The following is a 72,089-nucleotide window of genomic DNA, read 5'->3' on the forward strand; positions in this document are numbered from 1 at the left end:
GCTGGAAGGTTCTCTCTGGAAGCACTGGCCAGGAAAGCACCCTGCCCCCTGTGCTGCACCCAGGGGAGGTGTGGCCTAACTCAACAATTTCCAGAATCTTCCACAAAGAGGGCACCAGTCTCCTCCATTGAGAACAGTGTCCACGAGCTTCAGCAAACTCGATGACGGCCTCAATGTGCCCTGTGCAGGGGCCGGGAGTGGGTTCTGCGGCCCCCAGGCAGGCCCTCATGGGAGCAGACTGCTTATCGTGCTGCTGCCGAGGCTGACAGCAACGGCCTGGCATGGCCAGGCTGCCTGGCCGAGCCGCTCCAGTCCTGCGGTGGACACCCTGTGGCCATGCCACCTATGGCTGCAGATGCTTTTCTGTTTGGTCTGTCATATTCGACAGCTAAGTATTGCTTTGGTAAAATGACTCCAACTGCATTTCCAGAAAAAGGGCCCTGCTGTTTATAACCTGCAAACTTCTCCATTTGGAATATTGGTTTTCTTCTGGTAGAACATTTTTAGAAGTTCATGCCAACAGGGAAAACGGGTTAGTTCTTTTAACTGTGATTCTCATCCTGCTATAGAGAAAAGCAAAGACCTTTGTCTCACCCTGAATGGGGCAGGTCTTGGGATTCGGAAGGGAGATCTGAGAGGGTTCCCATATTCCCAACTAAGCCAACACCCTCTTACCCATAATAGCCATTCCCAGTGGAGAGATGAATCACACCTAAAATGTAACTGTTTGCCTGCTTAGTACTGGGCTATATTTGGAAATATACCAAAGAAGGAATACATTTTGGGGGGATGTAAGTTGCTGTTTTACTGCACAAAATGGAGGTTTTGGTCATGGGGAAAGAGAACATAACCGGTGCGTGACCGTGTCTGTGCCAAAGGGGATCTGAACCCAATAACAGCGATGGCTTCCAAGCACAGGCTTCCCAAGGCCACGGAGCCAGGACTCTGGAGGGGGCAAGGACAATCTGTGTTTAATTTATCCAGGTTGCTGGCACCATGTTTCAACTTTCCATTCCAATCCAGCAATTGGTGTTCCTTCCCTTAGGCTGAAAAAGCCCAGCAGCGTGCCCCTCCCAGCTTGAATGCTTCAGGGACCTGTGGGCCCTTGGCCCCTCTCTGTGTGCCCCACCTCCCTGCTTATCTGAGTCAGGAGTGTCGCCCCCAGGGTGTCCTCAGCTTGGGCCCTTTCTCACACTCATTATCCCGAGGACCTTCCCTCTGTAGCACCGAAAAACCATGTGAATTTCGTAAAAGACCGACACAGTCACCTGCTGCCAAGTTTCTGTGATTTAGATTTCATCATGGGGGATTTGTAAAGGTCTCCTTTAAATTTTTTTTTTACCTCCAGTGATAAAAATAGAAATTGATACCAGTGCACAGATTTTAAAATCAGGATTTTTTGAAAGGCTTGAAAGCTGATATTTTGACAAATTTTGGAGATTCTCCGTATACTAAGGTTACAAGACCAAGGATTTAGTGAAATACTCTAAACTTCTACTCTGGAAAAAGAGAGAAAGTCATACAATTTGTTGATGCAGTGAAAGTAGACAATGCAATACAGCTGAAGGCCAGACCAGGCGTGGTGAGCCCTGATCCCAGCCCTGGCTGTGCTGGGACCTCGTGTTCAGCCTCTCGGAGCTTCAGTCTCTTCTCCTTTATGAACGATGAAAGTTGTTTCCTTATTTGGAACAACGAAACAGCATGGTAGAGGGGAGAAGGTGGGGTTGCTGAGCCAGAGCTCGGATCAGGGCTGCATCACTTGCCCATTGCCTGAGCCATTCCAGGACTTTCACTTGTAAAGGAGACAAACAAACCCTCCCTCTCACCTTCACTTAATCGGCATTTATTCAGACCTCCTGCGCCTGGCCACCTCTGAGCACTGGTGACCCAAGGCACACCAGACCCAGGCTACAACACCAAGGGGATGCATATTCTTGGCACTTAACTGAAGCTTGGATACTTTCAGTTTTTGTAAAAATTACTGCAATGGTGTCTATATGACTAGAATGCCTAGGGGATTAAATCTACCGTATTGGCTTTATCTAGGGGGCAGAAGGCCTCAGGGGCCATCTGGTTCAACTCCAGCACTTTACAGGGAGGGAAACTGAGGCCCAGAAGAGTGTAGACCATGGGAGCTTAGGCAACAATACAACCTGGCAAAAGTCTTAGAAATCGATTGATTTAATATTCCCATTTCACAGAGGGAAAAACTGAGATCCAAAGAAATCTGACTTATTCAAGATTAGTTAGTAGATAAATTGGAGTTAGATCTCGGATCTCTTAAGTTACTCAGGTACTATAAAAATTTTTAAATGTAGTGGTCTGTGCAAAGCAGTAGCTAAATACATTAGCATAATTACTTTGGGTACATAGACTGTCCAATAAGCACCCATTATTGTGCATACGAGTTTTCCCTTTTGTACATGAGATTCTCAGACCTTGAGTGGACATGGCTTTATCCAGTTGGTGAGGATTCAGAGACTGCCTAGTGTGGGGAACCTCTCACTTCCGCGAATTCCTTTCTGCTTGATAATGAAGTAACAAGGACCGTTTGCTGAGTGATGTGTGCTCCTGGGCACGTGCTCAACACGTCTCCACCTCCTCCCACCAAATCCTCCTGGTTAGTCTTCCCTGGGCTGTGGGTGGTGTAGGCTTCTGGGCTAATTGCAGGCAGGGAAGATGAGCTCAGCTACTGAATAACTTTCTCAAAAGTAATCCTTAATGGTTCTTAGAACATAAAAAGAGATTTATTTTCTAAGCCATTGGAAATATACCAGACTGCCAGAATCCCGAAAAATGCATAGTTTCATTTTTTTTGATTACTTGATAAATGGTCAGTCCAAGATTCCAAGGATGGAGCATTGGCCAGGGAAGGAAATGAGTCTCGATCTCACTTCAGGGTTTTGGGGACCAGCAGGAAGTTATTTTACCTCTTGGTCTCTCAATTCACCAACTTTGAAATAATGATGGTGATTTATGAACATCCTCTTACACACCCTCAAATCCATGTATTTCCTAGAGATAAAAAATGTCCCGACAATCATTTAATCAACATAAACCTTGGTGAAGACAAATTAGAAATATATACTCATTTCAGGTTCTCAGGAAGAAAGGTGTTGCATCAATTCTAGGTAATTCTAGTCCACATCTGAAGGTGGAAGCTTCATTATGCTCAGCCCTCCACCCCTTACTCTATCGCTGTAAGCGTTCAGAGTCTCTTGTTCAACAACTTCACCTTAGAGGCTCAGAGACGCAGAGAATGTTAGGGGTCTAACCATTTCACTCCAAATTTTGCACCTATGTCATACAAGAATCTGAATTTCTACAATGAATGCATGGGAAATAAAATTTAGATTTTATTTTTTTAGATTTGGATTTTGAAAGCCCTTCAAGAGCTTAAGTAGCATGGTTGTTTCAAGCTGCATTTCTTGAATTTTATTTCACATTATTGGGTCCTGGTATGTTTAGATTTTCAGACAAGGATTTATGTTTCCCTAGGAAAAGTAACTAAAGCAGAAGGAGACATTCACATTGTTAGCAAAGTACTGCCTGCTTCACTGAATTAAACAGCAAACCCATTAAAAAAAATCAGTTCTCCAGTCTTTTTTTTTTTCAGCTCTTCTTTCTCCTTTTTTTTTTATATGCTTTAAAATTCTTTGCCGTCTTCCTTCCTAACTGCACAATATCAAAAGCTCTCTGTTCTAATCCTCTCCCGGGCTGCCTCAATTAATCACTTCTTTATTACAGAACTTGGCTGCTCGCCCTCTCCCGCGCCGGCGAGCGCTCCCTGTCCTCGGCCTCCTCGGAGCCAGGGTTTCTCCTCTCCCTCGACATCTCCTCCTTCTTATCCTTGGGCCTTCTCATTTTCTTTCTCCACTTTTTTTTTTTTTTTCTGATTCTCCATTTCATTTTCATTTTCTTTCTCTCAACCTCCTAAAAATCAACTCATTCTTTCACTTACCCAGTAACTATTACTGCAGGCTGGCTCTGTCTTTTGGTGCCTTCCCCAAGGAGGAGCTCTTATTAGTAGGTAGGAAGAGCTTCTGTTTCTAGCATTTACTGGGTACTCACTGTGTGCCTGGTGCTGCCTTCGTCTCTGTGAACTTTCTCGTAGAAGCCTCCAGAACTCTATGAAGAAAGGTGGTTGCTCGCCGCATGTTATGTAGGAGGAAAAGCAACTTTGGCCGTGCTAGCAAACAACTGAGCTGGGATCAGAACCTGAGGTGGTCTGGCTCGTCTGGGACGTGGACAGCTCCACCTGCCACCTGGGATGGGCACGAGGGCTCTCTGGGCTGCAGGGGGAGGGAGTAATTGACACCCATAAAGGACTTGTGGAATGTGAGCTTTGGGTCATTATTGCTATGGCTCACATCATCCACAGAGCGACTATTTTGATACGTATCAGATTTATTCATCAGTAACAACCTGCATTTTCAGTGGAGCAGTTAATCGTTAAAATGCTCCATAAATGGATTTTAGATGTAAAGCAGCCTATTCTAACATGAAATAATTTATGTTTTATGATTTGTCTTTTTTCTAAAGCTCTATTTTAAAACTAACTTCCCACGTTATATAGCAAAGCAAGAGAATTTCTATTACCTATTTATTTAATTGCCCTAAAACACAGGCCTTGTCTAAGGTAATAGTTATCCGTTCAATTCAGTGCGTATGCACCAAACATCTGCAAGGGCCCACTCCTCTAGCGGGACTCTATCGTGAAATAAAACTGGGAAAAAGACTCTAAATATTGCAGACCGCAAGCTTCGAACACTCAAACATAAAGCTTTGCCCACTGGTGTGTTTAGAAAAGATGAAGTGAAGTAAGGAAAAGGCCCTTGCTTTGCTGAAGTGCTTGTGCCCAGCAGTGAGCTGAAACATGCACAGCTCACCCATCGGACTGTGTAATCTTACAGGCATTGTGCATTTGGCGTATAGAGACAAGATGCTGGAATAACTGAGGGGTTCCCCTCTGCCAGGAGGATGCTAGAAGACAAAGACTCTGTGTTTTAGGCCTCAAGCTCTCTCTCCTTTCCCTTGCATGTCCCTACCCTGCGGCTTCCTTTCCAGCTGATAACCAGGCCAGTGTAGGTGTGGCCTCGGAGCAGCCGGGCAGGGTGGGAGCTGGCAGCGACCCCGGGGCTCCTCTGAGTCAGGTGTGTGTAAGTACACGTTGGATCTTGAAGATTTATTATCAAAAAAGAATGTGACTTTAACAACCTTATTTTGTAAAGCAGTTTTAGGTTCTCAGCAAAAAGAAGCCACATTGGCTCATTTCTGCTCACCAGCATAATTTCTCCAACCCCGGCTCCGTGACAACCTGCAGCTCTCCAAAGATGTTTTACAAACAAAACAGAACGTTTGCACAGCCCCACATGTCTTGCCTGAGTCACTGTGGTCCTTAAGAGATAAATGACCCTATCCTGGTTTTTTCGTACACGTAGATAAAGTTTGACGGGGCTCGTGGTTATGCCTATGTTATCTATAACCAGATGTGCTCTTACACCCAAACCCAAATCCCTGCACGCACTGAACCCACCCCTGGGAGCAGCCTGGCAGGACCTCTAGGTCTACAGTCCTCAGTAAGGCTTCTGAATAAAACTAACTTTAATTCTTTAAAAGTTGATTCTTTTTCCTTAGTCAGCAATGTAGAGCTATCTCATATGCTCCTTCTCCACCCATACAGGTGCGTTCCCCACTATCCACATCCCCCCTGGGTGATGGTCTGTGGCTACAATGGTTAAACCGACGCTGGCACGTCATTGTCACTGAGTCCATGTCACATACAGTCATCCCTCGGTATCCACGGGGGATTGGCTCCAGGTCCCCCCTCAGATACCAAGATTGGCAGACACTCAAGTCCCTGATATAAAATGGCCTAGAATTCACATGAAACCTGTGCATGTTATCCCTTATACTTTAAATCATCTCTATGTCATTTATCATATCAACTACAAGATGAACGCTGTGTAAATAGTTTTTATACTGTATTTGTTTAGGGAATAATGACAAAGAAAAAGGTCTGTACATGTTTAGTACAGACAAAATTTCCTTTTTAAAGAATAATTTTGATCTGTGGTTGTTCAAATTCACAGAAGGGGAACCCACAGACGCAGGGGGCCGACTACAGTTGAAACCGTATAGCACGAAGCCTCTACAAACGGCTTCTTTCACTTAGTAACATACATTCACGCCGCCTCTGTATCTTCTCGTGGCTGGAGAGCTCATTTCTTTACAGTGCCGAACGGCTTCTGCTGCCCGGATGTAGCACAGTTTGTCTATCCAGTCATCTACCCGAGGACACCTTGGTTACTTCCAAGTTTGGGGAATTATGAATAAAGCTGTGTTAAACATTTTGTGCAGGTTTTTGTGTGGATATATGTTTTCAACTCATTTGGGCAATACCAAGGTACGTGATGGCTGGATTGAAAAGAATGCATTTTTTATACATTGCGGTAAACAAAATATATTATTAAAATCACTTTTACTTATTTCTTTTTACTTTTTAAAATGTGGCTACTAGAAAATTCAAACTCACATATGTGGCTCATATCATGTCTCTGCCTGATAGCTCTGGTCTGGCAGCCCCAGGTGGCCCCTGAGGAAGGTGCCTGGGACAGAGCCCCAGCTTCTCAACCAGGCAGACAGACTCACGGCCCCTGTCCCCAGCAACTCCTCCCACAAAAACAAAGGAAAACCTTATAAAACTGTACACGTTCTGGAACTTCCCAAGAAGACTCAGGCTCAAGTTTTCTTCAACTGGGAAACAAGGTTGGAGGCTTGAAATCAATGAGTTAGATAAAATACAATAAGGCCTTGATAAATCTTGCACATGCGAGCTTGCTGATGAAGGCTGCTTCTCTAACACATCCAGGCCTAGACACGTTAGGGTCAGATTTTTCCTTTCTCCCCTTCCTACTGCTGGTTTTCTGTGCTGTTCCTTCAGGGGGACATGTCTGTGGTGGCATGTGACTCAGGAACAGTTCCCACAACACATGAGCTCAGCGTGGTCAAGAACAGGGCTGTCCTCACCCACAGTCAGCAGAGCAGGCCACAGTCCCTGCTATTCTCTGGAGTGTTTCGTCATATCCGCAGACTCCCGGGGGCCTCTGCGGGAGCACGTGGGACAAAGACTCAGATCTCCAGAGCGCCGGCTGGCGACACTGCCGAGTGCCAAATTCTGCCCCTGATACAACTGCATTTCTGCCGCGCCATTTTCAGTGGACCAGAACCTCGTGGCTAATGTCCAGTCATTGTGAACAAGGCTCAGAAAGGAGACATACTGAAGCCGCCAAAGAAAACAGAATCCAGGCAGGTCCCGGATGGAAGGACTTGGTGGGTCTTCAGCCCGGCTGGCCCAGGGCATCACCAGCTTCCTATCGGGAACACATTGTGAATTGTGTGCATGTGTAGACGGTGGGTGCATCTGCGTGAGCCATTTAGGAAACACTGTGTTGGGTTAGACATTTACTGACATGGTCCCCAGGGTGGACTTAGGAGCCAGAGTCCTTCAGTTCAAACCTTCGCTCTGCTCCTTAACAGCTGTGTGACCCTGGCCAAGCCACTCAACATCTCTTGCCTCAGTTTCCTCCTCTGTACCAGGTGTGGTCACAGAGGTGAACCCTACTGTGCAGGGTGCTCCAGGGCACACGGAGCCAACCCATATAAAGACATGTAAAGACGTGAGGATGGTGCCGGCAAAGTGTTGGGGAAACTCTCCATTCCTGTTGTCTTCAGCAAGTCAGATGGACCAGGGCCCAGGGCCCACCACGGCTGGGACTCCCAGAGCCCACGTGGGCCGAGCTGGCGAGCAGCCTCTCCCAGCAGCCCCCGAAAAAGGCCATGCCCGTGTACATGGCCTGCCTGGCATGGTGCAATCTTTAGGGACATTTTTCTGTGACAGTTTTCTGTGAGTCTCCCATTTCCAATGGTTACCTGTGTTCCTAACAGAGTATGAAAGACATTTCTTTGAGCTCCCTTGCAGGAATCCGAATGATGTGTGCAAAACAACAGCAACAAAACACACCTCTTCGGTTGAAAGGCCTTGTTTGGCATCGTGTGCCCAAGCCTGTGAATATTAGCTGAAGTTTTTGCTTTTCAGGCAGATATTTAAGGCCATGAAGTCACAGCCAAAGTGACAAGGAGCTGAGAAGCTGTGATTTGCTCGGCTGGACGGAGCTGATGCAGGGCGGCTGTGGCGGGTGAGGGTTTAAATCATCGCCCACGTCCGGACTCAGGAGCCCGTGTCACATGTGGTTCCGCAGCTGTGACTTCCTGGCTTCTCTGTGCGCTTCTGTGGCTTCATGCTCAGGGGTACATTGAAAGCATAAAAACGATGTCTTTGGTGTAATTACCAGGAGTGGAGTGTGCAACTCACTGCCAGTGAAGACCCAGCCTGCAGAAAGGAAGATCTAGCTGTGGTGGCTGCTGTCTGGTTAGGCTCGGCAGGCAGGGGCTCCACACTCAGGCCTTTCCTACGACTCAGAAACACTTTCTGTGACCAGCAACAAGCCAACGTGATCCTGTCCTTGGCACGGCAATGCTGTGTCCTCACCTTGCTGCTGGACACCCCCAGGGGACAGTGGGGCCTGAGGTACCTTATGTTGCTATTGGCAGTGGCGTATACATATGCCTGATCTTTTTGTGCCTGTGGTTAGAGAGTGGGGTTAAAGAATTTAAAAAGCCACAGGAGAGAGAAATTATTTGGTAAAAGGTTGATTCAGGCAATTGCACTAACTGACCCGTGGTGCTTTCAAGTCAGTAAATGTGGATGTCTTGGTAGGAGATACAGATAACGAACAAAATCAAGAAGTATCCAGTCTAAGAATGTGCACCCAAGCTTAGCAGCATGTACAGGAGCTGCCTGGGGCCTTGCAAAGTGTGGGGGATCCTGGGCTCTATCCCGTGGGGATCCTGAGACAGCAGACCTGGGGTTGGTAGCCAGTGCGTGGTCACCGTCCCCAGTTGGTTGGATCCATGCGCAAACGCAGAAGCAGCCACCCACTGAGAAGGCAGTTGCTCACCCGTGTTTGTTGACATACAGCCACCATCGTAGGCGCAAGTGGGACATCAGGTGCTTCCCTTTGGTATGTTGCTTACTTGTCCAAATGACCCAGGGGGACATACCACGCCCACCAAACAGAGGCAGACGCAGAGGCTCATAGAGGCCATGCAACTTGCCAAGGTCACACAGTGCAGGCCGCAGGTGCTGAGAGTCCCATCCTAGCGCAGAGTGCCAAGACAGCCTCTGCCCATTATGTGGTCCTGCCCTTACAGGCTGCATGGCGTTCTTGGGGTGCGCTGGTCTCACATGGTTCCTACCCCCTGCAGGTTACCGGCATGACCTAGGAGAGCCCATGGCAGTGCCTGAGGCAGCTGGACCCCAGAAGCTCAGGCTCCAGTGCCAGCACCGACCCTCCACTGTGCCTGCTGCCAGGTGTGGACCCGCTAGAACCCCAGCCCAGTGCTGGTAGTGCTGAGGGCTGGTCGGACAGCACCGCCTTCTGTGAACAGCAACCAAAGAGCCAGACCAGAGGCTGCAGAGGGCGAGCCCTGGGCACACATGAGACCCCCAGAAATAACTGGGGATACTCGGGGAGGGCTGGAGGAGACCAAGGCAGTCGCAGCACATTGATACTAAAGTCAACAACACGTGCCCACAGTTGCTAATTGCACAGGCAGGTGGATCACTCAGCTTTGTCACACACACTATTTTGTCACAAAGACATATGTGCAAAGGAAATGTAGCATGGCTCTTCCAAGGGACTTGTCAAATTGGGAAGCCATGCGTTCCAGATAGGAGGCAGCAGCTGCCTCGGCCATGGCAGGAAGCGGCTCTGGACAACTTTGTGGAAGGACAGAATGTCCCAAAGGAGCCACTGCTGGGAGTAGAGCCTTGCACCTGAGGGGCAGGCACTGGGCAAGTGCACATGAGCACCCAGGGCAGGGAAGGGCAGGAGGTCAGAGGGCAGAAATCAGGGTTCTACACTGGGCAGAGATTCCTGCTCACAGGTTGGGATGCCCCAGAGAAACAGGGAATGGCTGGTCCATGGCGGGTTCTTGTGAGGAGCCCTTGGTGTAGGGACAGGAGCTGGCTTGGTGCTGCTTGGTGCACCTGGGGTGCACGAACAGGCTCCCTTCTGTGCTGTGCCAGGGCCAGCACCTGATTTCACCATGTGGACGTTACTTCCTTATTGCTTCCCTCACCAGAGGACTGAGGCAGCTTTAAATGACCCCAAATACAGGAAGATTAAACAGGGATTGAAGAGACAGGGTGAGGGGAAGTCGGGAGGCAGGGCAGGCTTGGCACATAGACATGCTCCCACCCAGCCTTGTGAAGCATGTCACAGGGGGCTGTCATTTGTTTAAAGACATAGAAACCCAGGATCCTTCTTTGTGCTAGCTCCATGTAAGGGAGATGGTAGTAATTATATCCCATAATATTTACGTGTAACCCTACCTCTAACCCTAACCTTCCATACCCAAGGAAGGGTAAGTAAATTTGAATCTAAATTTAGGTGTGCAGAGGATAATTTCTCAAAGTTCTGTCTGCAGTTCTCTGCCCTTTGGGGCTGAAGCACATTCAGCCGTGAGTGCTGGTGTTTTCTGGCTTGAGGGCGTGGACGTGTGGAAGCGTCTGTCCTGAGAGGCAGGGACAGTGCAGGCAATGGTGACTTCCATTTGGGGCATGAGGAAACTGAGGTGAAGGTGGGGTGCACGTGCAGTCATCGAGGTGGCTGGACAGTGGCTCCACTTTGCATTTCTCATGACAGCTCCATATGTTCTGTGTCTGGGGATTCCCAGCTCGGGAGGAAGATCAGGGCTGAGGGAGCGGCTTGGGGGTCACTGGCATAGTCCATGTAGGAGAAGGGCAGGCTTGGACACAGCACGACAAGCAGGGAGAGTGACAAGACAGCCAGAGACGAGGAGGAAAACCCAGTGTCTCAGAGAAACCCATGACTGGGGCATACGTAAGCACCAGGCGAGGACAGAGATGTGTCCATCAGGTTCATCAAAAATGAGGCAAGTGCATAAATCATATTACACGACAGGAAGCTCCTAGGGGGCCCATTTCTCCAAGTTTAGTCATTAAAAATATTCTTCTCATAAAGAAGAAAACAAACAGCCCATTATCATGTCAACCAGGCAATCCCAACTCTAAAAAAACAATTCACACTCATAGCAAGGAAATGCAAACATTACAGAAAAGTACAGAATGAAAAGTGAAAAGTCTCTCAAAGCCATGCTAATACTCCACAAATTCCCAGTTCCTCTGACAATAGCTAATCACCGATGACAGTTTGGTTGTGTGTGTGTTCTCTTTTAAGAAAAAATTAAAAGAAAAAGGCAGAATCTTTACCTATTTTTTATCTATACATCCTTTCATCCATACATCCATCCACTATTCACCCATCCATCTGTCCATTCATCCATCCATCCACCCATCCTTCCATCTCTACATCCATCCACCCACCTACTCATCCATCTGTCCATTCATCCTTCCATCCCCCCATCCTTCTATCTCTCCATCCATCCACCCACCCACCCATCTATCTGTCCATTCATCCATCCACCCCCCATCTATCCATTTATCTCTCCCTCCCTCCATCCATCATCCATCCACCATCCATCCATCTATCCACCACAATGTATGAGTATATGATCTTAACTCTCCTCATTATGTTTTAAGAGTTAAGAACATGTTGGCAGGGACTGATTATTTCTCAAAGAATTTTTAATCTAAAGGTACCTTTATAAAAAAAAATAAGTGTAACTTTTTGTTGGCAACCTATATTTGGTGAAATCCTCAAGTGTGTGAAAACAGGATCCTGCCATTTCCTGGACTGCAAAGGGTTTATCCTGCCAAGGAGTTCTCTGAGTACAGGAGGTGACATTTGTGTCGGCGGGGGGTGGGGGAGGACTTGATTCTTCTGCTCAAAACCTCCTGGGCTCCACGAGGGACAGCCGCACAGCACACTTTAGCTGAATGCAAAGCAAACTGACTGACACAAGGAAGTGTAGGAGGCACTTTGGACAGATTCTGGCTCTGAAAAATAACTTGATTAATAGCAACTGTGTTGAGACCTAGGTGTAGGTCCTTATTTTATGGGGCCTGAAATTTTAGAATTTCGGATGTCCCCTTTAATACAACTTGTGAAGTTAAACTATAAATACATGTTATGCTCGGAGCCTTTGGAGTAGCCCTGACCCGATGTTTCCTTAGCTTCCCGGCAGGTCACTCCCGCCAGGGCTTAGCACAGTGCGTGCCCGGGCTGCTGTCGGCTCCAGCAGTGGCTCTCAGTTCAGAGGCTGTTTGTTCCCCAGGGCACATTTGGAAATGTCTGCAGACAGTTTCAATTGTCCCAACTGGGGGACCGAAGGGGTGCTACTGGCATCGAGTGGGTGGAGCCAGGGATGCTGCTGAACATTCTATAATGCACACAGCAACCCCCAGAACAAAGAATTACCCAGCCCCAATGTCAAGAGTGCCGAGATTGAGAAGCCCCGAGTCACAGCTGGAGATGTGCTCGTACAGAATGCCAAACCACAGACCAACGAACTCAACCTGTACCACTCAAAAGGAGTTTATGGGGTGCATTGGCAACTGCAGCCTCCATCGAGACGTGAGCCTCTGGCTGCATTCCACTGGACCCCACAGCCAACTGGCTCACTCACCCTAAAGCTGCTAGATTCACCCTCCTTCCAACAGCAGGACTGCTAAGCACATTGTTTATACCTCAACGTAATTGTGCACGTCCTTTTTGCTCAGCTACCAAATAACATTTAAATCTGCTGCCTCTGTGCTAAATTAATATATTTTAATGCTTATACCCATAAATCATTCATTTCAAAATTCTCATCTCTTATGAATAAGTTCATCATTTTCATTCACATTTTGTCACAAAAATTAGGAGTTTAGCTTTTCGAAAATTTCATTTTCCACTTGTCTTTTATGTGAGGCAAGATAGTAAACCAGCAGATTAGCTTTTCTTCCATCATAGCGGAGGAGGACGAGCTAGAACGTAACACAATCAAAACAAATTGCTTAGGAAAATAATTCCTTTATTTAAAGGAATTACCAACAAGCAGGCTGCCTTCATAAAAAACAAAAACTGTCATGGAGCTAGCCAGGGTCGGAGTACGTGGAGTCTGAATTATACTCTCTTCTATAGCGTTACTGCTCCAAATTATAGCAATACTTACCTCTCGTGAATGCCTTTTTAAAGGGGGGTAAGTTAAAGCACCACGTGAAAACTGACTGCTTCTAACATCATTCTATAAGCACGAATCCAAAAGAAAACAGTGTTTGCCTCGCGTTTGACCAAGAGCTAACACCCATGGCACCTCTCGTTTCCCGAGTCGGGGTAGCACCGCTTGACCCAGGCTGTGCCCACGGACAGCATTTCTCAGGGGTTGTTTTTTCCCTGGGCAGTGTACAGTTATTTTCTGCAAAAATGATCAGACTGGCCCAGGAGTTATTAAAAGGATAGCTTTCATCACAGAGGCATGCTGGAATAAAATGTTCTCATCCTGATTATACAACAGCAAGCACAGTCTACTACAAAATAAAGGGTATCCAAGTGGCAGTTTGGTGAATTTAGAATATCTGAATTAAAATAAAAATGTGATTCAAATTGAAAGTTGATTTAATTTTTTTAAAATAACAATAAATGCAAGCAAAAGCTTGAAACTCATTTATATGTTTGCTGTCTTTGGATCATTTTCGCTGTATGAATAAAGGAAAGAGGTAAATTAAAGTTATCCCAGGATATTACTTGTAAGAGGTTAAAGTATGTTCTAATGGGCAGATTAATTCTGTGGGGAAATAACATTAAATCTTTCTGAAGCCTTGAAATTTCTCAAAAGCATTCTTGCTGCTTTCTTGCATTGCAACAAATGCAATCATCTGGCTAGATAATCTGGCATCTTAAATAACTTTGCACTTAAGCCCTGTCAATTTGATCTTCCAAGGTTAATTGATTATTTCAACAAGCATTCTTGCCAGAAAAGATCTGAGTGCTTACATCTTTTCATTAATTCACACTGTTTGGTGAGAAAGCGAAAAATAAGAAAGTGCTGCTTGATTTAACCCTTTCGTGTCCTAGTTCCTAAGGGCAGATGGAGACAGATCTGCAGCTCACCAGTGCTGGGTCAAAACGCAGCCCCTTGTGCAGAAACAGAACGCATTAGTCCCCCATCCTCACATGCCCCAGGATAGGGGTCTGGGGTCGGCGTCATGCCCTGCTGAGAACAGCCTGACATCCGGCACTCCTCTGTGGTGGACACAGACTAGTGGGGGCTACTGACAATCACATAGCTGCCACGGGCATCATTCTCTTCAGGGGCACGGCCAGGACAAGGGGGTGTCACCCCTTATGCAAAATGGTGCCACAGCCCATCAGCTGAACAGCAGAACCTGCTCGGGAGTCAGGATTGAAAAAAATTAGCATTGAAATTGTGTAGGTATTAAAATGTTTTCCAAAAAGACAAAAAGAAGCCCAATGCTTTCCAGCAAGAGGAAAGCCCTGGGTTTATCTGAAGCTCCTCATGGCCAGGTGGCCTGTCTCTGGCATGATGAGGTGCACCTGCTGTTCTTAGCGCTCAAACCCCCAACACACACGGTCCCCAGCGCCTTGTTCCACGACCGCCACTTCTTTCATCTCGAACTTAAAGAGCAGAAACAGCCCCTTGACTAGTCATTGTGGGCAGCGGCCTCCCCACCTTCTCACCAGCTGGTGTTTAGGGGTACTCTGGGTGGGGCTTCTGCTCCCTGCACCCCTCTGCATGGCCCAGGTGCAGATGAGGAGGGAGCTGAGGGGGGTGCCCGCCACCTGCAGGGCTGCTGCCCCCGGCCTGTGACTCCGGGGTGGGCACTGCCCAGTGGGGCCAGCCATGCCCGTGTTCCCAGAGCGCACGCGGCAGGCTGGCAGGTCCCCGGGCCCTCCCTCCGCTGGCTCCCACCACCCAGAAATGGGAAGGAGAAGGCCACAGCTTTATTTACATAACACAAGAGATATAACAATAAACAAGCATTAATCATGATCATTACACCAAATCATACAAAATAATGCTGCTGACCGCTTCCGCAGAGCATTGGTTATTTTTTGTTCCTTTTCTTTTCCTCTTGGAAAAGGGGAAAAACGACAAAATCATTAGGAGCAACCCAGGCTCCCCCAAATCAACACGTGTGTAAATTAAACACATGTGAAGGCTCCATGTGTGGCAAATTAGTGCAGGAAGTGCTGTGGCCTGTGCATCTCCGAGTCCTCCCGCGCATGGCGACATGACAGGTATTATTGCCCTCTGCAGAATTATTTAAGCCCGGTAGGAATTCCCAGTGTCAGGAAATGTCAGGGCACTGTTATTAGACAAGTTTAATTAGGATCTACCCTGCTGCTCCTAACAAGTATTTAATTAACTTCCAGGCAGGGTAATTAGCTTTAGATTGTGGCTGATTTTCTCCCTCACCTTCTGTTGACACTTGGCCCGTGCGCGGCACCCTGCTTTGCTGACAGTGTAATGGATAGCATCGTCGGGAAGCCGAACACGCGCTTCCAGCCTAAGAGCACAGCCCAGCCAGGACGAGAGAAGACAAAATAACGTCCGTGGGGCGCAGTCCGGGGTGTGGCAGAGGACCACGGATTCCACAGGCACAGGCGAGGCCGCCTTTACAGGAGGAGCAGTCTGACCTTGACGACTTTAGGCAAAGAGGAATGAAGAGGAAGAGGCCCCAAGAAACAAAGCCACCCCCCACCCCACCCCTGTCCCAGCTCTGCCTGCCCGGCCCACGGGGTCTTCTCTCCCCTGCAGCAGGTGGGGCCTGGCGCTTCCACCTCTCTGGCCCACGTGTGTTGGCGCCTGCTGGAGGCTCGGGCCCCACCCCGCCTGCTTAAAGACCAAGAGCTAGAAGACATTGCCTGAGCCACCGCGACAGCCTCGGGAACCACCACGTCTTCCGCAGGGCTGCCTCAGCACACACGTGGCCGTGGGCTCACTCTCCCTCCGCCCACCCCCACTCAGAAATCTCTGTTATTTATAAAAATAACGGGACTTCATGCAACAACACGCCAGTGAACAGCTGGGGCTGGAGAGACGGCTTGCTCGGGAGTTAGACACTCCCGTCATGATGGTGAGAAGTGTATTAACTCACAGCGCTGCACCAGTGCGTGAGTTTCAAAGGGAATTGGTGCATATTTGCACACCAGGTTCACAGCAGTGCTGTTCACAGTGGACAAAAAAGGCGGAGACAACCCAGTGTCCGCCTACGGGTGGATGGAATAACCTTCAGCCTGGAAGAGGAAGGACATTGTGACACGTGCTCCACCTTGAGAGGACGTCATGCTCAGTGGAATAGGACAGTCACACAAGGACAAATGCTGTGTGATTCGCTCATCTGAGGGACTGAGAGTGGCCAAGTTCATGGAGACGGAGATGGAGAGTAGAATGGTGGGTGGCGGGGGGAGGGGACGGGGAGTCAGTGTGGGGACAGTTTCAGTTTACAAGATGGAAGGAGTTCTGGGGTGCAGGGTGGTGGTGCTGCATGACAGTGTGAACGTACCTACTCCACTGGGATGCGCACTTGAACCCGGGGAAGACGGGAAATTTTATGTGTATTTTACTATAATAACCTACTCCACTGGGCCGTGCACTTGAACCCGGGTAAGACGGGAAATTTTATGTGTATTTTACCATAATAAAAGAAGGAAACTGGTTCTTAACTTTCTGCAGTGCATGTTTGAGAGGGGAAAATAGTTCTCTGCTATTTTCCCTTAGAAAAGCCTCCAGCGCTCCACAGACAAGGGCCGATACTGCTTGGATCTGAAATTCTACCTTTCAATACTTGATATGTTCATTGTTAAAGGAAACTGTGGGATGTGGGGCTTGTTTTGAAATCTTGGGAGCTGTGTGTGGGCCACTGGCCCAGGACCAGCCTGCAGATGCTCCGCACGCCTGGGCTGGTGCACACCCTGCGGGCCCTGGAGGAGGAACAGGGCTGCGGCTGGCTCTGCACCCCAAGTGCCCCGAGGCCCAGTCCTCGCCAGGTGTGTATGGACAGCCAACAGGCCAGGAGCCCAGGGCAGGGCTGCACGGATGCTCCCTGTAGCATCTGCTCTGGCTGCTCGGTCCCGGCTGTCCCTGGTGGCAAACACCTGTAACTCAGCCCTCGGATGCTCTCAGAACAAATAAGCAAGTCCTGGCACTCGTGGGGTTTATGTTTTACTGGAGGGAGAGTGTTGAGCAAATAAGGATGTAGTTGGTCAGCTGGAGGAGCATGAAGGTGGTCCCAGTTTAACAGAGGGCGCTCAGGGAAGCCCGCTGAGAAGACGGTGCTGGGCTGGAGTGAAGGTGCTGTGTGGGTGCTTGGGAGGAGTATTATTGGCAGAGGGAGCAGGTACAAAGGCCCTGAGGTCAGGGCACGTGCTCAAAGCTGGTAAGTGAAGGAAGCAGAACCACCCCAGGTGTCTCTGCTCCTAATGCCACGACAGGGCCTCACCCTATGTTAGCGAGCCACAGACACTGGGCAACGTCCAGGGTAGGCACAGACTTCCAGGACCTTCCCTCCCAACCCCCCATCCACTGATAGGTGGGGAGTGTTCTGCCACGGGAGCTTCCTTCCTGAGGTTTTGCCCCCTGGGAATATGCAGAACCAAGAGAGGGTGCCCACGGGCCCATCAGTCATTTCCACCTTAGTGGGAAAGAGGAACGAAGAACCAGAGAACCCGCGCGCGCTCGCGGCTAACGCAGGACGACAAAAGTTAGCGCCTGCGTTGACCCTTGCGGAGCCAGATGCAATACCCTCAGATTGTCTGAGTGTTAGTCACCTGTTCCATTAGCAAGTTATTTTCTAATTGCTTCTGTAATAGCATTTGTATTATTTGGAGAGAACTGGACACAGACAAACGTAAGCTGTAGGTGCTTCCAGGGCTTGGCTGACCTGGACAGGGTGGCAGATGCCTGCCATGTGGGGCAGGAGCCACTTGCTGTGCTCCTTCTTTTGTGACTTCCTTCCACACCCGTGACTGGCCACTCAGGGTGGCCACAGGGCTGCAAAGTCTCACTCCCCAGCTGTGACTCTGCTTCCGGACCTCCAGGACAGCCCCCTCACCCCAGGGGGAATTCGAGACACACGCATCAGCCCCCAATACTGGAGCTCCTGTGCCTGGAAACTATAATTAAGTGAATAGTTTTTTCCCCTCTTGACTTTTGGAGAAAGAGCCCAAAACACAGAAAAACACCACAAAGAGCTAACAACCCCCGCAGTGGCTGCAGGTGCCTTCTGGAGGCCCTGCTCCCCTGCCATGACACGCCCTGTCCCCTCCTGCCCTCCCAGGCACCTGGTCCCCTCACCCTGCTCTGGTTTCCTTCTTGGTGCAGACCCTGTCCTGCCTGTTAAGCGTTTAGTGTGTGTCTAGCTCTTCCCCACTGGAGGGTGAGCCGTCTGTTTTGTTTTCTGTTTTCCCTCCAGCTCCCAGGTGCTGTCAGCGGAGCTCTGTCAATATCCATTAACACATAAGGGGTGGACACTCCCCACAATGGCATCAGGGATGTGAAAAGCGAACAAATCAAAACTAGCAACAGCCCAAGTATGCCCGAGTGCAGCGCTATTCAGCCCGTCTATACATCCTCGCTTGCTGTATTTTCCAGCAGCACCGACGTTCAGAGGGATGCCCTGAGTCTGGTGAATACATTAGTGTAATTGATGAACTGATTGGCACATATTTATTGGGTGCACCTTGCTAGGTGCTGGGACACAGCCGTTGACCAGACACAGGGAAGGCCCCTTCTCTCGAGCAGCTTCCTGTCCAGGGTAGGAGACACACATCACCCAGCCATGTCAGAGCAAGGGAAGCAAGGCCTTGCAGGAAAGAACCTGGCTCTGAGACCACAGGGGATGTTCACTTATCTCTGATAGCTAAGTAGGAAAGAAGAGAGAGAGCCTCAAAAGATGCTGATGTTGACAAAGTCTAGAGCTAAAATGTGGTTTCTGGTTCAGCCTCTGACAGCCACATGCATCTGCTAACCAGCTGTCCGTGACCACTGGCTTAACCCCAGCTCTACGGAGCACGGCCTGCAGCAAACCGGCCCCAGGGCCACACTTGCAGCACCCCCACTTACTTCCCTCGGCTTCCTTCCTGCCGGCCCTGCCCGCTGTCCTCAGACCTGCCGGCCACACCTGACCCTTGTCCGTCAGAGGCATCTCAGCTAGTCCCTGGTGCCACCGGCTCACCACCTCTCCCAGGGACCTGTCCTACCTCCTTCTTGAGGAAGTACTAAGCCAGCAATTCAGTATCGAGAGGGACACGCTGATGAACCCATGATAAAAGTGAAACAGCTAAGCATGTTGGCATGTTCTATGAAGAGCATTCTGTGCTTCCCGGAAAAAGAAAATACCAGCATCAATGCCTGCCACTAGATGTGTAAAAAGAAGAAAATGACCCAGAACATTTCCCGTAGATCATGCACATAAAAATGAACTTGGACAAAATAAGAGAAACAAGAGTCTTCTTCTGGTTTCCTAACCCAGCATTCCACAGGTGGGTGTCTAGCCCTTCCTCATCACGTGCACCTGTACAAGAAAGAGCCGTCTGAGGTGCCACCTAATTTTCCGCACATGCGCCGTGCATGGAGGCCCGTTGGGAGATGCAGCCCACGTTTTATCTTCTTCTTGTCTTTCTGAGATCTCTAGTGGGCCTCGGGCAATGGCGAGGTCCTTTCTGAAGACATGGAGAGCGCCACCGTCTCTCAGGGGGACCCTCTGCTTCTCCTCGGAACAGCAGGGGCCTCCACTGGGGTCAGGACCACTGAAAGGGGACGTCTGAGTCCACAGATGGACCAGACTTTTCTGCAGTCCTCTGTGGTCTAGCCGCTGGTTCAGAAAGGAGCCCACGGATCCAGGGCACCCGCAGACAGAGCCCTGCAGGAGCCAGGGGGGAGGCTCAGGTACACACCAAGGCCTTTGTCACAGGGGCAGCCCTGGCCGGAAATGCTGGGTGTCTGTGTCAGGTCCTCAGTGCTGTCTCAGGCCCAGTGGTTTCCCAGCTCCTGACTGGATCCTTAGTTCTGTGCTAACGTGCAGAGGCTCTAATCACAGGGGCCATGAAGATGCCAAACAAAGCAGGAGGATTCTGTGCCTGGGCGTCTGTCGTAACCTGGCCCGGCTGTGTTCAGCTCTGAAGACCCATCGGGGTGCTTGAATTCCTCAGCCCGGCGAGTGCTCCAGTTCTGCTCATTTTCTTCATTTTTCCCAGAAGGAGAGACGCACGACTTCCGCAGCCCCTCCCCGGGAACACCGCCGGGAGGGCGAACGCAGCCGGGCGGCTCGAGGGGCCCTTGCTTCATGAAACCAGTGGTGCTTAGCAGTGACCTGCTGCAGTCCGGGGGTGCCAGGGCACCCCGTTCTTTGCAGTCTCTCGTGCCTCTCCCTCCTGCACCCCCAACCCCCCGCATGAGCTGGGGGCCCGGCCGCACAGCCCTGCCTTGCCTCCTCCTTGGGAAATGCTGAAGACGCCCAAGTCGGTGTTGAAGCAGGAAGGCAGGGCCCAGGACGCGGGACAATGATGCAGAGTGTGGCTGTGGACTGTCCACAGTGTCTGTCCTTACGATGCCTCAGTCTGAAGGAACACTTGCCACGGCACGGCTGGCCGGAGAAACAGGGTTGGCATTTCTCTCTGTCACAACTTCTCAGCTCCCGCCACTGTGGCACTCAGTGGGGTCGTCTTCCACACACATGCTCCTGGCGTGGCCCGGCCAGCCTCCCCCACATCGCCCGTCACAGACCCGACACGTCCCGCACACACACGCAGGGCTCCTCCTTTGTCTTTCCTCGTTCCGTCTTTGTCCCAATCAAGCCTGGGCAGTTCACACAGAATGAGGACATCTTCGTGTGCTCCCCGGCTTGTAGACGCACCCCGGTCTCTGTCCCCACCTTCACGTGGCGCTCTCCCCGTGCGTCTGTGCCCCGGTTCCCTCTTCCATAAGGATAGCGCTCACACAGAGTAAGGCGACCCCAATAACCTCATCTGTGTGGGTCATCTGTGACTCAGTTTCCACATGGGGTCATATCGCAGGGACTGGGGTGAGGGCACCAAGGGCTGCCATGAAAGGTTTATGAGAGATGACAGTTTTTCAAATTATTTCAAAATAAGGACTTACAATTATTGTAATTTCGTTTTTGATATTACACTTCTCCAGATTCTCTGCTCTTAAAACATGGAGAAGCCCAGCCCTGTAGGTCCATGGGGCATGGGGAGGTGGGCACTGGGCTCACCCCCTTCCGAGGGGCTCTCTCATGCGGTGGTGGAAGCCTTAGGACAGCGGCCAGTGGCGGGAAACAGCTCCGGAACCCACCCACGCTGCCAGAGCTTGTTGCTTGGAGGGGACTGCGGGGGTCCAGGAGTCGGCTCCCGAGTCCCCGCTGCGTGGGCAGGAGCAGGCAAGGCACGCGGACGGCTGTGCACCGACAGTCGGCTGTGATGGGATTAATGGTGAAGAGATACTCTTCCTCTCTCTTCTTTCATCCTCTCTTGCAGCAAAGGTGAACATCCCAGATTGTTCCAAAACCACCTGACCTTTCTGACACTTATCTAAACTGAGTGATGATAACATGGAACATTTGTGTCATAGCTGCTGCTGCTGAATCTGAGCGTGAATGATGTAGTCTTGGGGTCTGACTCATCCGCGCGTCTCCTCTCCACTCTGCGCCTTGAAATCCCAGCGATGTCATTGCATTTTCCCCTCACATCAGACCATTAACAAAGCCTTCTCTGAAGTGAGCAGGGTCAGAGACAGAACCTGCGGTCATTCCTGGAGGTGGTGGCGCTAGCGAGGGAAGCAGGGGACACTGACAGGAGACGGTATGGACATTCAAAAGAAAAACACAGAGAAGAGAATGGGGAACACTTTGCAAAATGTTCTGATGTTTGTGGGGCCTTTAATTCTAGATTCCCCGGGCCTAACTGGACCCTTCGTCAGCGGCGAGCTCTGCCAGATTGGTGAGAGGTTGCCAGTGCCACCGACACTTGTTAAACGAGAGTTTCCTTTTCACATGTTGTTGTGAGAGTTCCTTTTCACAAGCTTGCAGCCTTGATTCTCTAAGCGGTAAACGGCTTTAATTATTTTATAAAAGTAGGTGAGAATACAGATGGTGGTGCGTGCACTGTCCCGTGCAGTGGAGCACGCTGCAGTTTTCAGCACGCAGAGCCGTGGTGCACCCGGCGTGACCCGTAGAAACGGATGGAAGTTCCCGCAGCTCCTGCAAATGTGCTTCCATCGGAGCAGCAGCCAGCCAGTCACTCAGGACGGGTAACAGGCAGTCGTGGAAAGTAGTCGCTGGAGCAAACAGAAAGAGATTCCTTGTCAGCGTGGCGCGCGGGGTGCTGCTCAGGTGGGGACAGGCCGGTCTTTTGTGGGTGCGTCACCCACGAGCTGGGCCTCACACAGGCTGTGTCTCAATAAACCCCACGTGCACTTCAGTGACTGTGGGCTGGTGGCTGGGCTTGAGTAGCAGTTGTGATGTGGGGGCGTCACGGTACTTATCTCACTGAAGCAAACGTGTTTGTGCAAATGTCCCGGCATAAACCCTGGCTGCTCCAGCAAGAGGGTGCGGATGGCTGAGAGTGGGTCGGGAGGGGACATGTGATCGAGCCCTGTGCCCCTTGGATTTGGGCCATATGCAAAGTCACCTGTTTACAAATACGTAAATGGGATTAAAATGTCAGTGGAGACAGAACTCCACGTAGGTGGCTCCTGGCCAGGCGGAGCATGCGTACTGCGGCCTGCGTCACGCTTCGTGTGACTGAAGCTGTCAGGCCGTCACCGTGAGCCCAGGTAGACGGACTACAGGGAGGTCGGCCGGGAGTGTTTCCTCTGGCCCCAGCTTGACGTGTCCTTTCTCAGATAGACAGATGCCACCACCGGGTCAAATGTCCCTCCCAGGGACACAGTGGGAGCCGTGGGGGACCTGCACCCCGTGGGCACTAGATGAGAGATGAGGTCAGCCTAGTTTCTTCTGCTTTGAATACCAACAGTATTTTGTGTTGTAAACACCTAAAACTGAACCCCAGTCTTGTGTGCTGCCCGGAGGCCCAGTGAGACTGGAGGAGTCTCGAAGGGCCTGCCTGGAGCTCCTCTCCCAGCCCTGCCACTGTGGAGACAGCCACCACCTCATCATGGGGCTGGGCACAGTGCCTGCCTGTGCTGGGGAGGCCACCACAGTTCCCCGTCAGCTGCCAGTCACCCCCCCTGTGGGGACTCGGGGTGCCCCCTCCCATAGTGCCCCTTCATCCAGCCAACTCTGGGTGCAGCCTGTGTGACCCATGGTGTCCTTCCCCCGAGGCTGTGAGGGTCGGTGCCCAGACTGTCAGAGCCGGGAGTTGAGTGTTTGGTAGCTCCTCAGTGCTGGGGTGGGGACCCCTCCCTCACCAAGGGGGTGAGGAGGACGTGGGCAGAATGAATCGAATGAAACTCTTTCCTTGTCACGTCAGAAGCCGGGGGACTGGGTGAGAACAACCAGATTCCGTCCTAGGGTGGGTTTGTAACAAAGTCTGTGATGTGTTCAGCCTGCAGCTGAGGACACTGCATGGTCCCTTGGCACCCTTCCTCCCCAGCTCCGGACACTGCTCTTCTCCTGCCTGGTCACTGCAGGTTCTTCTGCTTTTTGCCTGTACCTTAAGCGGTGGTGTTTCTCGGGGCTTGTCCGCGGCTCCCTACCCTTCCCGCTCAGCCTGCCCTTTGGGGCTTCCGTTCGCTTACACAGTTTCAACTTCTTCAATTCTGAGAGTTCCCTTCCAGGGAGTACTCGCCGTGTGGCGGAGACCGCGCCAGAGGCGTTTGCATCACGTTTCATCCTTGCACAGCGTGGTGGGGATTAGCCCCATTTCACATGGGTGGAAACTGAGGCTCAGAGAGGAGCAACTTGCCTAAAACCCTACAAGCAGGAAGAGGAAGCAGCAGGGTTTGAGCCCAGGTCAGTGGCCCCAGAGCCTGAGCGCTTGGCTCTGCCTTCCCGGACGACCCTCTGCACAAGCACAGCCTGTGAGGGGAGGACCCCACCCGGCCCCCGGCCCCGAGCATACATCCAGCCGTCTCTGCGACACAGCCTCCTGGGTCTCCTACGGGAGCCCAGTTCCCACGTCCAAAACTAGGTGTTTTATTCCTCTCTAAAGACGAACACGTTCCCGACACTCTTGTGTTCCCACCGGCAACTCTTGTCATCTGTGGGGTTTTTTTGTTTTTGTTTTTGCTAAAGTATTTTGAAGTAAATCAGAGGCATCATATGAATTCAGAATGTCATCATCACACTCTTCAATATTAACAGTAATTCCATAATGTCAGCTAATGCTCCATTTGATGTAAATCTCTCCTATTATCTCAAAAATACCTTTTTTCCTTTGTTTATTTTGCTCTGTCTTTCTGCACTGTGCTTTTGTGCCCCTGTGGCTATTTGAGTCTGTGACACAGGTGGCCCTACCCTAATCCATGCTGAGAATCTGCTGTAGGAAATAAAATAACTATTCAAAGCAAAGGGATGAAACCTTGGGCCAGTGGTGCTGGCCAGTGGTACTGGGGACAGTTTTGTCTCCTGAGGACACTTGCAGCGTCTGCAGACATTTGTCACTGTCCTGGCTGGAGGGTGCTCCTAGCATTCAGTAAGGGAAGCCAGGAGATGCTGCCAAACATCCTACAATGCACAGGACAAAGATTCATCCAGCCCAGGGGTGAACTGTGCTGAGGCTGAGAAACTGCCCCAGAAGGTCCGCAGGAAACAGAGGCCACACACTCACATGGATTAGGAGTCTCTTTCCACTCGTGTGGTTTCTATTATTTATTGAGCACTTACTAACTGCCAGTCAGTGTTCTAAACACTCTAGATACAACACCTTGTTTAATCCCGAAACCACTCTGAGAGCCGTGTGCATGTTGTTATCCCTCTTTATAGATGAGAAAACCCAGGCCAATTGTCCAGGGTCACCACGCTCGGGACAAGAAATGACAACACTGGCCTACGAAGAGCCTCTCTGCACTTTAGCAGCAATGGTAAGAGTACGGTGAGGAGGAGGAGCAGGAGGAGGCAGAGGCGGCAAGGTGCCCGCAGGAGGGGCAGTGTCAGCCACGGCAGTGTCAGGAGCTGACCCTGAGGAAGTGTGGGTGTGCTCTTCTGCGGTGCTGTTTGCCACAGTTAAACAAAAATACCTTAAAAACGCACTGTCTAAAAATCCACCCAGAAGGCTTTGTTCAGGAAATGATGGTGATCCTGCAGAATCCAGTTGGTTCCTACGCAACAATTAAAAAGAACGAGGTGCTTCTAGGGGCCTTGGCATAGACAAAAGGTCCGATGTGTGGTTGGAAGAAAAACTAAATGCAGAGTAATTCCACTTCTAATACCCAGCAGTCCCTGCTTTGCACGGCGCAGCCAGAGCATGGCTCCGCCCACGCCAGCCAAAGCCACGCTGAGCGACCTCCGTGGTCACCTGGGACAGTCTGATGGTTCCGTGACCTTGGAAAACTCTTCCTGTCACTTCCAATGTATAGGCGGTGAAAAGCAGTTATATTTTTCTCATATGTAATTTTTATTTAGTCAATTGTAATTTAAAACAATAGAAGCATTGAGAAATAAAGTGTTTTATTTCTTTGTAAAAAATTATCAAGAGTAGTTTGAACAGGGCTTGCCTTGCCCCCCGCCACTCTGTGTAACTCATCATAGAGTGAGCGTATTTTCTATGCCTTGGAGAATTTCTGTTCTTTTCTAGGTTTGGGTCAACTTTGAGCATCTCATCCTTTGCACTCTCAATGCCAGGAAAGGCGAGTGTTCCCTTAGCTAGAAGGGTTTGCCAGCCCATTTCCCATGGGAGGGCTTTGCTCACGATCCCACTGTGCTCCCCACGTGGACACGTGACCTTCTCCGCTTCCTAGGGGCTGCCCAGCGGCGGTGCCTGTGTCCTCAAGCCCCATTTTCACTCCATGTGAATTTCACTCCCACCGTTGTCACTCTGCAGCTCCTTGTGCACTCCTGTCCCTGCCGGCCAATTCCCTTCAGTACGCGTTTTGTTAAGATGCCACCAGAGCTCATGCCTGGGAGACAAGGAGGCAGCACAACTGCGACCATGTGCTTTGCTGTCTGGGCCTGCGCTTGGCCCAGGTGCGGTCCTGGGGCGTGGTGTGCGTCTGTGACTCCCGGCTGAAGGGCTGGCAGCCAAGCTTGTCTTCCATGCAGTCATTCACAGATCATTCACAGATCACACACCAGGGTAACTGAGATTTGAACCGTGCTGTTGGGACTGGTGTTACCGAACTAAGCTGAGGTAACTGAAATTTATATGTGGGACAACTGTGCAAAGAGGAGACTGCCATGCAGGCAAAGGACTGCATAGTGCATGTGTATGCGCCTGTGCATTTGTGAGTGTGTGTGTGTGTGTGTGTGTGTGATGAGAAAGGGAGAGGCTGGAATTAATTTCTATTTCCTGGGCTGCAATTGCTACATTTTTGTTTGGTTTTGGTTTCTTTTTAACCACGTGCATTTCTATCTAGTTACATTTTTTTTTTTTTTTTTTTTTTTGGCAACAGCATGAGTTAGCTCTATAGTCAGAAAAAAAGCTTATAAACAAACATATAGATGATGAAAATTTTTTCCAAAGGGTTTTCATCAATTTTTGAAAGAAAAAAGAGATCAGGGTTAACTCTCATTTAGCTGGAAAATGCAAATGAGCATGATGATTCCAGCCATCACTCTGTACCTGTTCAGTGAGCAACAGAAGGGTTGTGTGTGGGTGTGCACACGCATGTGTCCAGGAGGCTAAGCACTGAGAGCGAGGTGCCCTTCAAGGAGGGCATGAGACACAGTGGCCCCCAGACCCCCACAGTGGGTCATCATCCCCCTGCTCTCACCACAGCCCCCACCCCTCTATTGCCATTTACTTACTTTTTTAAAAGTTAACTTCAAATTGTCTCATTTTTTGGTGCTTCGCTGAGCAATGATGAAATCATGGTTTTGATGTGCTAGTTTTAGTGTTTTTTCCCTAGTACAGATTAGAATAAATGTATAACCATGAAAATAAAAATGTACCTTTGGATACAGCTAACACCCCTCCTATAGGAGGAAGTGGATACAGCTGAGCTGGAAATGCCTCTGCAGGATGGGAGGCCGGGGGACAGGGGCTGCAGAGCAGGGTGTCCCGCAGGCTGTGCACGGCCCCCGGTGGGGTCAATGGCGGTGGGGAGGCAGCAGCCCCCTGCCCACAGCAAGGGCCCAGCCATGCACCACAGCTCTGAGGCTTTGTCGGACACAGATCTCTTATGAACAGAAATGCCCAGAAAATGGGGTATTGGGGTAGATTTTAGATTTTTGGATTTTTTCTTACTGATTAACGCAATTAACCCAGATATGATTATTTTTATTTTCAGAAATGCTCTTAGAAATCTTTGTAAAATATGTGAGAATATTTTTTCTGCCTTTGTGGATGTAGAGAAGGAAGCACAGTTTGCTCTTTGCTGACCCTGGACTTTGAAGTCCTGCGCGTCATCATTCTGAATGTTAGTTCTCATTACAAAATGCGAAGGACGTGTATGTAGGAGGTAGAAGACACTAGTTTGAATTCATTATTTTCTTTTATGCTTAAAACATGCCTGGTGTTTGCAGCTGATACAACGGCCAGGTTTTGCTTTGCCGTCTTTCGAGTGTGGTCTGGACCAGCAACCTGGACATCATCACCTGGGAGCTCGTTGGAAATGTGGAGTCTCAGGTGTGCCCAGACCTGCTGGGGCAGAGTCTGCACTTCAACACCGCGCCAGGCACTGCAGGTGCACGCAAGTGTGAAAAGTGCTCCCTTAAAAGGCTCTAGGAAAAGAGAATTCAAAAAGGAGAGGAGAGTGATAAAAACATGACAGTAAAATGTTGATAATTGCTGGGTGAAAGGTCATATGGGCTTTATTACACTCTTCTTGCTACCAATTGTATAATGGGCAGGAGTTAAAAATAACCCCCTAATATCAACTTGTTTGGTTCTTATTGATGTATTACCAAGTTCCCCAGTAGAAAATCAATTTCCCCTCTCCTCCTCTCCCACGTAGATTCACAGTTTATTCAGTTATGAATTATCTCTGTTCGATCCAAATGTTCTTGTACATTTTACCTGATAAATGAGTGATTTGTTTAATACTCATTGAACTAACTGAGAGAAAAATGAAGAATTCAGCCCACTTAAAAAACTTAATACAAGTAAGACCTGGTGTTTGTAAGTTGCAAATAATAACAACAATAATGCAAGAATGCTTTCCTCTTATTTCTTCATTTAGCAAACATTTCTATCATGCTTACTCTGTGCAAGCTGCCTTCTAAGCTTTTACAAACATCAGTCCTTTTGACTGACCCTCACGTAACCCCACAAGGCAGGCCAGCTTAGGATGCATGGGTCCGAGGTTGGCGTGGTGCTCCTGGGCTTGCTTCCAGATGTCCTCTGCGGGTCAAGGCACAGGGACCTGGAGCCAGGGAGCCTGCAGGCCACGGGCCCTTCCTTGCCCAGCAGGATGACTGCTCAGCAGACAGAAACGAGCAAGCCCCGCCGCCAGCTGACTCAGAACGCCCAGTTAAATCCTCTAAATGCGCAGCTCAGGGACAGTTAGAGTCAATTGATGGAATTAAGGAAAGCTTAGAATTTAGTTATCGCTCTCTCACCAAGAAAGAAGAAGAAGGAAGTCAAGATGAGCCCCGGGAGCTGAGCAGGGGAGCTCACGTTGCTTGTCCGCCTGCCAGAGGGCCAGGCCCGGAAGAAACAGCATCATGCAAAGTAACCATTTTCATGAAACTTAGAGACTATGACTTATAGAACGCTCACACTATCTTTTTCCAAACTTATGGATTGTTTGGAAAACAATCAATCAAGGGCACCGTGTTTAGGTCAGGAAACCAAAACAAGGTTTCGAGGTTGTGGAGACCCCTGGCTGTGTTTTAGATCCTGTAGAAGTGGGAGAGGACTCCTCGGCTGGCGGGTGCCAGGGTGGGGGGCATGGTGCACATGGCAGACAGTTCCACACAACACTAGGTCTCAGTGTTCTCGCCCATCCACATTGCTCCTCCTAGCAATTCACGCTACAGAAACACTCCCTGAGTGTAACATCTGTGAAAGAATGATCTCGGCATTTTTGTAAACATGGAGAGTGATTATTGAAAAAAAATTGGAAATAACTCAGATGACTCTCAGTAGCAGATAGATTAAAAAAATAAAACCATTCAGACAAGGAATATGATGCATCTGTTAAAAAGCAAAAGAACCCAGTGGATCCCATGTGCTGATGTAGAAAGAGAGCCACAATGTAAGAAAAGATACATTGTATGGAGAACGTGATTCCATCTTTGTTTAAAAAATGATAAGACAGGAGAATGAATGGATAGAGGAAAGCAGGAAGGCGTATGCACCAGACTGTGCCCGAGGCCACCCCGGGATGTGAGTCAGCCCGGCACCTTCACAGGCGGTGGGGGGGGGGGGGCGAGGGGAGGACAGCACTTCCCAAATTTTCAATTCTGTGATTTCTGAGAAGTCTTGTGAGCCACCCTTTCTCCGATTGTAAAAAAAAATTGGTGGTGTTTGCTTCAGGGAGAGAAATCAATTTCTACAAGTGATATTCAAGTCTAAAGAAAAAATCAGAGAAGTGAAAAAGGAAAAGCCTGGTGTTTAGAGCAATCTTAACCACTTAGGATTATAATTTATAATGAAGTCACAAATAATGGTGAAAATGGAAGCATTCCTGTGAAGTATTTTAATTCATCTGCCTTATTTAGTGCGACCTTTCTTTATTCTTATTTTAATGACTGAAATAATTAATGCAGGTGAATTTTCTTTCCCTTTTTCCTTCCTTACAACTTTCCTCTCTTCCTTTCCTCACTTCCTCTTCTCTCCCTTCCTCCCTTTCTTCCCCCTTGTTCCTTCCTTTCTTTCTTTCTTTCTCTCTCTCTCTCTTTCTTCTTTCTTTCTCAATAAAACCTTCTATACGTGGTTTTATCCATTGGTGGGGGGCATGGGCAATATATATAACCTGAACTTTTGTACCCCCATAATAAGCTGAAATTAAAAAAAAGGAAAAGAAAAGTTACAAAATTTAAAATGAAAAAAAAAATAAATGGCTGTGCAGGAGGAAATGGAAATGAAGTGAACACTGAAGAGTCAACCTCCTGTGATCGCGCCCGGACTGTGGCAGCTGAGATGGACCAGCGTGACTGGGAGGCAGCAGAAGCTGGTGCACCCTGCTCTGAATCTGCCCTCACAGTGGTGTGGGTGTGGATGTGCCATGTCAGAGGGACAGATGGCAAAGTGTCCTCAGGGCCTAGGAGGGCTGACCGCTGACGTGGGGCTGCTGGAATGAGACTAGAGATCCCTTGTCACATCCCCCCGGGGTGGGGCGCCAGGAGCAGCCAGAGCTCAGGACCGCAGGCGTCTCCCGAGACAGCTCCTTCTCCGTCTCTGCTGCTACTCCAGGGCACACTCTTCCACGCCTCCCACTAAGGAATTCTCTTTTGGCCACAGCTCTCTGGACCACCTGAAAGAAAGCCCCTCATTTTGCTTGTGGGTGGTCTCAGGGCACCAGGGTGTTACCTCAGGGGCTGTGGTGCCAAACCATTCTCCCCTCGGAGGCTTGTGCAGCTTCTAGGGCGACAGCCAGTGTCCAAGAACTGTGGCCTCTGAGCTCGACACGCGCTTGAGAGGAGGGCAGATGCTGAGATCTAGGGATATTTTCACCATTTTGTTTACATGGAAATATAGCGAAGCAGAACTCAATAAGAAAAAAAGTGAAAACACAAATAAAAATCCTTTCTGAAGAATTTGAAGGAGTTGTATAAAGCACCCAGGTAGGCAGTTTAGAAAAACAAAGGCACCCAAGAGTGTTTTTCACATGCTGAAAACAGAGAAGGAGAAGTAACATTTCCTACAAAACACGTTTCTTAGGACACTAGGTGATGATTCCAGAAGAAATAAACCTGAACGTAAGCTTGTCACCTCTAGGTTGGGATTTGGATATTGCAGTCCTTAGAAAATTATACTACAATCACATGGATCAAATTCTAAAACCAGCAATTTCAAATTGTGCATTCCAAATTGATATATTCTACACAAATAAAAGGATCTGATTTTGGGCTTTGGAATCAGCCGTGAGCCTTCTGTTTGCTGCACAATGCCATCTGACTTCCTAAAAGGCGGCTGCGCCTTTTTTTTTTTTTTTATCTTGCTGCACCTGCTTAGCTTCAGAAATGTCAGCGGCACGTCTCAGACAGTTCTGTCTGATGCTAGAGCCAGTATCCACTGACAACACGGTGCGCCAGGGCAAAGCAAGGTGAGGGGACAGAAGGGCAGGGCAGCAGTGTGGACGGTTCCAGGGCAGAGGGCATGAGGGCCACGCACCCCCCCAGGGCCTCCGGACCTCCTCCAAGGACACGTCCCCGGGAACCAAAGGGTCAGGGGTGTTGTGAGCTGGCCTTGGGGGAGCTTTAAGTATGGCAATGGCTCCAGATTGTAAGAGGCCCAGAATTCCTCCTATTTATGCCAAATGTTCCCCAGGTCGAATTAACATTTAAAGTCAGCAGCACAGAGGGGCAAATATATTATTCACACATGTTCAAACAACAAAGTGGAAATACCAGTCAGATCTTCTGTCTGTGTGATCTTGGGAGCACTGCTTACGTTTGATGACCCTCAGTTTCCCCATCTGTACAATGGGCTACTCACAGTACCACCTGCACAGCGTCCTGGTGAGGGTTCAAGGATGACACTCACCAAGTGCCAGGAACTGTGCCGGGGTTACGTTAGCCACTGCTGCGATCACTACTCCCACCGTTACTATTGCAGTCACCTTTCCTTAGGAGATTGCGTGATTTTAGAGAAAACAGCGACAGCATACATATTGTGCCAAAGGCCAAGCCCCCCAAACTGACATCATTACCACTTACCTAAGGAAAAACAAGAAAACTTTCTCTAGAGGGCACTGAGGTACTCACAGCCTACCAATAAATAAATAAATAAATAAATGTACTGTGCTTTTACTTTTTCTTTTTCATAAATAAAAATACAAAAGGGTCAATCACTTACTTCAAAAGGAAGCTGTGTGCACTGAACAGAAGGAATAGCAGTCCTGCTGCTCCAGGCTGGGATGCGAACAGGTAGACAGGAGGGGGAAGGGAACAACCCGGGGGCTGGGGGACTGCGGGTGGGGTGGCACAGGTTGTACCCCAAGGGGCCCCGGTACGCAGCCCGCCTCTGGTGAGGGTGGGCGCCCAGCAGACTTCCCCGATCCCCGGCCACCTCACAGTCGCTCTTTATTGAAAATGCCTGATTGCATTTTTAAAGTACAAACCTATTCTGGAAATGTAGGTCTATTCGTTTCCTAATGAGGCTTGGAAGATTTTGCTCAATGACCTGGTTGAATTTCTCAGGGACCTCCGAGACATCAGCCAACTGACCCGGTTCCCCGCCGTGCGGCTCCTGCCCACCTCTGTGCCCAGGGGCACCGCTGGAGACTGCTGGCCTCTCCTGACTGTGCCGCACGGTGCTTTTCCCCTCTCTCTGACACCATCAGGAGTGGTCTGCTCTGTAGGTGTTGGTTCCAAACCGCCCCATATTGCTGGTGTTTTATAATATTTATATGCACAACAGTCCTCCCCTTACAGGTGGAAACCTCGTCTACACCCTTCGAGTCTCCCCCTTCCTTCCTTTGCCCATTGGCTACAATACTCTCCTTGAGCGACGTATTGATGCAAGGAGAAGAACTGAATTAGGACTCAAGAATGAATTAGGTTTTTTAAGATTGAGAGGGAGAATATGCGTTGCAGGGAATTTTCTAGATAAGATTGAGAACATGGCAAGAAACCAGGGAGGGCCAGGCCAGGCCCCGAGGCGATGGCTAAGTGAGAGGCCGAGGTGCAGGTAAGGGGGCGTCGGGTGCTTTCTGCAGAGTCCAAAACTGTGTCTTGGGCAAGGCCTGGACTGGAGCTGCCCTCAAACTTAGCCAGAATTTTTCTTTAGTCTTTCGTCTACATGAAAGTATATTTACAGAATATTACAGTACATGGGGGTGGGCAATAAATATTTGTTAAATCTGAATGAATGAATGAGCTTGCCTGAAAATACTGTAAAAATAAATAGTTATAATCCCAGCACTTTGGGAGGCTGAAGCGGGAGGAACACTTGAGGCCAGGAGTTCAAGACTGGCCAGGAGTTCAAGGCTAGCCAGGGCAATGCAGGGAGACCCAGTCTCTATGAAAAATTAAAAAAAAGAAAAAATCACTAGCCGGGCACGGTGGTGTGCGCCTGTGGTCCCAGTTACTCAGGGGGCCGAGGCAGGAGGGTTGCTTGAGCCCAGCAGTTGGAGGCTGCAGTGAGCTGTCCATGTGGGACAAGACTCGAATTTAGCAATTCCCGCAGGTTTTCGAGACAGTTGCTGTGGTGGGAAATGGTACCTCATGGTGTCCCCGTCCCTCTCTGTGGTGGGGACCAGGCAAGTTGAGCAAGTGGCAGTCTGTGGACTCTACTCACAGGGCCCAGACACAGACGAGCAGACGCCGTGCTGGCGGGCACCCTCCTGTCACCCGGAAGCCGTGTGGCACCCTGAGCAATGAGGGAAAGAGGAGGCCACCAGAACTGTGACGCCAGCAGACTAGAAGCTGTTCGTGATTCTACTGGTATTGTCAGAAATCGGTCGGTTTTGAAATAAGGTTCCTGCAAGCCTTATCTGCACCTCTTTCCAGCGATGCTGAAAACATAAAACAGTGCTTGTGATTCATTCCACAGCCGGGGCTACTCCTGCCTCCTGCCACCCGCCTCTGTTTCCAGAAATATTGCTCATTTTTATGGTTACATCTTTCTGCATATTTTGAATACCGAAAGCATGTCTTTAATTTCAAAAGAATCTTGCACCTCGGAGGTAAAGAACAGACCAATGACTTCCGTATTGGAACAAAATGTGAAGAAAGTATAATCGCTCCCTTTTCTGCTATACTCGTGATAGAGATACATGGGAAATAATATTCTAAAAGATTATCCCAGCATGTAAATCTTTACCACAGAAGAAAGTTTTCTGGACCTGGAATTGGCCATAGAAATCTGTCATGTGTGGGTTCCTTAAGGACAGGGTCTTATTTGACTCTAAAAATCCTTCCTGTGTAGTAAGCCCTGGATAAGCACCCGCTGGATGAGGCCTGTGAACAGGGTCCTCACTCAGTGGTCCCTGGTGACTGTTCTATAAACTGGCTCCTGGGGGAACGAGGCTCTGCAGAGATGCTGTTCCTCCCCCAGGGGACCACACTGCTCTTTCTGTACAAGGAGCCACTAGCCCAAACAGAACAGGCTCTGTCTCCCCACTGAGCACCCCCCAGCACTCTCTTCTTTGGGATGCACACCTGTGTCGGCAGGCACCTGCTGTGGTGAGCTCAGCCCAAGCACCCCTGAGGCGGCTGGGTGGCCCAAGCAGAGTAGATCATCCACGGCTTAGACCCCAGTGTTGTTTTTGAGGCCAGCAGGACTTGGTACTGGGAGTCACTTAGAATGTTAGATAATGTCATTGGTTCTCAAAGTGTGGTCCCAGACCGGCAGCAGAGGCTTCTAAGAAATGCAGATTCTCAGACCCTGCCCAGACCTCCTGAATCAGAGATTCTAGGGGCACAGCCCTGCAATCCGGGTGCTAACAAGCCCTCTGGGTAATTCTGGTGCAAGCTCACGTCTGAGCACCACTAGTCTACCTCACTCCTCTCCTCCTAGGGGAAAGGTTTGTGTTTTGCCTTGTGTGTTAGGTTCAAGTGATCGTGCTTCAGAGCGGGACTCCTGCTGGAACCGAGGACACTGTCTCGGGCCCTCCCTTGGACAGCAGGGTTCAGCGGGAAGCCTGCTTTTGGTCTCCTGAAGGAGAAAGTCTACCCTACCTCATCTCCCAGCACACGGCCTTTCCTGTGTTCCTGCGTGGTTAACATTCAAGACGTAAATAGTTTTGGTTTTTCCTGCTCTTTCTATGCTAGACATAGGGGAGGACTCAAATAATATCTTTAGTATCAAGATGCCACAGGAAGCCAAGATCCATCAAAAACCCTTTCATTGCATACATTTGGCAGCTAAACTGTCTCACAATGCCAAATGTTCACAAGAAGAAGATAAAATTAGTCATTCAAGGCCAAATTCAGGACTAGGACTCCTCCTAGTTGATCCGATAATGTCCCCAGGCTTGCCATAAGATGTGGTTGCTATGGTGATGGTGAGAGATAGAATTTGGAAAAAGACTATAAGATGTTGCAAGTAAAGGATTCTTAGGACTTAAAAATCCTTGGTCAGAATACAGGCAGGTGACTTCCATTGCCTACTTCACATAACATAACTGTCATCACAACATGGATCAAAATTTCCTAATTTTTAAGCCAAAGCAGTATCTTATTTTATTACATTAGCCCAGGACCCCAAAAGACCAAAGCTACAGCAATAAGAATCTTTGTTCCAACACCATCTTCTTTGCAAGCTAACTGTGATGCATGATTTTACTGCCTGCAATTGTATTTAAGAAACCCTGATTTAATTGATGGGATTTACTAATTGCTTTTGCAGACATCGCAGGTCAGGTCTGCTCTTGGTTTCACACATTGCAATGGAGAGTATGATCGCAGTGATTCAAAAGGATTTTCACTCAATAAGCATGAAATTACATTTAATTACAAATTTAATGTAAATGAATGTAATCAGGTAATTAGAATGTGTAATGGCATGATATTTACAACATGTAGCAATGCACTTATAATGTTGTATAAAATTATGTTAAAAATTCTTATTGAACTTTGTAAAAAAAAGGCACCGTTCAGCGAAAGCAGATGATTTTAAAGTTCAACATCTTGATCACTTCAACATTTCATTTATGAAATGCTGTGTTTAGCCAATACTTTTAACAATTTGCTAAATATGTTTTGTAAAAATCAAACAATTTCATAGTTAGTGGAGTGCTGAAAAAGCCCTAGGATCTATTCTCTTGGCTGCATATAGCTCAAACAGCTGAAACCATTTTAAAAAGATGCTTCATTATAAATCATTGAAAATAGGAATTCAGAACAGAAATGCTGACACAATCGTTTATTCCAAATGAGGGCCTTAAGTGCCGCCAGATTCCTGAATGTGACCAAATGACAACATTCGACGTGTCGTCTTGGGCAGAAACGGTGCAGGCAGTTCTCTGGGAGGAGGGCCTGTTTGTTGTACAGTTGCAATCCAGTTGTTTCTGAGTAAAATAACCCAACAGCAGATGCATCTGTCTTCCTAAACGTACCTGTGTAAACAACTTGACGCTGTGTGGGGTTCTCAAAGGGTACTTTGAGGAGCTCCCGGGCCTCAGAATTGCTGCAGGGCTCTCTCAGGTGCCTGGGGGGAACCGGTGGGTGGGCAGCATCTGCAGCCCCCACCTCCCTCAGCCAGAGCACCTTCACCCTTCTCTTCCGTGTACTGAGATTCCCGTAGGATTTCATTTGAAGAAAGAGTGCTGATGCTGGAAAAGTTTGAAAGTAGTTCTCATCAGATTACAGCAGGACTCTGCCTAAAATCAGGCTGAAGAGAACAGGAACAAGGCCTCCTGTGGAGAGGATGCAGACCTAGCCTGTCCCCAAAGTTAGGGAGGAACAGATCATCACAGAGAGGTTAGTTAGTGCAGCCAGGAACAAGCAGGTGTTGTAGGTGTAGCTCCTAGTGCAAGCACAGAAATCCTTCCTCGGGTACATGGCACAGTCAGCTTTCATAGAGTAAAGTTTCAGATCTTCCCTGTCTCTGTGCCTTCTTTTCTAACACTGATGTGCTTGGGAAGGTGCCTGCTGTCGGCTAGGTTCCTTTTCTGCCTCCTCTTCCTTCTCACCCTTACCTATCTATCATGTATCAACCAATTGTCCATGTATACACCAATCTATCTACCTATTTCTCCACCCATCTATCTACCTACCTGTCTCTCTATATTTTTGAATTAGAATTCAGAGAAGATTGCACAGATAAGGTAATAAAAATGAAACCAGATCTTTTTACTGATAATCACTAAGGCTGTTTCTAAATGACTGGATTCTTCTCCTTCTGGGCAGTTGATTGAATTTATTTTCCTTCCTTCTTACAGTCAGGGCTGGTCATGTGACTTGTTGTGGCCACTACATGTGAGCAGAAGTGATGTGTGTTACTTCCAGATACAAGCGTTTAGTTCCTGTGCTTGATACCACGCTTCTTTTTGAGGATGTGGTGATTATGGCAGAGTGTTGGGAGACCTGCTCAGCCCAGCTCTCTGAGCCCCTAGAGTGAGCAGGGCCAGCCTCTGCCAAGCCTCACAACCGCCCAGGAGCTGCCCTGAACCTGGAGTCCTCACATATGAAGCTGTTGAGCTTTGGGGTTGTTTGTTATGTAGCACAACCCAGCACACCCTGACTAATGCAGAAAGTACGTCTGACTGGGCTGTTGATTTGAAAATGGGGATTGCATATACTAATGTATAAGGTGAACATTTTCTACAAACTGAGCAAGTGAAACTCTGTAGCTTCAACACACGTTTATTAATAGAAAGCATATTCAGTGCAACTGTTTATAAGAGAAGGAAATCAAGGGCATCCAAATGGAGGCAGAAGAGGTCAAACTATCACTCTTTGCTGACGATATGATCTTATATCTAAAAAACCCCAAAGATTCTGCCATGAAACTACTGGAATTGATAAACAAATTCAGCAAAGTCTCAGGTTACAAAATCAATGTACAGAAATCAGTAGCATTCGTATATGCCAACAACAGTCAAACAGAGAACCAAATCAAAGACTCAGTACCCTTCACAATAGCAACAAAGAAAATAAAATACCCAGGAATATATTTAACTAAGGAGGTAAAAGACCTCTATAAAGAGAACTACGAAATACTGAGGAAGGAAATAGCACAGGATGTAAACAGGTAGAAAACCATACCATGCTCATGGGTTGGCAGAATCAACATTTTAAAAATGTCTCTACTGCCCAAAGTGATCTACAGATTCAATGTTAGGCCTATTAAAATACCAACATCATTTTTTGCAGATCTAGAAAAAATAATTCTATGCTTTGTATAGAACCAGAGAAGACCCCAAAAGCAATCTAAAGCAAAAAGAACAAATTGGGAGGCACCAGTTTACCAGACTTCAAGCTATACTACAAGGCTATAGTAACTAAAACAGCATGGTACCGGCACAAGAACAGAGACATAGACCAATAGAACAGAACTGTGAATGCAGATATAAAACCATCCTCATGTAGCCATCTAATCTTTGACAAAGCAGACAAAAACAGATACTGGAAAAAAGAATCCTTATTCAATAAATGGTTCTGGGAAAACTGGATAGCCACATGTAGAAGACTGAAACAGGATCCACACCTTTCACCTCTCACAAAAATCAACTCAGGGTGGAAAACAGACTTAAACCTAAGGCATGAAACTATAAGAATTCTAGAAGAAAACATTGGAAATACTCTTCTAGACATAGGCCTGGGCAAAGAATTTATGAAGAAGACCCCAAAAGCAATCACAGCAACAATAAAAATAAATAAATGGGACTTGATCAAATTCAAAAGCTTCTGCACAGCCAAGGAAACTGTCATGAGAGCAAACAGACAACTTACAGAATGGGAGAAAAGATTTGCATGTTACACATCCAATAAAGGACTGATAACTAGAATCTATATAGAACTCAGGAAAATCAGCAAGAAAAAATCAAACAACCCTATCAAAAAGTGGGCAAAGTACATGAATAGAAATGTTTCAAAAGAAGATAGACTAATAGGCCAAGAAACATATGAGAAAACATTCAACATCTCTAATTATCAGGGAAATGCAAATCAAAACCACAATGAGATACCATTTATCTCCAGTGAGAATGGCCTTTATCAAAAAGTCCCAAAACAGTGAAGTTGGCATGGATGTGGAGAGATAGGAACACTCATACACAGCTGGTAGGACTGCAAACTAGTACAACCTCTGTGGAAAGCAATATGGAGATATCTCAAAGAGATACAAGTAGAACTACCATTTGATCCAGCAACCCCATTACTGGGCATCTGCCCAAAAGAACAAAAGACATTCTATAAAAAAGACATCTGCACTAGAATGTTTACAGCAGCACAATTCACAATTGCAAAGATATGGAAACAACCCCAGTGCCCGTCAATACATGAGTGGATTAATAAAACATTGTATATGTATACCATGGAGTTCTACTCAGCCACAAAAAATAGTGGTGATCTAGCACCTCTTGTATTAACCTGGATAGAGCTGGAACCCATTCTAAGTGAAGTAACACAAGAATGAAAAAACAAGCACCACATGTACTTACCATCAAATTGGTATTAACTGATCAACACTTAAGTGCACATATAGTAATAACATTCATCGGGTGTTGGGCAGGTGGGAGGGAGGAGGAGGATATGGGTACATTTACACCTAATGGGTGCAGTGCGCAGCGTCTGGGGGATGGACAAGTTTGAAGCTCTGACCCAAGTGGGGCAAGGGCAATATACGTAACCTAAACATTTGTACCCCCATAATATGCTGAAATAAAAAAAAAATCACACTATAAAAATTCAAATGTCATCTTAAAGATGTGTGAGGTGATACATAGTTTTTCAAAAGTCTTAGAGAAAAAAAAACAAAAACAAAATTCTTAGGGGCACATAAAAAAGTTTAAAGAACCAGGAGACCCCTGGTCTAGAGAAGCAAGAACCAGGGACACAGGCTAAAAGCTGCTATGGTTGAATTGACTGTGCCTCCAATTTCCTATGCTGAAGTCCTAACCCCTGTGCCTTCAAATGTGACTTTATTTGGAATAGGGTCTTTGCAGACATCATTAGCTAAGATGAGGTCATACTGGAGGAGGTGGGTCCTAATTCAACATGACTGTGTCCCTGTAAGAATGCCATGTGACAGGCCACACAGAGAGAATGCCGTGCAAAGACGAGGCAGAGATTATGCCAAGGATCTTCTCCACGTCAAAGAATGCCAAGGATTGCCGGCCACCAACAAGAGCTGGGAGAGAGGCCTCAGAAGGAGCCAACCCTGCCGACACGTGATGTAGGACTTCCAACCTCCCAAACTGTGAGAGAATACATTTCTCTTGGTTAAGCCACTCAGTTTGTGGTGCTTCCTTATGGAAGCCTCAGCATATGAAGGGTAAAGGAACCGGCCAAGAAGAGGTGAAATATCTGGATGCAGGTCAGACAGCACAGGTCAGCAGGGCACTACAGTCTGAGGAAGATACTGTCTGTCTGAGGGCACTGCTGAGGGAGCTGCTGTCTGTCCGAGGAAGCTGCTGTCTGTCTGAAGAAGCTGCTGTCTGTCTGAAGAAGCTGCTGTCTGTCTGAGGAAACTGCTGTCTATCTGAGGCAGCACCTCCTCGGGATGTCCTCTCAGAGAGTGACCCCACAGGGGGACCCTAAAGAGATCAGGGTTAGGATGGCTGGGCATGGGGAGCCCACCCACCCTCCTCGGAGAGTTTCATCTTCCCGGGCTCTCCATGAATAGATCTGGGGCTCCACAGGGGTGGGCTGTGGTGTCTCCTGCTTCAACGTCTGGTTCCCAACCTATGGCCCAGCTCCTGAGACAAGCCCTTTGTGTCCTCAGGAGGTTGCCCCATGTTTGACCTGGATCACTGTTTCTTTGTGATTAACATTTCTGTGCCTACATTTCATTTCTATAAAAAGAGAGAGAGAAAGCTGACTGTATCGATTAAATATTCTCTCAGTTGAGGAAGATGCCAGTTGCCCAAACATGTTTGGTTGTATCTGGTGTATCCTCTGCCAGGGCACGCGAACCTTTTTGTGTTTAGGAAGCCTGCCACTGGCTCCAGGGAGCCTCCGTTGATTAGAAAGCGTTTTGAAGCTCTCTCTTCACTTCCCCTTTCCTTATGCCCATGAGTGAGCAGAACCTTTGAGGTTCTGAAACACTGGCATTTGGAACGTCTAGGCCCATGGAGGGCCAGAGGCAGCCGCATCCCCGGGTGGTGCCAGATCACCCTCGTGTGCTCAGGGCTGACGTCGTTCTTCTGCTTCTTTAGCCTAACAGGGTCTCATCCCAGCACCCAGGGCCCTGAGCAGAGAAGTCTGTTCCTAATGTCACTGCCAGTATGGGATCAGGATTGACTTGAGTCCCACATCCCCGTTTCAACCAAAATGATGCCACAGTCTTTCCACAGAAGCATTGGGGATCCCAGTTAAAACTAAGCATCCTGTTGAGGAAGGGACAGAGCGAGGGGGCCGCCTGGCTCCACCTGCCTTGACAGGTGGGGCCCCAGCCCGGGCAGTCTGTCTCCCAGGAGGAGGGGCTTCTCGGGTTCTTGGGCTTCCCAGATGCCTTTTGTGCACTGGCGGCGCATCCCCAGCCCTGGCCAGGCCGAGCTCTGTGAGCAGACAGCTTTGTTCCTGCTGCCTTTCTTTTGCGGCAGGGCTGTGCCCTATGCCCAGGTCTAGTTTCAGCAGGTGCCAGGGACTCAGGGGGCAGGACAGAAAGTTGCATTCATTCTTAAATTGCTACTGTCTCACAACACTGCTCATCAAAGTGTCGCCATGCCTCTTCCAGGGTTAATCGGTGCGTGAGTCTCCTGTTGGGCACAATGATTTATTCATTTCTCCTCAAAGATGAGTATCATATGGGACTCATTATATGATGGATTTCAGCTCGTCTGAATGATTGCACTGCCCATGTGGGACCCGACAGGGTCCCTGGCCCTGGGAACTGGACACCCAACACCGCCAGCTCCGTGGGAACCCTGACCCTGGGCGAGCCCACCTGTGAGGCTCACAGGCACCTTAGCATGGACTCAGTCCCTGGCCCCGCCTGGAACCTGGGGCACGGATGTCTGGCCTCAGGTAGAACCTTCCGTCCAGTGTCTAACTCTAGCTGCAAGTGGAGACTAGCCTGGGGTGGGGGGAAGATCAAGTGTGGGGGAAAAAATCTTCACGAGGCTTCAGGAAGCTGAGTGGCCCCCGGAGACCGTGCACCGGAGCTGTTCAGGACGCGCTTTCGCTCAGCCAGGTCTCAGCGTTTTGCTGATGTCCTGAGGATGAAAGGAGACATGCCCTTTGCACCCAGAGGGCAAGCCCTGGAGAGAATACAGCTGTGTTAAAATGCTTTGGGTCATCTCTCTGAGGGACGGACAAAGACCAGGAAATTGTAACTGTAGAGTTTTTAAATTATTAGTAAACAGGACATGAAACATTTATTAAAAAGAAGAAAGAAACCTCAAATCCAAAGACAGTTTTCTGGTCCAGTGGGTATTTTGGGAGAACAACATGACCCACCCAGACATCGGTGATGACACCTGGCTCCTAGGAGCTCTACTTGGTATGCCGCATGTGAAGACACTCTTGCTCCAGTGGCAGATGCATCCCACAGAGCTCCAGGCAGAGTGAAGACACGCTCCTGCCGTTTGAGGAGGGACACGACCTTGTGATCAGATGGGCTTGCCTCCGACACCTCGGCTGCTTCCATACCCAATGGGAATGACAACTCCCACCTTGCAGAGTCACATGGCGGCAAAGACCAGCAGGCCTGGCGGGTCCCCAGCAGGGCAGGCTCTCAACCAATAGTGCTGTCACTAGCGCTGCTGTTGTCGCTATGGACAGAAGCCTGATGTCTGTGTGGGAGGCATTGCTTATTATTCCTTCAGGAAAAAGCACCTCTCGCCTGTTCCTAAGAAAAGTCCTTTCTGCGTGGTCAGGTCAATGCAATAATCTCTCCTGACAAGCAGCTTTCAAAAACCATCAGGCCCACAGAAATTCTAATTGGCCCACAAAATGTGCAGGAATCTTATTTACACCTATTTGTGTATTCTTCCAGTATTAATAAACTAAGAGCTAATAAGCATGTCTTGCAATAAATGTATTGGCTCCAAGCACAGATCAATATGAATATCAAATAAACACAAAGTGTAGAGTCAGTGTGTACTGGATTTAAATATCTGTGCAGATTTCTTCTGAGTCTAGATGTCTTTCCCGGTTTGCTGTTAAGCTTCCAGGGGTTGGTTGGTTCGCTTGTCTATCATATGTGGTTTCATATTTGGTTTCATTTCTATGTTCTAATTTACTTTCAAGGTTTATTCTCTTATCAAAAAAATTGATGCCCTCAAGAGTTATATAAAGTCACAAATTGGCAAATGTGATGTCTGAACATGATACTATGACTCAGGACAAGTTGCTACTGGAAGGATGTCCGATGATTACAGAGTCCTCGGGAGCCAGGCTGCCCAGTTCCCTGGCATTGGGAGGAAGAGGTGGAGGAGTGTGCCGCAGGATCACATCCACTGGAGCAGGAGAGCCGTCAGCTCAGCCAGTCCCAGAACCACACTGGGTGGGCTGGGGTGCCACAGGAAGCCCCCCAGCTTGGTGATGCCACTGCACAGGAACGCCGGGGGCCCAGGGCTGCCCACACGCGTCTGAGGGCCACCTGTCTGCGTCCAGCCCTCTCGCCTTCCTCACTGCTCCCTTGTGGCCCTAAGGCCAGGTTGGGTAGTGCTCTGCCCTGGTTTTCCTCGGGGCGGTAAGTGGCATCCGAAACCGCCTTCCTCAGTGACAGGGCTGGGCCCTCAGAAACCACGCTGAATTGTTTTCCTACTTGACAGAGTGTACATTTGTGCCTGTCTTATTCCCATAAAAAGCGTTTACATTACGAATTTTTGATGGCTTACATAAATACAAGACAGAAAAATGAGGAAGCAGTCCAAAAAGATGAGGAAAAAATTACAAACCTGAGGAGTCCAGGACTCAAATAAGCGTGCAAACCTGTGTGGTAAGGACTGGTGCCCTTGCTAGAAGCTGGCCACAGTTCAGTTCCGTGCTTTCTAGCAACTACTGCAGAGACAGGTGCAATCAGCTAAGTTGTGAAGCATCACTAAAATCAAAGTAAACCATATGCCTGGGAGAAAGCACCTGATTTTAGTGCTAAATCCAGAAATATTTCTCTTATAAAGGAGATGCAACATACTGTAATGAACAAATGTCTTCGACAACATCTTTACTGCAAACACGGGAACAAGTTTCATGGGGCTGTGTCATATGCGTCACCCCCCAGAGGAAGACAGCTAACGGAAACAGCAACACTTCGGAGGAGCTGGCAGGACACGGTTCAGGCCAGAGTGACTCAAGGCAATGTGGACAAGCTTTCTCCAGGGACAGGTGGCTCTTGACCCAACAGGGTTGACCTGGAGTGAGTCTGCTGCACCAGGACACAGGTGTCTCTCATGCTGGGGCAGCCGCTGGCTGGGGTGGGCTGACCCTGGTGAGGGTTGATGAGAACCTGGACTTGACTTTACCCCCTTGGGGCAGGCCAAGGAGGACCCACAGTGGGACCAAGTCTCTTTCACATAGTTTGGGGTCTGCTCCAGGACTCAGAAGAGCCATCACATTTCTAAAGATGGGTTTGGCCTGGGAAGATCTCAAAGCAAGCGTAACTGGGCAGTCATGTTGGCCATGAACACACAGAGGGAGGTAGCAGGGAGGCAGCGTGGGAGAGAGGGGCGTCCTTGTGTGCTCCAGGCCAAATGCACTGGGAAAGAGCATCTAGGATCCTACGCAAGCAACGGCATGCGGGGAGGGAGGGTCGCCAAAAGTACAGGGTGGTCTTGGAGGGTGGCCGCGGCCATTGGGGTGTTTACAAGATTGTAGGGCCTGTTGTTTAGACAGATCCCAGCTCTGGGCAGTGAAACAACATCATGGACACGGACACCTGGCAACAGCTCATCTTCCTTTCCCCGGGCCTGTACTAAACCTGCTTAAAACTGACATAAAGTCATCAGAATATAAATTAAATAGGGGCAACTGGTAGTCCAAAAACTTTCCTCTTTTTAAAATTTGCACTGGAAGCTTCATCATTCATTGTTTGCTGACTTGAGCTCTAGAGTGGCGCTAACGGTCAGATGCCAGCCAGCTCCAGTGACAGCCAGAGCGGGTCCTACATCACTCGTTACACATTTCTTATCTTCAAAACAAAAATCAGTTATACATTTCCGGTGCCAATTGGCGGTATCCCCATGGTTGATCAGGTGTCCCCACACCCCTGGTCTAGTGACAGCCCACCAAGTTCCGGTTAGCACGGATGTCCCAGCCCTGAACCTCCTACCAGGTCCGCATGGCAACCTCAGGCCTTTCAACATGGACCAGTTAGATCTGCACTTTCCCAAAACAGGAAGAAGTGCATTGATGAGATTTAACACATTGATGGCCACACTGGAAAAATATTTTTTTTTCTTGGAGCCACAGTGTTTTATTATGCACCCAGAATAAAAACTTAGGAAACAAAATGATCCTTTCTAATTTAATGAAAAATTTGTTATTTTTTATCGTTTTCTGTGTATGAGTTATATGCAACTTGAAAAATCGTTCTCGTGGGTGCCAAGGTGAAGAGACGTGTGAGTTACATATACTTCATGAGGCCTCAGAGCTAGCGTGAATCAAATATAACTCACTTGGCAGTTAGTTAATGTGTTAAATGTAATAAAGCCAGGATCTTCTTCCAATATTCATTTCTCACATCCCCATGCTAACTTGGTTGATTGGTTTTCTGATTTCTAGTCCTCTTCTGACCAGGTGGGCATTACCCAGGGGAGCTGAAGTTGGTTATAAACTATAGGCAACCTGTTAATAGTAAATACAGGGAGAAACACCTATCTCCTTTGGAAGTCTTGGCAGTAGGGCCAAAAACGAAGCAAAAAAGCAACTCGGAGAGCTAGAAGGTCTTTTGATCAAACTCATTCTTCCTCCTTCTCTGACTCCCCAAACAGCCAGCAGAGAAGCTGTGCCAACACAGCAGGAGGCCCCACCCTGTCTCAGACACTAATGCTGATCCCACTAGCAGTTGGCCATGACAATGTTCAGCAGTCACTAGCCACGCACCAGGGTCGTGCTCGGCTCTCTGCGTGTGTTCTCTTGTTGAACCCTAGGAACACCCCAATGAGGGGTCAATGTTTCTCAATACTCATCTTGTGGATAAAATCAAGATAGGAAAAGCTGGGCAGCTGGCAGGGCCAGCAAAGATGCGTTACGAGGTTGTAATGCAAGGCCCACCTGGACTCTCCGACGGGAACTCCTCCGCCCGGAACTCCTCCGCCCGACAGGCATTATCAGGGGAACGTGAGGTCTAAAGGAATAGTCACTGTCCTCACTGTCCCTGCCGTGTAGCCCACTGAGGAGCCCACAAGGCCTGTCTCCCGCTGGCCCAAGGTGGGAGATGTGGGGCCAGGCCCTGGTGGAGAGGCTTAGAGGCCTCACGGTGCCCTGGGTGAGTTACCCCAACAGGCTGACCCCACAGGGGCGGCTGGCAGGAGATGGGACTGGCAGGCTGTGGGGAGGTGGCAGGGGCATTTCCGAGGGGTCTGGGGCCCTGGGAGAGCCCCACAGTTGGAGGGCTTCATCTCAACCTCCCGAGTTACCACCTAAACTGTGCAGTTCATTAAAATCTCCTTTCTGGGAGAAAATTGTTTCTCTGGCTGGAGGAGGTTGGGGGATGGGAGGGTTTATCCCCTGATCCCTGCATTCCTCTCAGAGGGAAGGCCTTGGCCTGCAGCTGGAGGGAACCCGTTTCCTTAGTTGTATGCTTGGGGGGGCTTGGGTGGCCCCAAACTAGCCCCTCTAAATTAAGGGGGGGTCCCACTGGGATGGAGCCACTCCTGTTTGTTTGTTTTAAAGCCCTGCGTAGGGTAGGGTGAGCCATGATCTGGCCATGTTTCCTTCTCCCCGCCCAGCAGGGGGTGGCTGCAGAAGCCCCGAGATGGGCGTCGAAAGTACCCTCCCCTCCCAGACGCTGCCAGCACCCACGCTGCCAGCCAGTGAGTCAGAGTTACAAAATATTTAGAAGAAAACATTTTTTAAAGGAAAGAAAGTAACATGAGGATGAAAAAGGAGAGAGAACAAGATAGACAATGAACGAGAGAGCAGGACATGGGGGTGAGAGTGTTTCGGGGGTGCAGTGGCCCTCGCGGAACGTGCCCCTGCCCAGTGTCCCCTCCCATCGCTGGAGGGAGGCGCTGGTGTCGGGTGTGGCAGGGAGAGGGCAGATGGCCCCCGGCCACGTGCTCACACTGAGTCACGGTGGGGAGGGGCCCAAGAGCAGATTCCGGCCTGCTCCGGAGGGAATTGCCGGGAAAACCTCCCACCCGTCTCCCATTTGATCAGACAGAGCAAATATATGGCTTATTTTCTAACTTTTTCTAAATGCGTTCACATTAATGTCCAATCTTACAGATGCCGTATTCCAACATCTGTGACTCCAGTAACTGAAGAACGGGTCAATTGTGCCAGGCAGGTGTTCACTTTCGGCCCAAATTAACTAACCAGCTGTGTCGGAAGCCCACAGAGGAGCTCCTCGCCGTTTCTGCGACAGCTCTGGGAACACTCTGCCTCCAGACATCAGCATTTTCATCTCCGAAGTGGAGACGATAACTTGCCAAGTTACCTCCAGGCGACTCTGGGCAGCCCGCGAGACGATTTTGTACAGAACGTCTGTGTTTCGTTACAGGGAAGGGCCCTGGCAGTCAGGTAACATCACCGCTGTTGAGGCAATAGCTGCCCTAATAGAGCTGCCAGGAAAGGGCACGGAACTGGGAGAAAAATGCCTTGCAGCCTTTTATTGAGAAGAGGAGCATTTTATTCTCAAATTACTCTTGTTGGCAGCAAGGAGGGTTCACGTAAATTACAGTTCAATTTCCCAGGCTGTTTTCCCACCGCTTCAGGTGGGCTCGCACCCTCCCTGGCGGGGCAGGCAGGCCACACACCCGCCACCACTGGCCTCGGCCCCACCATGAGAGCTGGGTCCCTGAACTCCAGGTCAGAGTCCTCCGAGCTCTGCACTTAATGGAACTGCAAGGAGCGGAGGCCCAGGGGGCAGGGTGGTGGCCCAGAGGCAAGAAGGCGTAGAAATGTCACCTAATAAGCTGCAGTTTGTTGGCAGAGTCCCTGATGAACCTGCTGCGTGTGGACGCCCAAGGGGCGAGCTGTGGTCTAGCCCAGGGGCAGCACCCAGGGAAGGCAGCAACCCCAGCTCCGGGCTGTGCTCTCTTCCCGGTGCTCCCTCCCCAACCTCCTGAAAGTCGCTGACCCCGCGCTGGGCTCAGGGGTTGTGGTCCTGCAAGCCTGAAGTTTGAGCCCACAGGTTCAGTTTCATCTTGCAACCGCTGGAGCGCCAGTGGTGAGCGTGCAGAGCCGGAAGCCAGGAGCACTCAGAAGTCCGTGGTTTGAGCGAAGCGCCCCATTCCTGCGAGAACCACACGTCTTGTCGTCTTGCCAGAGATCTCATTTTGGTCATTATTTTCCTCAACCTCTTGCCCGCATGCCAGACCCTTCCTCAGAGACACTGACCAAATAGACCTGCTTGAAGTTTTAAGCAGTATTCCTTGAGGCCTGCTAACTTCCCACCACTAAGGGAGGGGCTGGATGCAGAGAACATCTCTGTTTCCCGGCAAGGCCTCAAGCGCAAGAGGTTTGTGTGGGCAGGTCCTGGGGAAGGGTGAGCAGCCGGGTAGCCCAGGGCAGTGCGGACGCAGGTGGAAACAGTACACAAGTTACAACTGCGGGCAACCAGAGCCTCCCTGCATGGAGGGGTCAGGAGCCGGTGACAGCACCAAGTCACCCCAGTGGAGGGGCAAGAGGCTGGGAGCCGACCCCCAGCCCCCCCCCCAACACTGGTCAGAGCTCTTGCAAGGGCGAGGCAGTTGCAGCCGAGGGCAGTAACCCACCTTGAGGCGAGTGCAGAGGGGCTGCGGTTCCAGGTGCTGTTGGGAGGCCGTGATGCTGCGACGCTGTCGATTTGAACCTAGTTGATGCTGCAGTCACTTACTACATGGCACCGAGGACAGCTGTGAAGCAAGTGTCCTCAGAGCATCTCCCCGACACTCCACTCTGGAGAGTACTTCACTGACTATGAAAGGTGTCACCTCCCAAACCAGAGAAAGCCGTTCTCCTTTCCTCGCTAACATTCCAAGGCAACCCCCCACCTCCAGGGAAGGCAGCAGCATCCATGCCAGGGCATGTGTGGCTGTTCCTTCCTGATGGCTGATTCCTGCTGAAGGACGCTGGGTAACTTGCTCCTTGGGGCATGATGGTCGATGGTCGCAGGTGCAGGGGTCCTGATCAGTGTCTGCAGGGGAGGAGTGAGACCCCCTACCTGAAGAGAGTGCTTCCAATGTCTCTCCTCGATTTGTCCTGATAGTTCTGAATTTGCGGAGCCTGGTCCTCCAGACCGGGACAGGCCCGGCGGTCTGCAGGAGAGACAGAACAACACCAAACCTTTCCCTCTGGAGGCATCACGGGATCATATCTGCCCAGGGCACCCTCAGTCCCACCCTTGGGCCCAGGCATTTTGGACAACATGGGATATTCATGCACGTGAAGGGTTTTTAAGACACGGGTCAGCCCTGGCGGGGGCAGCACAGACCTGGCCTGCACACGCTTTCTCCTCCTGCTGACTTTGCCACTCCTGAGCATCATCTTCACGTGGCAGAATCACAGGTTATTTGATTGTCCTACCAGAGGGCGTGACATTTTTCAGTCATTGTGTTTCCCCCTGGCCAGGCAGAATTTAAACAGCCCTTAATTTGCATGCTGAGATTCCTCGAGTGGAGCCACACTGCCGTGTGCGGGGGCCCTTGCTTGCTGGCCGTGAGCTGGAGTGAACGAGAGGGCACACCGACAGGAAGAAGAGCCCTCGGGCCTGCCAGGTCCCACACAGGCACAGGAGGAGCCAGAACACTCCACCCCAACCAGCAGTGGTGTTGTTCCGGCAAGCTCTCCGTCACTGTGTCATTACCAGCAGGCCACAGACCAGTTAGCAGGTTTGGATGACAGAGAGTCAATATGTCCCCCCAGAGATGCAGCCCACCATCAGATTGTAAAAATGATGCCAGAATCTGCACTGGCTGTGAGTGACGATGCTCCTCTTTGTCACCGAGCCCAGCTCAGGACGTCCTCCAGTGCGACCTGCAACACGTTTGGCCAGCGGGTTCCAGGGCGTTGGTACACGCCCACAGGAGAAGACGGGGACTGATTCTGAATTCGGGTGCTGCGGCTCCCTAGGCCCTACGGGTGGACACCAAGGATGTCTTTGACCTGAGAAGCCCATCTCGGCTTGGGTCATCAGCACCCCTGCCAGCCACAAAGTTGTTGGGGACTCTCAGATCCGTAACCATGGCCATCATACTGTGGCTATGGTGATCCAGATCAGCCTGTGCACCAGCACCCACGGGATCCACAGGGTCCCCCATGAGATGCTGGCCGAGAGCTGCTGCCTGGCTCACAGAAGGCTCTTCCAAGGGCAGGAGCTATGCCATGGCCACGTGGCTCACCGATGGCTCTTCTCCAGAGACAGCAGTGATGCTATGGCCACACGCATGGCCTTGGGAGACCCCATGAGAGGCGGCGGAGGGGCCCACCTCCTCTGCAGAGCTGAAAGAGTATTTGCAAACTCCCAAGCCTCCCGAAGGTGTTACAGGGCACAGTCCTGTTTTAGGCAGATCCCTTCACTTTGGGCCCTGGTTCTGAGGAGGATTTTGGGTCCAGAAGGGTACAGCAAGTTCCTGGGGGTGTCAAAGGGCTGGACGTCCAGCCCACGTTGGCAGTAGTCTCTGCGGAGGTCCTAGCACACCTTTGGTATTGGTCAGGGGCAACACTGGAGCTTGGACCCCTCAGGCAGGTCATGGGGTGTGAGCAGGGCTCGCTGGGGGCACCCGCCTCAGCACAGATCTGACCCAGAGGTCAGGAGTATGCAGTTTGTGAGAAAAACAGGAATTCGTGGCTTTATGATTCACCAGAAGGACTAGAGAAAAGTGAAAGGCCAAACCTCGGCTACTTGTCTGGAGGCCAAGGAGGAGCCTCAGCGCCCGTCAGGCCACAGCCACGAGCTCCCCGGGCAGGAAAGGGTCAACCCGGCATCGCGGGTCACACACAGTCCCCCGCCTGGCGTGGTACCCCAAGCCCTTTCTCCTGAGCATCACCAGTGCCGGTTGCAGCTGCAATAACCCTCCCTTTCCGCGTCACCCTGCCATTGTGACTCTAGGGTCTGCAGTCTCTGCTACACCACGGCCCACAGTGCCACAGGGACCCCAGTGACTGTCTCCCCTTGTTGGTGAAAGGAAAATGCGCGTGTTGCACCAAAGCCAGGGAGGGCTGGGGTCTCAACCTGAGACCCTGGGGGCCGAGGGGCTGCCCCAGTTTAGAGAGCATCTTATTCTGGATCAGATTAAAAAGGATCAGTATGTGGGTAGTAGGGAAAAAGGTAATTCAAAGTAGAGAGGTTGTAGTTAGACGTCAGATGAACCCAACAATAGGCAAATGTGTTACAGGAAACAAAGTGCCCAGGCGCAGCTCTCCTGGCACCTCCCTCCAGGCTGTGACAGTCACTGCTCCGGCTGTGGCCATGCCAGTGGCTCACCAAAAGCCTTCTCCTATTAGGAGCTGGGTAATGGCCAAACGCACAGGCCACTGTGTGTGCCCAGAGGCGAGGATCCGCCACTCCTGCAAAGGTGGGAGGACGCGAGGCCGTGCGGGATGCTAGCGCAGCCTTGCCCTGGAGGCCAGTGCGTTTCTTGGTCCTTCACCTGGAAAAGACGGGCTTGATTGACCGCTGTGTTCCAACGGATTTTGTTATTACGTAGGTGTGGGAAGGACGTCGGGTCAGGAGACGACTGCCACTGGAGAGAGTGTGTTACACTCACGATCCCAAGGGGAGGAGGCTGCACCTGCAGGGCCACGCGGGAGGCGCCAGGGTGCGTGAAGGCGGGTTGGGAGCTGTGACCACGAGCCCCTGTTGTGGGTGGGGCAGGGCAGGCCGAGGACGGGCTGCCGGGCTGCTACGAACAATGTCGGTGTGTTCTGAGGCGTTGGGGCTGTCTCCAGTGTCTGCGCCTGGCCCTGGTGGCCCAGGGCCGATGAGGCGGTCAGGGTGTGAACCTGAGAAGGGGACCTGACTGCCTCAGCCAGGGCTCAAACCGGGGTCAGGACAGTGTTTAAAACACCACATTAGATTCTGCCTCTGAGAAATCGGGAGACCTGATGGATTCATTCCTCAGAGAGAATGTGTGTGTTTACGTATCTGTGCCTATGCATAAAATACATGCAATGTACACATTTTCTATTTTACGGAATATATTTACATCTTATGTCTGTGTCTGTACCCTTCTATATCTTGCCAAGAGAGGGTCTGAATGCTTGCCACTCTGTAAATCCTCATCTTGGGACTAAAGAGCTCTCCATTCTTAGTGCACAGATAGGAAAGAATCTGTCCCCAGAGGCCGTCTTTGACATCTACTTGTATTTAGAAAGGAGTTCATCCCTTTGCCCACGAGATGGTGGCCAGGCTGAACACGTAGAGATGTTTCTGCCGTCCTAAGATGTGATGGCCAGTCCTCACTCCTCACACTTCCTGCTGGGCGCCCCTTTCCGGGGGCTGGCAACACCCCCAGCCAAGGATCCTCTCCTTCTGTGTCTCCAGATCAAGCAAAGTGCAGACTCTACCCCGGGGTTCCCACACCTCAAGGAAGACTGAGCTATAACGTTCAATAGGACATCCCTGCAGGCGACACTTGGCCCTGCCCCCAGAGGGGACGCACCTTCCTGGAGATGCCTGGAGCTGGCCCTCTTCTCCATCCCACAGCTGGCACCCCTGGGAAAGAAGCCGCCCTCTGCCCTTGTCTCCCCAGGGTCCCAGCCCTATGAGCAAAGCCCAGACAGAGGAAGCTGCTCTCACTCCCTCTAGCCAAGATTCCCACCTGGGCCCACATGCTGGGTCCCAGGGCCCCTCTCCCCATTCCCCAGTGACATTAGGGACCCCCTCTCCTTTCAGGTGATGGCCCAACAGAACAGAAGCCCCTCTGTCCACTGGAAAATAGACACAGACAGAATTTAAAGTGCTCTTTCCCCACATCTTGAGAAACATGGAAAATTGAGTGAAGAGGTGAGGGCCACCCTTCTCCCTCCACAGTCATCATCCTGTTGAAGCCATGGGGGAGGGTGACGTTTATACCTCCAGTCCCATCGATGTGGCTATTTCTGAGACTGTAATTTAGATCAGTGTAATAAGCATTTATTGAGCACCAACTGTGTCCACCGGCCTTGATCTGAGTGCTGAGAAGACGGCAGTGCCCCTGAGGGTTTGCACGCAGGAGAAAGAAACCCGATGGCCCAGTGACAGCACAGCAAGGACCCGGAACCCACAGGGCATCAGCAAGTCTTTAGGAAATGCACGCATCCATGACTAGAGGCGGTTTGGGGGCAGGAGGGAACACTGGGGAGACTTTTCATAAAGGGGATGATGGACGAGTCTCAAAAGCCAGTAGGATGGTGCCCCAGGGCTGCTATCAAACACAGGGACTCTCAGTGCAGATTGGGATCCTTATTTCAGAAAACCCTCTCCATTTCCGTCAGCCACGGATGCCCCAAGAGGGGTTACACGACACAAAGAAGTGTCAGCCTTCAGAAGTGCAGTGTTGCAGGGACGCAGCGGCTAGGCAGTGGGCGCTCACCAACCGATTAAGAGGGGTTAGGTTTGGGCTCTGAGCACTTAAATCAACACTTCCCATCCCAAATGGGAACACGCGCCGCCATGACTCTCAGGAACGTCAGCAGCAGGCATGATGCTCTCCAAACCGCCCCATGTGCTCCTGGCCCACCAGGGGCTCCACATCCACGCTCCCCATCAGTGAGGTGCGGCTGTGAGGCTGAGCTCCAACCGGGGGCCCTGGGCAGCTGAATGGAGTAGGAGTCCCTCTGCCCCAAAAACCCCAAGTGTGCTACTGTAAAATGAGGAGGACATAAAACTTTTATTATGTTAAGCCACTGAAATGTTGGGGTTGATAGAGCTCTTAACCCACCACGACTAGTACACAGGAGTGAGGACGGGGAAGGACGGGGCAGGGGAAACCCGAGGTGTGGCCCCCAGCACACAGTGCTGCCCTCCTGCTGGCCCACCACCCACGTCGGGAACCTCAGCAGCTGGAAAACACCCACCGAGCCACGGAACCCACACCCAGGAGGGCGGGCAGCTTAGCCTGTTTCTGGAATGATGTGCTGAGGGAGAAGTGAGCTTTAAAGGGCAGGAGGGTCTTCGGGGCCCAGCAAGATCATGTGATGGAGACAGGCTCAGGTTTCACGTGGAACTAACGCCCTCAGGGAGTGAACACCTCCAACACGCTGGCAGCTGTGAGATGCCGACCTCCGACAGGTCCGGCCTCTCGAGCACTTGCACTGTGTTAACGACACCATCCTGCCCCCGTCTACACAAGCGCAAAGGATATTGAACAGCAGGACATTCAAACTGCAGGAAAAGGCGCTAAAAATGCTCTCAGAGGCAGGCAGGGCGTGTCGCACGCGGCTCCAACTGGGCAGCTACCAAGCAGCCAATTAGCCTGGGGGCAGCAGTGGGCGGATGGGTGCAGGGCGGAGGACGGTGGCCCTGAGGACAATGGCCGGGCCGAGGAGAAGCGCTGAGCTGGCGCTGATCTGGGGGCGGCTTCCACGGGCTTCTGGCAGGAAAACGCCGGAAGGTCGCGGCCTGGATTTTGCTGTCACACAGATCCATGTGGGTGGCATCATTTCCAGATGCTGCAAAAAATACAGTTCGAGTGAAAACAAGACGAAGTTTCAACAGAAACATTCACGGTGGGGCTTGGAAAGTCTGTGTTCTCGGGGTGGTTGCATAAAAGAGCCTCTTCCTTGTTGAAACAGTGGCCTTGCGTAGACTTTTCCCATGGCACTCGGTTCCTGGCTGTATTTTATCACGCGGTTTAGTCTGGTGGGAGTCTCTGCTGTGCTTTTCATCCCGGCGCCTCACGCTGGCTGCTCTGCCCTCCAGCTGTCGCCCACAGACGACGACGAAGGATGCTGGGAACTGTTGCTGCCGTGAGCAGGGCGGGCCCTGTCTCGGCCCCGTCCTGGACGCTGCGTCCCGCTCAGCCCCCGTCTCCACCCCGGCCTCCTCAGCTTCCGCTCCGCAGCTCAAGGGCTGGGCTTTTCCCAACTCCTTCCACACCTGCCCCATCAACAGACTGTCCGATCTTGCTATAGTCCCCTGATAGTATCTTGAGGACCCTCTTTTTTCCTTGTATTCACACACCTCAATTTTCCCCATCACGTTTTTTGCCGCTCTAAAGTCCTATTAACCTTGTTTTGGTAACTCAATCAACACGAACTTCTTTTTCCATGAATTGATACAGAGCCAGCACAGCCCGCCCTGCACTCGGGAGTCCCGCCCGTGGTCCGTGACCAGACAAGTCACAGGGCGTGCGAGCGCACATACAGAAAAACACAGCCGAGAGAGAAATGACTGAGACTGAAAAATGCCTTAAGTATGCTCATTGTTAAACAATTATATCATTGAGAGAAGAGAAATATGATGTAGGTAGGCATCTGGGTAATTAGACTTGTGTTGAGCAAAGAACTTTTATTCGACGTCTCTAAGGTGCTGTCTGCCTAGGAAGGCTCCACAGAGGGCCCGAGGTTGTCCCCGTAGTTCACGGGTAGGTTTAGGGAGGGTTTATCAGGTGGACTCTGCCATGCGAGTTTTCTAGCACCTTCACTAAAGGCGAGGCAGCTTTGGCCTGGCCTGGCCTCACAGGATTATGACGATTGCTCTTCACGCTTTCTGCGCATTTTCTCACTGAATCGTCAGGGCATTCCCATCAGAGCGTGGCTGCTGTTGCCTGGCTTTTGCCCCACGTTCCTGGCAGGTGACCTCCAAGCCCTCGGAACTCATTCTTCGTGGTGGGCCCCTAGATCCCCTATGCTCAGGTGGGGACAAGCCACGCCACAAGGACCAACTGTGTGATTAAAGGATGGGGCCACATGATCTCGGCTGACCTCCTGACCTCCAGACGCAGCTCAGTCACATGGCGGGTGACTCAGTCAATGATGTCTGCATGACCAAACCCCGAGAAAAGCTCCGGGCAGGAAGCTGGGTAGGAGTTGGGTGGAGCTGGGTGGTGCACACGTGCTGGAGGGCAAAATGTCCTGATTCCCCAGGAGGGGCTGGGAGCTCTGTGCTCTGGACTCCCCCAGACCACCCTCTCCTGCCCCCAAAAGCCTCTTCATCTGGCTGGTCCCAAGTTGTCTCCTCTGCGATGATGCTGAAGTTGCAAGCACAGAGCCCCTGAGTCCTGTGAGCATCCAGTGAGTTACTGAACCTGAAGAGGTTGTGAGAACCCTGAATTTGCAGCTAGCTGGTCAGACGTGCAGGTGGCCTGGGGCCCTTTGAACCTGTTGCTGCCCCTGTAGCAAGCACAGTGTGGGCAACTGTGGCTTCTGACCTACGGAGCCTGACACCAGCTCTAGGCAATTGGTGCCAAGACCGAGTAGTTACCCAGCTGTCACGCAGATCTTCTGACAAGGAAGCAGGGACTGCAGAAGGTGCAACAGAAGTGCAAGACTCTCAATGGGTTTGCGACATGGCTGGGCCCAAACCCCGTCTGTGACCCCTGAGCCCACACCCTGGAAATGTGTGCATTCTGTGAAAATGACATTTCCTCCAGACCTGCCGGAGCGCACGATCAGAAATGACGAAGAAAGAGGGTTGCCCGTGAGCACTTACCCCCAGAGAAGGGGGAAGAGAGTCCCTTGCTTGGTAACCAAGGGTTTCTTTTTTGTTTAATGTACAAGAGCACACAGACCAAATTAAATGATGTTTCCCACCTCAGCTCAAAATGATAAAAACAGGAGGTCCAAGTAGACACAGCAGTGTTCAGGGGGAAAAAAATAGAATGAACTAATAAAAGCATCCTATTTGACGTACAAGTGAGCTTTGTCGGCAACTACACAATGTGGGGTTTCCTCCCTTTCTGCTCCTAGAAGCCTCTCTCCACTCGGTAGCAGCATGTGGTTTTTCTTGTGCTGCGTTGAATACAAGGACTTTGTTTATTTTCATTCACTTCCTGTTGATGCAGGCAGATGTGTAAGTTGAGCTTTAACTCGAAAACGTGCCCGTGGATGCGACTGATGTGTCTTAACCCGTGGACTGCACGGAAATATTGCCGCGGCTGTATCTGCTCGATCTTGAACCGCTTATTATAGCCCCAGAGAACCTGATATTAAGCTGCTCTTTGAGTCTTATCCAGGCATAATGTGCTGCTCGGCTGAAAGGAGCGCCGGGAGGAAGACGCCGAGGGCGTAATCACAGCCATTACCGCGGGCCATCAGCGCAGCCAAACCCTCACTTTCCGCAGTCAGCGGCAGGCAGCTCGGTGAAAGGAGCGATTAGAAACCACACCTAGCCCTCGCAAGCGGCGGCAGACAGAAAACCGATTAGGGAGCTGCTGCCGCAGAAAAGGGGAAGCGCTGTCACACTCCGAAGAGCAGAGATTTCCGTGTTAGTTTAAAAAGGTCAACTTTTCAGGGTGAGCTGACAACACGGGCTTTGGCAAGCCGCCTCCCGTCACGGCTCACGGCGCAGCGAAGCCGTGGCCTCTGGCGAAGGGGCGCCTTGTGGAAGGGGTCACGCCCTCATCCATCCCCCACTTGTCCCCCTCACAAGACAGATCCCAAGTCCATCTGGGTCACCCAGAACATGGAGTCAGGGCGCTCGAGCAGGCACCGTGTCTCGGCCTGTCTTCCTCACACGACGGTGCCTCCGTCTTTTCTCTGCATTCTCTGGAGGTGTCCCCACCTGGGCTCAGCGCCCTGAACCTCAGCGAGGAAGTCTGTGGTGAGAAGTGGAGGCAGGGGGCCCCCAAGACAGGAAGCTGGTGACCAACAGTGGACGTGGCAGAAGCCAGCTCTTGCTGTGCTGTCCTTGTCCCCGAGCCCCAGGAATTCCATTCATGATCCCTGCAATGCGGCCATCTCCGTATGCACCGGGCAGTCTGTGCTCACCTCCAAGGCACAAAACACGGCCGAGCACCATGACTGGAAGCCTTTAGCACAATGCTGCAAATCAAGATTGACTTTGAAGAAACTTGTGTCATCTGACCACACGCACCGTCCCCTTGTCACTGTTCAGGGACACAGGCGTTCCTGAGTGCCGGGCCAGGCCCCCAGACACCCCACACAAGCCCACAGCAGCACAGTCACAGTGACGGGACAAGCTCTGTGGCAATTTGTCCCACCAATTCCCTCATGGAAGCCAGTTGTCTCCTGTCTTAAATTGTCCAGGTTTGAGGTTTTAAGTCCAGCAATCTTATCTATGGAAATTATCTTTTAAATGCATCTATTTGGCTTTTGAGATACATTTTTGATGTCATTTAAAAATTAGATTTCAGGAAGACAAATCTCAACATTTTTAGAATTCACTTTCTGCTGTAGCTGAAGGATCCGCAGAGTTCTTGCTGGGAGCCTCGACTCTCCTGGGACTCCCGTGTCCACCCGGGCCTGCTCTAGCTCACAGGCATCTGGGAACAAGCGTCCAGAACGCACCCCTCATCTTCCTTCTCCCAGCTCACGTCCCTCTGTGGCTGCAGCCTGGCCACTGCCAGACTCGGAGTCGACCCTCTGCTGTGGCTTTTCTTCCTTCCCAGCTGCCCTGCAGGCAGGGGTGCCAGCATTTCTCACTGACCACGACAAAAGTCCCCTCACGGGTTTATCAAGATTGCCTGCAAACCGTCCTCCACATCTTCCCCAGAGGTGTTAAAAATGTCAGTGCGGCGGTGGCAGTCTCTTTCTCAAACACGCCCAGTGGCCGAGTCAAATCTGAACGTTTTGCACGGCCCTGAGTGTCTCAGGCACCCCTTTCTGCCCCACCACGTTTCTGGGGCCAGCCACAGGGACCCCCTCACCCTTCCAGTGTGGGAAGCACTCTCTGCCCAGGGCTCTTGGACACGCCTCCTCTGCTCTCCACAGAGTTCACCATCAGCTCCATCGCAGGCTCTGTCTGCTGGAGGGGAATAATCGCCTCACTTGGACGTCTGCTCCCCCGTGTAACCTGGGCCTCCTCCTACCCGGGGAGGGGGAGAGACTCACCTGATGCACTTGGAGGTGCGCCTGGACGTGCTCGTCTGCACTCAGCCCTTCTTTCTCCTGGAAGTGAGGTGCCCAGGAGACAGGCATCCCCCAACTCCACCACTCCACTGGGGCTGATGGTCACGTAGGGGTGGCCACCACTCCTTTGTTTCTGGGGCTGGGGTTGGAGGATGCACTGGAATGCTCATGGTCCCAGTGGGGTCCGATGGTGTGTCATGCCCGCACGAGGCCCCCTGGGCAGCCTGGGGGCCCACGGCGCAGCTGCAGCATACACAGGCTCACACCACTGAGGCACCACTCAACAGGCTTAGCGCACGTGACCGAATGAGCAGCCCTGGGCTTAGCCTACACCCTAAAGTCAGGCCCCAGCCCCTGAAACCTCAGCGCGTCCTGTCTCCGAGGATCTCCTGCCTCACAGGCCTCGACGGGGCACGTGGCCAAGGTCACTGTCTGGGCTGGCAGGAGGGGCGGGGATGAGTTTGCCCTGAGGCTCCAGGGCCCACAGTTGGCGATGGGGCAGAGGAGGCAAGGACCTGCTGGGCGGGGCAGTGGCTGGAGTGGGGGAGCGGGGCCCCTCAGGGCAGGGCCCCGGATGCACAGCACGGAGCTTCATGCCTACATTGGACAACAAATGTTCCCATGACTGTGCCTGGCAGCGATGTCACACCACAGGTGTGTAGGGGCTGGGTGCTGGCTTTGAGGCTTTATGGGGTCCCATGAAATCCCCTTCAGCTTGGGGTCAGCCAAAAACAGACTTTAACTTGCCCAGCAGTGACTTTATGCAAGTCACTTAACCCTCCTGAACTTGGGTTAAACCACCTGAAAATGGAGGAATAGAACTGGACAGCTGGAGCTGTCGCTGGGACTGGCTGGGACACGCTGAGAAGGGACAGTTTAGGGCCAGCGGGGCAGGTGCTCATTCCCGAACTGCTGCTGTTGCTGCTGTTGTCATCATCACCATTGCTGTACTTCCACCAGCTCGGTTGTCCCTAAAAACTCCAGTTCCAGCACACTGGCTATATCACATCTACCATGAATTCAAACTGAAATTAAATTATTACAAATATTTGAGAAGTATTTTAAATTTTCAAGGCTTCCTTTCCCCTGTCTCTCTCTCTCCTCCTTCACTCTATGTGTGTTGTATATGTATGTGTATATGTATATAAGCATGCATGTACATGCATATTCATGTATATCTATATGTGCACATGTATATGCATGCACACATGTACTCATGCACGTGGATACATATGTATGCATGTATGTACATGCATATATATCTGCATACATGTACATGTGTTCATATATGTATGCACATGTATGCATATATGTATCAACATGCATGTGTGGTGTGTACATGTGTGCATGTATATGTACACACATTTGTTCACGTATCTATGTGTACACATATACACAAACATATCTTTCATGTTTGCCCATGATGCAGACTTTATGATTAAATATAGCCTTTCTCTTTCTATCACTTATTTCCTCTGGATCTTAGTTTCTAACTATTTTTTTTTTCCTTTTAATGTTAAAAATTGATGCTTAGTGGACAACTACTGAAATGGTCCGATCTCAAGTGCCACCATTCGTGAGCTCTGATGAGTGCTTGTGCCTGAGTAACCCACACCTCAAATAAGCTACAGAGCATCTATCACCCACAAGGGGGCTAATGCCCCCCAGCCACCCCCCACCTGGCACCCCTCACCCACCTGCACTCTTCTCTTGGGCCTAGTTAACTCCGTCTGAGGTTTCCAAGCCTCGACAACCTTCGGACAACCTTTGGAGCTTCTGCCATTGTATCGCTCCCTCTGATTTTGTTTTCTCTCTCGGGGCTTATTTCTAAGTTCACATCAAGAATGTTTTCATTTCACACAAGGGAGGCCAGAAACATCTTTTCCCTGTTTTCTCTTGTTTACAGGGCCCCACTGCTGTAGGCCATTCCCCTGTTCTCATAGAAGCTAGTTGTAAATTGGGCAGAAAGCTGCATAAAGTCAAATCAAGAACTCATATTTAATACTATTTACTGTTCAAATGCATCAAACCTCATGCTATACCTGTGGGTCAATAGTGTTGTCACCGTCATTTTAGAGATGAAGAGACTGCTGTTCAGAGTCAGGTAACCTGCCTACAGCCAGTTCCAGAGCCTCGGGCAGCACCTTCCCAGGAAGCTGGTGGGAAGTGGGACTCAGAGGCAGAGCACGTGGGAAATCCTGGATGTGAGGAGAAGGTGCAGGCCCATTAGGACACCCACCGAGCCCCGGACGCCCTGCATGTCCATACAGTCTTCTCCAGACACCAACCTTTCTCTCTCTTCCCGTTTCTCTCCTTGTACCTGCTTTCTGCCCACCCCACCAACCCCCAGTCTGGCTTCTCCTCCCCTCCACTAGCTGCCTCACCGGGACACCACCCTGATGGTAGTTCTCCTGCCTGCAGGTCCCCTCAGCCTCCTGTGCGGTCACTTCTCTTCCCACGCCCTCACTGTTGCAGCCCCTAAGCCCTTGGGGCTAAGTGCTGAACCAGACCCTTCTGCAGCACAGACCCCACCCTGGGCTCCACACTCATGGTGCCAATGAGCTACCCTGGGCTGATGGCTCCCAAATCTACTTGCCAGTCTAGAGCATCCTGAGCTCCAGCCAAACCAAAGCCACTACCCACTGGACACTCCCACTGAGAGCCGTGGAGGCCACCTCTCTCTGTGTTCCTATCTTGATAAACGGCTCTGCCGGAGCAGAGCCCTACAGAGGCTTCCTTATCTCTCCTTCTTCCTAACCTCCTAATTCCAGCCAATCACTGTCATGTTCTTTTTATCTCTTCCATCACCAGGAGTTGGGGAGTGTCTGTCTCTCCCATGACTTTCCAGCTGCCTCCACGGACGTCTGTCAGTCCCTTCTCCATGGGACAGCTGGTGCTGCACTCCAGAAATGGACTTTCTCTGGCTGTCACAAGGGTTGTTAGAAAACAAGTCACTTCTGCAAGCAGCACAACTGTGCAGAAATCTGATCCTCTCGCTGACATGGCTAAGAATAGCGTGCCTTGTTAGCACATTCAAAACAGTGGCACGAAATTACACAGGGCAAGCTGAAGACCGTGTTGGTGGCTCGGCATGGGGTCGCTTTCCCTCCCATGCGCCTCCATGGGAATTCTTAAACACGCTCTCTCCCAGAGCAGCAGAGGCGCGGGACAGACCCCTCTGGAGTGAGCAACATGTTCTTATTCTAATTACTCTGGTAATGAGAGCTCAGGGCTTTGAACCCCAACCAACCACATTCCCCCCTCCAGAGAGTCACATAGGATGAGAACAAGGGCTGGAGGTTCACTGCTGCTCGAGGCTGTTTGCCACGCTCTGCAGGGCCCTTAAAAATGAACCAACCTATGTGTTTGTTTGTTTATTTATTTGTCTGTTTTTTCCTGCCTTGTCAAAAATTGCTGGTGTCCAAATCACTATTTTGTGTTCGGTGTGCACTGAAGCAAATGGCCAAGAGCCTTTCCTTCTTTTGCACTGTGATTTGAGTTTTGTGCCACACAAGAGTTGACACTTCATTACTTCTGCAAATGCTTTTACAAATCAGGGGACAAATGATCCAAAGAAACTGAGTCTGGGAAGTACATGTGTTTTGTTTGTTTTGTGAGGTCTGCATTTGTGTGTGAATTTGAATGGAGGTATGTCTTAGGTTTGGCAATGAATCCTTTCATATCAAAATCTTCAAAAATAAACTGAGCCAAGGAATCAGGCTCATTTAGAAAGTGATTTCTGCAAAAAAAACTATAGCCTTAACTATTAATAATTCCAGAGTAAATCCTCTCAAACTTTACATATATGGCAAGATTTAATTAGCCCATTTTGAGGCATGAGGCTAAATGAATACTGCAGGATCTGAACAAGCCAGGGAAAGACCCCTGGGCATGAAAATCCAATCTCTTACCAGTACTGTCTAAAATTTTTTTTGAGAGTATCCACTAAGAACCGTGCTGAGCCAAGCACTTTGGGTGATGAGAGATGGCAAAGGACTCTATGCCTCATGGGCCCACCACCCAGTGAAGACACAGGTGCATACACCTGTAAGTTGACTATTGGGAAGCCTGTGTCAGCAGGGATGGGTAACCAGTGTATAACCTGGAGCTCACTGGGTGACAGAGGAAGGGGTCTTTTTCCAGACCCAGCAAGACCTCTCATGTCTCTCTTGCTCACCTGACTTTCTCTTTTTCTTAATAAGTCCTTATTATGTTAAAAAATAATAATTCTTATTTAATATTATGACACATGACCATTTTATGTTATACCTAAGCTGTATAAAGTTCTCTGGCAATATTTTAAGAGAAATAAAAGTTTACAAAATGCTTCTTGATGGAAGGAATAAATAGAAAACCTATAGTTGGGAAAATTAACCCTAAAGTCAGAAACAGTTCAGAACTGCAACCAGCCAAATTTAGGTCAAAGGTAGAATCTACAAGAATAGTGGAAATACTCAGCCTGGCCCCTCAGCAAAGACTGGGAGGCTTATTGGGTCCAGATTTTAAGCAATGTTTGTATAATCATTAGTTGACTAAGATAACAGCAGGGACTTCAGTGACCATGTATGATGAATAAAAAAATACAGACTTTATAAACCTTGTTCAGGAAATTTACTAAACAAATAGCAATGACAAACCCAGAGGAAGGGGGAGCATATGATCTCCAGAGTAGAGGCACATTATAATACATAAAATGTCCAATTTTCAGCCAAAAAAAGAAAATCTATCAGACGAACAAAGAAACAAGAAAGTAGGGCCTATACACAGAGAAAAAAATCAGTCAATTGAAATTGTCCCTGGGGAAGCCCAGTCATTGGACCTTCTAGACAAAGGCTTTAAATATGCTATTTTAAATATGTCCAAAGAACTAAAGAAAATATGAGAATAATATCTAAATATCTAAAAATAAAATTTGAATAGAGAGATAACAATTTAAAAAAAAAGGATCAAGTAGAAATTCTATAGCTAAAAATTATAATAACTGAAATAAAAAATTCACCAGAAGGGTTCAATAGTAGATTTTAGCAGGTAAAAGAAAGAATCAGTGAATTCAAAGATTGAGATTAGGATCAATTGAGTATTCATTCTGAGAAACAGAAAGAAAAAAGAATGAAGAAAACTAAACAGAGCCTCAAAGACCTATGGGACACTATCAAATATACCAACATATATGTAATGGGAGACAAGAAGCAGCAGAAAGCATATTTGAAGAAATAATGGCAAAGCAACTTCCCAAACTGAATGACAAACATTAATTTATATATCCAAGGAGCTCACCAAACTACAAGTAGGATAAACTCAAAGAGACTTACACTCTGATATATAATCAAACTGTGTAAAGACAAGAGAGAAAATCTTAAAAGCAGCCAGGAGGAAGTGCTTCATTGAGGATAACTTATTGAGAAGTTATCCTCAATAAGATTAACAGAAGATTTCTCATCCAAAACTATGGAGGGAAGAAGGCAGTGGGATAACATTTTCAAGATGACAAAAGAAAAAAATGTCAACTAAGAATTCTATATCCAGCAGAAAATGAAAGAGATATTAAGATATTCCCAAATAAACAAAAGCTGGGAGAGTCTGTCACTATCAGATTTTCCCTATGAGAAATACTGGAGTCTTTTAAGCTGAAATGAAAGGACATTAGATACTAACTCAAATCCAAATGAAGAAATTAAAAAAAAAAAAACAGGAAAGGTAACTATATAGCTAAATATAAAAGACAGCATAAAAGTAATTTTTGTTTGTAACACTTTTCTCCTATCTAATTTAAAAAGAAAATATCATAAAGCAATAATTATAAATCTGTGGTGACAGTCATACAATCTGTAAAGATGAAATTTGTAGGACAATAACAGCACAAAGTGGGAGGGGGATGGAGCTACATAGGAATAAAATTTTGTGTACAATTAGAATTCAGTTGGTATTAATGCAAACTAGATGGTTTTACGATGTTAATGGTAGTTCTCAGGTCAACCACTAAAAATAACTCAGAAAACATAATTTAAAAAGCCAAGGGAATCGAAATGGTACATTAGAAAATATATATTTAACACAATAGAAAACAGTAATGGGGGATAAAGCAACAAAAATGACAAAAGGCATATAGAAAAAATTAGCAATATGGCAGATGTAAACTCTATTTTATCAATAATCACATAGCATAGGAATGAATTAAGTGCTCTAGTCGAAAGACAGATATTGGCAGAATGGATAAAAATGATATGATACAACTGTATGCCATCTGAAATGACACACTTTATTTCCAAAGACATAAATAGGTTGAAAGTAAAAGGATGGAAAAAGATAGACCACGTAAACATTAACCAAAAACAAGCTGGCATGACTATACTAAAAAATGGACTTTAAGACAAAATTGTTACTGGAGACAAAGTAGGACATTTTATAATGATAAAAGGACCAACCCAAGAAGATACAGGAATTATAATCAATATGCACTTAAAAAAGAGCCTAGAATACGTGAAGCAACAGGTGACATAATTGAAGGTAGAAATAATAATAGCTGAAGATTTTAAAACAGCACTTTCAATAATGTATAAAACAACTAGACATAAGATCAATAACAAAATAAAAGTCTTACAGAACACTATAAACCAACTAGACCTAAACAGCATGTACAGAAAATTTCACCCAACAATGGAAAAATATGCATTCTTCTCAAGTGAACATGGAATATTCTCCAAAATATTAGGCCATAAACTATTAAATAATTTAAAAATAATTTTAATTCAATAAGTTTAAAAAGAGTTAAATTTAAATGTAAAATTCAATAAGCTTAAAATAATTAAAATGATAAAAAATATGTTTTCTGATCACAATAGAATGAAATTAAAAATCAATAACAGAAGGAAATTTGGGAAAATCAAAAATATGTGGAAATTAATTTACACTCTCCTAAATAACCAATAGGTGAAAGAGGAAATCACTAGGGAAATTATGAAGTACTTTGAGATGAATTAAAACAAAAACACAACATACCAAAAGTTACTGGATGCAGTTAAACTAATGCTTTGAGGAGTATTTATAGCCATAAATACCTACATTTAAAAACAATATTTCAAATTAATAAACTAAACTTCTGTCTTGAGACACTGGAAAATAAAGAGCAAAATAAAGCTAAAGCAAGCAAAAGGAAGGAAATAGCAAGGAATAGAACAGAGATAAGTGAAGTCACAAATTAAAAAATTAGAGAAAATCAACAAAAGCAAAATTTGTTTCTTTAGAAAATTAAGAAAATTGACAAAGTTTAGTCTGCCAAGAACAAAGAAAAGAAGACTTAAATTACTAAAATCAGGAATGAAAAAAGGGATATTACTACTGGCATTACAGAAACAAAGAGGATTATAATAGAATACTATGAGTAATTATATGCCAACAAATTAGATAACATAGATAAAATAGACAAATTACTGGAAAGAAATAGCCTACCAACACTGACTCAAGAAGAAATACAAAATCTGAATAAACCTATAACAAGAGATTAAATGGATAATCGAATAATATCCCACAAAGACCAAATGATTTAAATGGCAAATTCTATCCAATATTTAAAGAAGAATTATTCCTCACAAACTCTTCAAAAAAAAAAAACAGAAGAAGAGGGAACAATTATTAACTCATTCTCTCATTATTCTGATACCAAAACCAGACAAAGACATCACAAGGAAAATACAGACATATGAAACTCAATCAATGTAATATATCCTACTAATAGAAGAAAGGATAAATACCAGATAGGTGTCTCAACAAATACATCATTTGACAAATTTCAATCTGCTTTCCTGATAAAATTGAATACATTAGGAATAGAAAGAAACTTCCTCAACCTGACTGAAGGCATCTATAAAAATTTCAAACATCATACATGATAGTGAAAAGTGGAAATATTTCCCCCTAAAATCAGAAACATGACAAAAAATAGAAGTGTTGTCAATAGTTTTATTCAACATTGCACTGGAGATTCTAGGCAGAGCAATTAGGCAAGAAAAAAAAAGCATTCAGATTAATAAGGGAGAAGTAAAACCATCTGTATTCATAAATCACCTCATTATGTATATATAAAATCCCAAAAAATCCACACACACACACACACACACACACAAGTCTATTAGAACTAATAAAGTTATGCATTGTTTCAAGATACAAGCAATTATTAGTTGTATTTCTACATACTATCAATGAACAATCTAAAAATAAGATTCAAAACCAATTACATTTACAATAGCATAAAAATTAAAATACTTAGGAATAAATTTAAAAACAAAAATAAGTGAAAAACTTGTACACTGAGAACTATAAAATATTGAAAGAAATTAAAAACTATCTTCATAAATGGAAAGACATTAATGTTTATAGGTTAGAAGACTTAATAGTGTTAAGATGGGAATTCTCCTCAGATTCAATGCAATGCGTATCAAAATCTCAGCTGGCTTCTGTGTAGAAATGTTAAGGTAATCCTAAAATTTATATGAAAATACAAGGAATCCAGAATAACCAAGACAATCTTGAAAAGGAAGAACAAAGTTGGAGGACTCGTATTTCTTGATTTCAAAACTTACCACCAAGCAAAAGTAAATAAGACAATGTCGTATAGGCATAAGACTAGACTCACAGATCAATGGAAAATAATTGAGAGTCTGGAAATAAACCATTACACTTAGGGTCAATTAATTTTCAACCAAGGTACTAAGACAATTCCATGGGAAAGAATTGTCTTTTCAATAAAAAGTGCTGGGACAATTGAGTATCCACATGCAAACGCATCAAGCTGGACCTTTACCTCATACCACATATAAAATATAACTCAAAATGGATCAAAGTCCTGAACATAAGAGCTAAAACTGTAAAACTTTAGGAAGAAAACTTATGCATAAATCTTTAGGACCTTGGATTAGGCAATGGTTTCTTAAATATGGCACCAAAAACACAAGCAACAAAAGAAGAAAATAGATAAACTGGATATTATTCCAATGGTAAACTTTTTCCTTCAAAAGACACCACCAAGAAATGAAAGGGCAACCTACATAATGGTAGAGAAGATTTTCAAATTATATATCTGATGAGGGTCTAATAACCAGTAAAATATTCTTAGAACTCAACAATAAAAAGACAAACTACCTAATTTTAAAAAATAGTCAAATGATTTGAACAGAATTTCCTCAAAGAATATATACAATTGACCATTAAGTAGTACATGAAGACATGTTTGACATCCTTAGTCATAAGAGAAATCCAAATCAAATCCACAATGAGATACTTCATACCCATCAGGTCACTGTGATCAAAAAGATAATAACTAGTGTTGATGAGGATGTAGAAAATTGGAACTCTAATTCTTTGCTGGCAGGGATGCAAAATTTGAAAGCTCCTGTAGTACACAGTTTGGTAGTTACTCAACAACTGAAACATAGAGATACCATATGACCCAGAAACCTTACTTCTAGGCATATACTCAAGAGAAGTCAAAACATATATCTATACAAACATTTGTACACATATATTTATAACCTTATTCATAACCAAAAAGTGGAAACAACCCAATGTCCACCAATTGATGAGTGGATAAACCAAATGTGGTATATGCATATAATGGAATATTCTTCTGTAGCTACAAGGAAGAAAGTACTAATACATGCTACAACATGGATCAACTTTGAAACATGTTAAGTGAAAGACACCAGACAAAAAAACACCGCATATTATATGATTCCATTTGGATAAAATGTCTAGAATAGGAAGATCCACAGAGACGAAAAGTAGACGAGTGGTTGTCAGGGGCTGGGGAAATGGGAAGTGACTGCTAATGAGTAAGGAGTTTCTTTTGGGGGTGATAAAAATATTCTGGAATCAGACAGTGGTGATGATTGCACAACTGTGTGAATATACTAAAAAAAAAAAACCCATGAAATTATATAGTTTAAAATGGTTAATTTTGTAGTAGTAAATTATGTTTTAAAAATCACTGCAGAATAAATGAAAAAAAGTAGGTTAGAACATGAATGTGCTCAATAATTCAACACATATGTGGATCATATGTCAGACAATGTGCTAGGTGCTGCACAGGCTCTGACAACTCTAAGTCAGTGGTTTATAGAGAGAATAAGAAGAATTGTTTTGAGGAAATATATAGTATAATTTTGACTCTTCTCTAACTATTTAATAGTTACTGATGACTCAGTTTCCCTCTCTCTCTCTCTCTCTCTCTCTCTCAGATGATAATCCGTGGGTACATGGGTACCTCTGTACCAACTCTTTTCATGTTAACATGTTGTACTGGTTATGAATTTTTTTAATATCTGTTAACCGGCTACATTTGTACAGAGGTGGGAGATATCCAGGAATGGAAAAGAAAATCTCAACAATATCCATACAAATAATATTTGTATTTCTTATTTAGTTCTTAAATTTACTCTGCTTAATTCATTTCTTGCCTAGGCTTTGAGAGAAAGAAAAGTCCATAATTCCTGAATCATTTGCTTTCAACCTTCTCTTCTCATCTTGTATCCAACCAAGATTGATAGAATGCCTCAAATTTAAGTATTATTAAAAGACTAAAATCAAATGTAAAGTGTGAATGAAGAAAGAATGGTAACTGATGTGTAAAGACTTTAGAAAAGTCACTAGCGTAGCTAAAATTATTTTGGAATAAGAGAGAAGACTTGGAAAGATTCACATTGCCTAATTTCATGACTATTTTAAAGCTGATAGTAATCAAGACAGTGTGTTTTTGGTGAAAGGACAGACACTTAGACCAATAGAACAGAACAGAGCCAAAAGTAGACCCGCACAAATATGTCTGATTGATTTTTAACAATGGTGTAAATGCCATTCAGTGGAGAAAGGATAAGCATTTCAACAAATGATGTTATAATAATTTATCATTCATAAAAAAGCACCTCAAACTATACTTCACACCTTATACAAAAATTAACTCAACAGGGATGCCATAGATTTAGATATAAAAGGTAAAACTATAAACCCATTAGAAGAAAATATGGGAGTAAATATTCATGACCTTGAGTTAGGCAAAGAAATCTTGGAAATGACACTCAAAACAACATATAAACTGAATGTTATCAAAATTAAAAGCTTTTGCTCCATGAAAGATTCTGTTCAGAGAAAGAAAAGCAAGCCAAAAGGAGAAAATATTTGTCAAAAGGACTTATATTCAGAATGTATAAAGAACTGTCAAAATTCAACAATAAGTATTAATACCAAACAATCTAATAAAAATGAGCAAAAGATTTTACTATATTTACCACTGTATTTTACTATGACAAATAAGCACAAAAAATGCTCAATATCATTAGCCACTAGGGAAACGCGAAATAAAACTACAACAGCAAACCAGTACCCATCCTACAGAATATTTGAAACAAGCAGTCTGCCAGTATCAAGTGTCAACAGGGGTGCATACATTGCTAGTGAAAATGTAAAATGGTACAGTCATGTTGGAAAATGGTCTGGCAGTTTCTAACAAAGTTAATCATGCACTTAGCATGTGATATAGCAATACCACTCCTGGATATTTATTCAAGTGAAAAGAAAACTTCTGTTTACATTAAGACCTATACACAAATGTTTATATTATAGTAGTTCTAGTCATAGTTTCCAAAAATTAGTAACCACCCAAATGTTCCTCAGTTGGGGAACGAATAAGCAAACTGTGCTTTTGCCACACAACGGAACACGAAACAGCATTGACACAAGCAACAGCACGGATGAATCTCAAGTGTTTTATCATGAGAGAAAGAAGTCAGTCTTGAAAGGTTAGGTACTGTATTTTTCCATTTATATGCATTGTGGAAAAGAACAGATCTGTCGCTGTCAGGGACTAAGGGCAAAGGGACGATGACACCGAGCTACAGCGCAGGGAATTTTGAGGGTTGTATGTGTCTTGAGCGTGGTGATGGGTACATGACAATACATTGTCCTAAACTCACACAAATATACACCAAAAAGAATGAATTTTACTATATGTAAATTAAAAATAGTTTTTTTAAAAACTGAGGAAGAGTAAGTATTCAGAGATGAACAGTGATGAATTGATCAAGAGATTGCCGCAAAATGAATTATTTTCCTTAGAATATTTCACTTGGGAAGATGTTAGCTCTTCAGTGGTGGCAATGAGTTATTACTAATCTCTACAGGCTTGAATTGAATGTATTGGCTGACCCAGAGTAGCCACTCAAGTGTGCTGAATGAATCTTTTTACTATTTATTATTATTTTTGGTCCCCAAGCTTTAGTGATGGTGGCAGTGATGATGTTTGATCTCATGATAAGGCTCTATGTGTGGGAAAGTATGTACACATTTTTAAATGAGAGATAATATCAGTGTGGTTTTATATTTATTCTACTGCTTAGTCACACTTTCTTTCCCTCGATTCACATTATTGTTATTATTATTACATATGATAGTCTGAGGTTATTTTTCAAGATGTGATACTATCCTTATTGAATTTGTTCTGATTTGAACTGTAGTGCTTTTATTAATAATTATTGCCTGAGCTATAGGGTTTCTGTAAGCTACGTTACTTTTGTTTTGCTGGCTAGACACTGCATGATATCAATGTTTTTACACTGGTAGTACAATAAGCTGCATTTCAAAAATTTATGACTACATTGATGAGCTTGGAGATAGTTTTTATATGTTATATATAAAATACATGGACAGCAAAGCTTGGTTTACATGTTGATTTTCTATCTTCTCTAATATGGGTGTCACTCTGAACATAACTCATTTGTCGTTTCTCATCGGAAGCAGCATTTTACTACATGAAGATCTCCAGCCTCCCTGGATAAAAGCTATCCTGGTTTTCTCTTCATGGAGCATATCTTCCATTCTGAGTTTGAGACACAACTCACTGTGGGTTCTTCCATGTTCCCCACTTGCCTTCCCCAGCCCTTCATGTCCCCTGCCCCTCTTCCCAGGAGAGCCGGGGGCCACGGAAGTATGGCCCAAACACTTCCGATCACGCCTGAGTTAGCAAGTCCTGATCTCTGGTTTTGGAGCCCAGTTCTTCTCTGTGCCTCGGACCTTGACATGCACCTGCTCACACTGGATTCCTCCTCTCTCCCAACCCTGCTCCTCCTGTGCCCAAGACAGCTAATGACCTCATTTCCACCTAGTCAGTTTAGAAAACTGA

The sequence above is a fragment of the Eulemur rufifrons genome, chromosome 4 (assembly GCF_041146395.1).
Source record: "Eulemur rufifrons isolate Redbay chromosome 4, OSU_ERuf_1, whole genome shotgun sequence".
NCBI lineage: Eukaryota > Metazoa > Chordata > Mammalia > Primates > Lemuridae > Eulemur > Eulemur rufifrons.